The 59,434-nt window shown below is 43.9% G+C and overlaps 2 protein-coding genes across 3 annotated transcripts; both read right to left on the bottom strand.

The window, feature by feature from the left end:
• Nucleotides 1-1,669: 1,669 nt before the first annotated feature.
• DHX36 (DEAH-box helicase 36) lies at nt 1,670-19,540 on the bottom strand. The gene is made up of 25 exons (XM_088530487.1): nt 19,326-19,540; nt 19,127-19,248; nt 18,614-18,815; nt 18,080-18,118; nt 17,468-17,638; nt 16,355-16,434; nt 15,278-15,352; nt 14,994-15,160; nt 14,373-14,454; nt 13,787-13,927; nt 12,694-12,796; nt 12,073-12,160; nt 10,574-10,629; nt 10,387-10,451; nt 9,783-9,926; nt 8,964-9,081; nt 8,117-8,215; nt 6,988-7,161; nt 6,544-6,630; nt 5,740-5,823; nt 5,539-5,638; nt 5,364-5,454; nt 3,964-4,084; nt 3,320-3,472; nt 1,670-2,083 (listed from the first exon to the last, which is right to left on the bottom strand). Exons 1-25 carry the CDS (start codon nt 19,506-19,508, stop codon nt 1,898-1,900), a joined length of 2,931 nt encoding a protein of 976 aa, XP_088386613.1. The 5' UTR covers nt 19,509-19,540; the 3' UTR covers nt 1,670-1,897.
• A 5,072-nt stretch (nt 19,541-24,612) lies between these two features.
• GPR149 (G protein-coupled receptor 149) lies at nt 24,613-47,364 on the bottom strand. Of its 2 annotated transcripts, XM_088530491.1 has the most exons (5): nt 46,432-47,364; nt 45,241-45,433; nt 42,317-42,495; nt 42,128-42,238; nt 24,613-25,254 (listed from the first exon to the last, which is right to left on the bottom strand). In XM_088530491.1, the coding sequence occupies exons 1-5, from the start codon at nt 47,362-47,364 to the stop codon at nt 24,682-24,684; spliced, it is 1,989 nt and encodes a 662-aa protein (XP_088386617.1). In that variant the 3' UTR covers nt 24,613-24,681. The 2 variants fall into 2 exon arrangements, with proteins under 2 accessions (XP_088386617.1, XP_088386616.1); XM_088530490.1 differs by having other exon boundaries at nt 42,128-42,495.
• Between the last annotated feature and the right edge of the window lie 12,070 nt (nt 47,365-59,434).

The raw sequence follows: 59,434 nt of genomic DNA, 5'->3' as shown, positions 1-59,434 counted from the left end.
TCCCCGCACAGTTAAGCCTTGCGGCCCCTCAGGTTCGCTGCAGTTGGCTCTGCTCTTGCCCACATCTCAGACTCAGCTCTGAGTAGCAAATCAGCCTAGGGGTGACACTTGCACCAGTGGCCCCAGCCCCAATCCAGCTCTTCCACCCCCACACAACGGGGTTTGGTCCCCCCGTCACTCACACCTGTGCCAGCACCCAGCTGCATTTCCAGCACACGCCGTCACGTGCAGAAACGTGATCCACGGCACCATGGACGAGTGACCTTGGCCTGGCCTGCCCCAGTCACACACAGAGTCACTGCTGACCGCGGTCGCAGCCGGAGCCACGAGGCGCCCGTGGCCCTGCCACGCCGGATACCCGCAGGGCAGGGGAGCCTGCAGGGAGCCGGCCCTGCCATTTCACTGCAGGGAGAGCTGCTCTGTGCTGGGAAAGCGGCGCCAGGAGCCCATCCGCGTGCAGGACCCCAGGCGATGCCCTAGGAAAGCGGCGCCAGGAGCCCATCCGCGTGCCGGACCCCAGGCAATGCCAGCGCCGCGGTCCCGCTCCAGCCCGGTGCTCTGGCGGAGGCAGCCGCCCCGCAGGGTAACGGGCCCTGCCCAGCGCACGCAGGGCAGCGCCGCGGTGCAGCCCTGGGCCGGGGCCTCCCGCACGGCCGGAGCCGCCCGCGGCCTCGGCAGCGCCGCTCCCGGCCTCCCACGGCCTCTCCTGCCCGAGGCCCCGCGGGGCCCCTCGCGCACGGCCACCCCAACACACGAGCGCGGCCGCCCCGGGCACACGAGCGCGGCCGCGCCGGGCGCTCCTTACCGGGTCCCGACGAGGCCCTGGCGCCGTCTGCCGCGCGGGGAGCGGCGCGAGGCTCCGGAGGGGACTGCAACGTGGGAAGGCTCTGGAAGCGGCGGCGGCTCCGCAGCCTGCACTGAGGGGCAGCAGCTCTGCTCCTCACACAGGGCTGTGACCGGCTGCACCTGCAGCCACAGCTGCATTAACAAGGAGGCTCATTAGGCCACTAATTAAGCCCCTCTCTCGTTAAACACCTGCTCCACGAGGCCGGGCACAGCACGTCTCCTCCCTCTGTGGCACCCTCAATCTCAACACACACGTTCTGCACCCGGCCACGCACAGAGCAGGGGGACATTAGCAACTATGAACATGTAAAATACCACTTTAAAGAAAAGCCTTTAATGTCGTACTACATAACCCATATAGGTACTGCTTTAAAAAAGAAAAATCAGAATACTAAGAAACCTCCCAAGCTTGCTCCCCTCCGTGACGTCTATCTGAACATCCACTGTCTCAGTCAATGCCTGAGCCCCTTGGTCACGGAAGGCAAAGGAAGATGAACGGAACTAAAGAAAGGCAAGGATAGTTCTGAGGATTCCCTCCCCACCGTACAACACTTCTTTCCCCGTTTGACTACAGTTGTTTTCAAGTTTAGCTTATAATTAAATTATGATTACCTTCTGTGGAAATGTTGGTGAGGAAACTGCAGCACTGCTGGAATATATATATATATATATACATACACATTCATATACATACAGAGTAGGTATAACTACACTCCCTCCATCCCAATTAAAAAAAAAAAAAGCCTTTGGAGATGTTTCTACCAATAACAAGAACACTGCAGCCTATTTAAACAGTAGTTTAGCTTTGCAGGACAACAACATACACCAACTATCACTGCTAGCATTGGATTTTTCTCTTATTTAAAAGCTACAGTAAACACAGTATACCATGCATATACAGATATTACCAACTATTTTGAAATAACTGCTCTTCAGTATGCTTCCCTAAAGCTTTTCCTCTAGCTAAACAAATGCTATAAAACAAAACAAAACAGACAAAGAAAATAAAAAAGGTGAGTAACTTGGTTTTATGAGCACAAATGAAACTGCATCAACTGTAACGTTCATTCTGAAATCGAGGAGCATAGTTTTTGGCACTTTCATTTTCCTGTGTTGTGATCAAGTCTATAATAGCTGTCAGCACCGCTGTATCCCTGGATTTAACATCATTCCAGTCCACAGGGTGTGGGTTTTCTATCTTTTCTTGTAGAAGACCATCAAGCTCTTGCCTTAAATTCTGCAAACAATAATTTGGTGGGAAAGAAAAACACACATTTAGGAAACTAAATACAACAAGGTTATTTTAGTAAGTTAAATCCATTGCACACACCCTTTTCCAAATCTTTGTCCCCTACTTGCTATTCTAATGTCAGCTCATTTCACCAGTGTTCACTGCAAGATCACAAGCTGCTTCTCAAAACCCAGCAGTTGCACCTCGTGTTGCAGATGACCATCTCTGTGTGTTATGGGCTGTAATAGCATGCACATCCTCTAGCTGACTGCTCCAGGATTATAAGGTAAGATATATAAGGTAGAAATAGGAAGTGTGATATCTAACATTAAACAAGCTCTATTTAGGTCCTCTTTCCACTGGAACTTAATAAATCCAGACTGAAGATCCCTAACCTTCTGCTTCCACATGCATGTGGGTGCTAACAGACTGACCAAATAATCCTCTAGCTTTTATTATGGAAACCTACCCACGTCCAGCTTATCCAATCCCTCACAGCAAGACAGTTTTATAGTTCCTTCAGATCAACCCTATGACTCTTCTACAAAAGTTTCATATTTTGGCAGCCTCCTTTGGGAACCAGGGACTTCAGCACAGGTTGCATGGGCTAAACAAGAACTTCCCCTCCCTACGGTTCCCGGCGCCTTACGGAGGCGCACGGCTATGGCACTGGATGCTCTATGAAGACACAAGCACACAAGTACATTACTGTTCACTTCTGCCTAGTTCGTCAAGTCATAGACTGCTCAAAATACTATTTCTGTTACCACTCGTTAATTCGCATTCATCTACAAGCCTTCAGAAATTACCTTGTGTTCTGTAGCTTAAAAATAAATTGCCCATGACCAAAAATAGAACTCTATTGGACCCATATTTTGCCAGCAACTGAATTTGACTCTCCACATAACTGTGTCCAGTTACATACACTCTGCAGCTAACACAGTCTCCTTAATGGTGCTTAAATAGCAACATTTACTGAAATGGACAAATTCAGCCTTCCTTCCCAGAGCCATCTTGTGAGAAAGCCCTATACTGTTTAAATGGAAATATTCATATATGTTATATAAATGTAAACCCAACATGTGTTGGAACTATTTACTGGGAATACATTTAGAGTGACTGTTAACTTCCTACAGCAATGTATCAGTATGTACACAGTAATATCACATACAAAAATCCCCTAAGAAGCCCCGGTTTCACAGCAAGTCTTCCATATATGTTGTTCTTATTAAACATAGTCACCTTAACTAAGTTTGCTATTCTTGCAGGAGACTGGAAAACAATCCATTCATCCACAGCAATGGTATCCTGATCTTTATCCTTCTGAATGGATATATCTCCTCCAAAGAACAAGAGGCAGTATGGAGAAACCTCTGTACAGTCATATAAGTAAATCTGCAAAGACAAAATTGTCCCATGACCCTTAGTAAACACAGCACAAAATAAAGCTCCCGTAGATCATTTTTCAGAATCATTCATCATTTTACAGAACAGGCCTGAAATGATTCAGTTGAAAAAGTTAACATAAAAACAGTATTTGATTAAACAAGAAATCAACCCAATTATTCTGTTAGCAATAAGAAAAAGTCCCACTAACTTTTTCCATATATTCAGAAGTTTCAGACTGGATAAATGGAACCAAAAGCTTATATCCATCTTTGCCAGAAGCAGGTATTTCATCTTTGGTTTTACAAAGATGCCAACATCTAACACAGGTCAGCATATCAGTTGTTTGTGGAATAACAAGGCCACCATCAGAGAGTAGAATCTCATTTCATGCAAAAGGAGTGACCCCAAACCAGAAGGTTTCAGTGCCCGGCCCACAGTAAGAGGCACCTACATGCAGGCTTAGTAAAGAATAAACAGAAATATGAACATTCACATACACTGCTAGTCCTCATCTTCAAATGATACACGAGCCAGTTATAATGGAACTCCGTTTCTTCTACATTAACAGATTTCGGATGAATATTGACTGTTCCATCTGTCTTGGTGCAAACTTTCACCCTTAAAAGAAGAAAAATAGTTTTTGAGATTGAAATAAAATATTGTAAACTTATCCAATTATGTCCTAACTTAAAAAAAATCCCTATTACAACCACAATGTTCTAAATTCTCAAAATAAAAGGACAAAGATGTTTTCATCTCTTTCCCACAAAGGCAACATGAATTTAAGACTACCATCTCTCTCCATTTGAGAGGAGTGAATTCTTTGTTAAATACACCCCCTTCAAGCCCCTGTATTTACCAAGCACATTTGCTTCTCAATATAATAATGCTTACATCTCTTTATTCCTTGAGCTTGAGCACAATATGAAATAGCTTTTCTTCCTCCCTTCCCTATTTCAGGGCTGCAACTCTTCAAGCCGTGGGTTACAGAGCTCTGCCTTTTGCATGCAGGAGGATTTTGCAAATAGAAGAACAGTAGTCTCCAAAAGACTCAGTCTGTTCTGAACACTTACTCTAGCAAAGTGATTTGAATAGTAAATCTCTTGCTTAATGGAACATATAACTGAACCTTCCTGGGCAGCTTGTTTACACCGAGCTCCACCATGTGGCAAAGTCTGCAATAGAGCACTTAGCATCAGGCTTGCAAACAGAATGTTAGAGGAACTCAAGTGATTCAAGCTGAGAGGTCAATTTAAAATAAACCATCAGCTGGCTAGGAGCTGCCAGCTATAAATTACCTAGTTTAAACTGATCTAAATTTCACACAAAGTATGATTTTGACTAGCTGTTTTTACTCTTTTCATAGAAAAATTCACTTGAGTTTAATTACATGAACAGCAATTGCTCAGAGCAAGTTATTTCCACATGGCACACCCAGAAGGATGATCCAAACATTCAATCCCTCATTCCATCACACCTACATCAGGTCATGGATTAGGATAGCTATATTCTGGCGAGTAGGCTGATATTTTGTTCATAGATCTACATATGTTCTGTTGATGTTAACAAGTTATAATCAGCAACCAGAGATGCTGGGCTCTATCTTGTCAAACAATAAGAACAGAGAGCATTTCATGTGCTCCTGTAGCTCGAGGGTTATAGCAAGAACCCCTTACCAGTCATGCTGTTAATATTTGTAACACTGTGCTGCAGTTTCAGCAAGTGGAAGTCAACAATCCCATGTTCTGGTCTATCATTCACAAATGAAGTAACTTAATGCCACGACCCAGCTGCACAAAGAACTTCATTTGTTCATTCAAGCTGTTGCTTTGCCCTGCCAAACTACCTAATGTGGAAAACACCTCAAACACAAAACAAGAGTGTACCAATTGCTTACATTTTTCTCCTTTTGCTAAAGCTTGGCCGGATCTTTGCAACTTTTGGATATAAACCAGCACAGATGACTGCTTTAAGTAACTTCTCATTATCTGTAGAGGACAGCAAAGTAAATAATGCAGTTTTGTGAACAGATTTCAACTACAGGAAATTTTCCATCTCCTCCAACTCTTCACCTGAGTTGGTATTAGATTTGGGGTCCTTGGGGTCTCTGCTATTCACAAATCCAGCCGCAAGGAGATGCTCAGCAAACTGTCCTTTCATGTTGTGCAGCATCTATGAAAAAAATAATGTCCCAGAATTACAGAGTGCCTGCCCCGAGTGCCTTCCCTGTCCTGCCCCGAGACAACCCTTTTTCAAAGCCATTGAAGTGTTACCTGGAGTGTATTTGAAGACAGGAAATACTCCCAGCAATAGTCCTTCTCAGTTCTGAAACCACGACGTCGAGTCTCTTCCCAGCCCTAAAAATTAAAACAAAGAAAATTCAGTTCAAAAAGAGTTCAGGAGTGAACAAATACAAATCAATAACAAAAAGCAGTGCAAAAACTGGACATCCATTAGCAATATGGTTATACTCTTCTGTAGAAAAGAGAAAGTCTCTGATCTTTTTACATAGCTGACTTAGTAACAAATGAAGTTCTGGAAAACTTAGCTATAATTCATCCCTAAATATTAAAAAAAAATAAAAAATAAAAAAAAATCAAAAATGTACTATTAGTAGTCCTGGGTAGCAATGTTATTTCTTCCTCCTCTTAGCCCCACATACAGGTAAGTCCCCAAGACTTCTGTAGTAAGCTTTGGTCTCCTGTAGAGGCCAGGACAAAAGTTACTTAGTGATTTTTGAAGGGCAAATAAAAAATTGTCAGGAAGAAGCTTGATTACGTTCAGCTCATCAAGCATTCATTTTGAGAACATCCATCTTGAACTACTAAGCTACATTTTCCTGCTCTTCTGTATATCTGTCCAGAAGAAATTAAATTAGGCTACTGAGTCTGCAGATAAGATTCCTTAACAATAAAAGCATGAAAATTAATGTTCTTGTGTTTTAATGTGTTCTTGTAGAAGTCAAGGAGAAATAATTCTCAGCAAACATCAGACTTTTCCTTAAAATAAAGCACATTGCTTTACAAAACTTTACAAAGTTTTGTAGGAGAGAAAAATATAAAATAAAATAAACCTACCGTGAAAGCATTCACCACAGTTAGATGATCACTTTTAGTGTTCTTTGACAGTTCCTTTCTTCTTGCATCTGCTACTTTCTCTTTGCCCTAGAACAATTAGAACCTATAAAATACTTATGACTGACAAGCTTTTCCTTCTTCCAGTTCACTTTTGCTAAGTACATAAATACACACAAATATACATATATACACACGCACCATAACGGATATGTGATATATCTGTACTTCACATGTAACATACATGAAAAAGTCACTCTGTAGGCAAAGGCAATGCCTCACAGTACATCGAGACGATCTTTTACTCACAAATATAATTAATGTGAAAATAAGACTAGAGAGCTTTTAAAGCACAGTATTTTAATAAGCTCTAATATCCTTCGTAAGTCCTAATATCTACTTTTGAGATGCTTAAAATCCTATGTTTTATTCTCTTAGTAACTTTACCAGGGGAATGACAAAAGGGTCTTTGAAGCTGAGGCTAGCTGCAATTGTAAGTACTGGATCCAGGCAACAAAACAAAGCTCCAAACAGGATCATTTTGCCAATATGTGGTTCAACTGGTAATCGTGCTAGATGGACACCAAGTGGAGTCAGCTCTTCTTGTCTGTCCAAAGCATTCTGTCACAAACAAATAAACAAAATGAGGATTTCCCTGAAATAGCAGTTGATACATCTAGAGAAAAAACGTAATACTGCTGTTTTCAGGAATGCGAAAACATCAATAATTGTGTTTAAAGCAGCTTACTGGGATCAGAGTCTTTCTGGATGAAGGCTTTAAAACACACACACACACACACACCCCCACAACACACACACACTTTAGTGACCTGTTCTCCCCGTCAAGCTTATATTTAGACTCTTAGTTCCCCTCAATGTCACTTTTGTTCTTATTTACTCTGCTCTTTGCTACCATAGAGCCCTGTCACACACTAGCAGTGAATTAAAACAACTGATTTGTTCAGGTAATCTCCCCTCCCCGCCTACCACCCCAAGAGGAAAAGAATCAACAGCACAAATGTGTCCATAAACCCTCAGTCCTCGTCACACAAAAAACACGCAGCCTTCTGTGACCTGTGCTACAAAGGGGCTTTTCTAGCTTATTTCCTGAGCCTCACTCCTGCTCATCCCTGGCACTTCACATGGATACTGACACACAGGATCACCCTCCTAACCTGCCTCTGCATCTCACACAGGCATCTCAAGCTCTTACCTAACCCATCTGGGGCAGAAAGATAGTGACAGAACCACGAGCGAGATGCTACAGAAGCAAAGAGTTAAGTATATGGAATCTGAAGAGCAGGTATGTATTTTGTGCAACATAGAAATTTCCTCACGAACTACTTTATGCAACCCATAAAACTTCATTTATTATAAATGAAAATTATTTTCTCCATCCAAACAAGAGGACAGAACACTGCACAACCTTACTATGTAATGGGCCAGCAAGACAATAAGTAGATTCAAACATCTAGACCTGCACAGCCAGCATCGTCCCTGATAAGAAGTAATTTAGAAATATGGCTCTGAATCAAAAGTTTCCTTGCAAGAAACTGCACATTAAATAATACTTTACCAGCTCCATTAGATGGTTTATGGCCAACATTACAGCATCACGAGATGGCGGATCCATTAGTTTGCTCAGAAAATAAGCAATTCCACCAAGCTTTAGAATCTGGTTGGCAGGGCAGGAAAGGTGGGGGGAAGAAAAAAAACAAACCACTACAATTAGAGAAAGATGGGCATCAGTAATAATAATAATAATACAAAAGAAAAAAAAAGTGAATAATCCACCGCTTAAGTTAGAAATTCACTATTTAAGGAATAAGGGCAAAAATAAGAGTGTATTAATGGAGAAGTTTTACATATAAGGATCTATTCTTCACTCAACATTTATGCATATATGACATTAACAGTTAAGTCACGAACTCCATTGCTTTTAAGTGGTAGCTTTGACTTCATTTTGACAAGGAATTGAATACAGACTGTCAAAAAGAAAACTCATTTAAGTTTTAACATTACCCTTTTGTAAAATTTTTTGAAGATGTCGTGTCTCATGACACACTAGTATTCCCACTGAAACTCTTTTTTCAGAAAGAACAAGGTTTCTGGAGAAAATGAGCACATAAAAATTTGCATTCTTATAGCTCTTATAGTAAGTTCTTATAGCTTCTTAATAGCTCTTAATTATAGTTCCAGCTTTTGTATATATTGGACACAAACTTTTTTTGCCTTAGACTTAGTATCCACATGCACGTATGCATTTTGTAAATGTCAATACAATTATAAGACAAAGCTACAGAGCTGTGGGTATATCAGAAGTCTGACTTGAACACAACCCCAGCCTCAGAGTTTTATTAAGTTTCTCTCTTATTCCACTGTAAAAGTACATAGCACATATGTTTGAAGATTCACATATTTACCTTGATTTGCAAACATAGTTCTTCCAAAGGTGTCCTCAAGATCTCGGGTAACTGATAGTCATCCAGAAGGCTAGCACGCAGTCCATTATACAGATGGTAGCAATGACCTGGCTGAACCCTGCAATACAGACACATTTTAAAAACGTATTTTTACTACGAAATTGTGACATTATGACTGCTAAAAAAATAAACAGACTTCCAAAACATCTCACGGCATTAAACCTAAAATGCATTCAATTGTAAAACCATTTCAGTCTTTTGAAATACAGATCAGAATACCAAAAAAAAAAAAGACACTGAACAACAGAAACTCCCTTTTACCTGCTCAAGAGGAGCAATGAAAAGATTAGAGAACAACAGTAAAGTCTGTGAGGAACTTTCAAAAGAATATACCATGAAGTAGGTTGAGGAGAGACAAATCTCAACTAATTTGATACACAGCAATATAAATTCACAAGCAGTTTTTGCTTTAATATATTGTGTCCTCACAAAGTATGAAGGCAAAGACCATTAATACAAAGAAAAAAAAAAAAAGCAGAAAAACACCAAGACATGCACAACTGCTATTCTTCTGCAATGAGGAGGGAAACTTCCTAATTCACATGCAGAGCAAGGTCAGTCAGTCCTCTAGGAGAATGGTGAAACTGTTCTTTCAATAAAGGCAAGAGACGATCACGCCAGCCCCTGTTTCTTAGTAAGTGAAAATAAAGTAATATCTTTGCCATGCTCTAATGTGGTTACCAAAACAAAGTTCCCTGCTCCAAGGGTGACAGAAGCTTAGCAGAACAAAAGCTTTCTAACTCACTTTGTTACACTTACCTTCCTGCTCGACCTTTCCTCTGCTTGGCATTAGCTTTACTAACCCACTCTGCTGCCATTGTGCTAATGTTGTTCTGTGTATCAAAGTGAGTTTCCTTTATTTTTCCACCATCTATAACGAACACCACATCATCTATTGTAATGCTGTTTGAAAAGAGAGACAAAAAAGATGCAACTCCCATCTTTACAAGCTTAACTCAAGATTTTGAAGAGGTTCAACATCTCTTTACACCCTCTCAAATTGTAAACCAACAGTAACAATTCTTGGTTGAGAATTTCATTACAAATTATTTTACTAAACATTTCAAAAGAGAGCTTGATCTATTCTCCTAGATCTTGCAGAAGCCACAACACAGTGTTAAGAAATCTGCAAAGAGAATAGGTAGCTCAAATTAAGCAAATTCAAGTCATTTTAATGATTCATGCTTTAATTGTTATAAACAATTATTTAAGGAAAATTCCAGTTTAGTCCATAAATATCTATCAAGATAAACTGTTACAAAACAAATGGTACAAATATTTTAGAAACAAGTTTCTACTGTAATTACTGCTTCTGTTTATTTTGTTAAGAGTATAGCTTTTTTAAGGCTATATATCTACTTACCTAGTCTCTGCAATGTTGGTAGCAATCACAATTTTCCTTACTCCTGGTGGGGTCTTCTTAAAAACCTGTAATCATCAATCGTCCATTTACACATGTTTGCTAGAACCAAAACCATGCTCAGTATTTGTTTTTGGAGGGATTGTTGTGTAAAGTTGCTTTATTATGAAAGAATAAATAGAAAACATACCTGAGTCTGGTTAACAGTTGGCATCAATGAATGCAAAGGTATGATAATAAACCTATCTGAAAATGAAAACATATTAAAAGATATGATGTAAGTACCGAAACTTTTAACTATCCAGTAAAGCTAAGTATATAGGATAAAGTATGAAGTGTCCTGTTTTTTCAGTCCAAATTATTTTCGGTCAGATCTGTTTTTGTGTGCACGGTTGTGGGCTCCCCCAAGCACAAGAGGGTACAAGCCAGTACCAGAGGGATGTGGAGCTTCTAGAGAGGGTCTGGTGTAGAACCAGGATGATTAAGGGACTGGAGCATCTATTGTATCAGGAAAGACTAAGCCAGCTGGGCCTGGTTAGCCTGGAGAAGATTGAGGGATCTGATCAACATGTGCAAGCACCTGAGGAGAGAATGCAGGAAGGATGCGCCCAAACTCTTCTCCGTGATGGCCAGTGACAGGACAAGGGGTACTGGGTACAAGTTGAAACCCAAGCAATTCCATCTCCATGTGAGGAAGAATAACTTTACTATGAGGGTGTCAGAGCCCTGAACAGGCTGCCCAGAGAGGCTGTGGAGTCTCCTTCTTTGGAGAGCTCCAAACCCTCCCGGATGCCACCCTGTGTGTGCCCCATGCTCTGGGTGTCCCTGCTGGAGCAGGGGGTTGGACTACATGGTCTCTAGAGGTCCCTTGCAGCCTCAACCATTCTGGGATTCTGTGATATAGATATTTCTGGATTTTTGTCAGTAATGTTCAATATATCAATGTTAAATTTCCTGTGACAAGCATTCATCTTCTTCCAGGCAAAGTGCGCATGTTCCTTTCTGTACACTAATGGAGAGAGGCTGTGCTGGAAATTACAGGTGAGATATATATCTAAATAATCTATATAACCATATAACTCAACTATAACCTACCATCATCTCTACCTACACCTTGCAACACATGGACATTGGGGGTACATACCATGGGCCTCAAGACTGTATCTGAGCAACAGACAATGGCATAGTTAAGATAAACTAGCTGAACACATGAGCTATGCAAACAGGAGAAACTGAAAATGTATAGGATGTTTTAAGTATTCTATTAACAAAGTTTTAGAAATAAATGTGATTTGAAAGAACTATCAGCAAAGCAATAGGTAGAAGTGCTTGAGAAATGAAGAAAAGAGGAACGGAATACACAGTAAGATTTTCTATGTGGAATGAAGTCCATCCAGAAATAAGAAAGAACAAAAGGAACAGAATACAGGTTGAAATTAATTTCCAAGTTGTTGAATCCTACATTCAGGAAAACATTTTATCAGACCAAAAAAAATGCTGAACTTACAATAATTATCTTGAAATGGAAAAGAGGAAAGATAAGGGGCGAAACGGTGGGTGGGTGGGGGAAAAAAAAAAAAAAAAAAAAAAAAAAAAAAACCCACAGCGCAACACCAGCTAACATATGCAAAAATTAGAGTTTGCCATTAGTGCTACTGCTAAAGTTCCAATGTAAAGTTTTGTCTTTACCTGACTTAAACATGACTTGTGACATCAAGAGATCGTGCAAAGTGCTAATGTTGTCCCAGCCAGGGAGAAACACTAGAATTGCACCATCCTATATGAGGAAAAGAGAGGGGAAACAGAGGAAAAGCATGTTCAATAACTTATAAGGCTATGCAAAAAATAATTGGCTATAGTGTGATGTATGTGTCTAAGATGAAATGGTATTTGAGATATCATTTGACTCAAATCTCAAACACAGTTTGAAGGCCTTTTTTCCATAAAAGTTAGCAACATACAATGAAAGCTATCTGAACTTAATAAAAATTTCCTTTTAATTTTCTCCTAGTGTTTTAAACATTGCCACATTATCAAACAACTTGAGTTGTAGTTAAAAAGAGAACAAAACACACGATTTCTGAACAGGAAGTAAAAAAAGGGTATAACAGCAACACTCCTTTTATCCACTCCTGTTATGTATGTTTATCCACACACACACACACACACACACACACACATAGAAGCAATTCTTTTATATAACTCTATAAAATAAGACAAAAGAACTTTATCAGCTCTGACATTCCCAATAGCCACTGACCACAATTCAGTAGCATCACAGAAACATATTGATATTAGACAGAAACGTACCTCTTCTTCCAGAACAATATGCCTGATAAGTGCTGCTATAAGGTCAAGGTCAACTTTGTCATCATCCATCATTTCCAAGGCATCTATAGTACTTGCTGAATACCTACAGGCATCAGAAACATGCATACTGATCACTTATTAACCAAGTCACACATTCATGTCTGTATTCTAAGGCTAATGCGATTACAAACTAAGTGGCCCACTACTGTTGAATATCTTCAATACATTCAATATACTTTTTTTTTTTTTAAATACAGTTTATTGCAATTATGATCTGTTTAAATTAGCAGGTTTAAGAATTTTCATGTTCTGACTGAAATGCATTTGGAGCATCTATATGATGTCTCTCTTCCTCATGGACTACCTGTAACTATACAACTTGAGTTTACCCTTCTATTTACCTCCTGAGAACTCTCAGTGAGAGATCTCTCTTCTACTGAGTCTTCCACTTTCAAGAGACCTAATAATGTGGAAAGAATGGCCAACTGGTTTAAAATATCTGTCAGGAAAATAACTGAAGTACAAACAGAGGAATGAGGCACAGGATAGGACAGAGATACAGCAGAAAAGGTAAACCCAGCAATCAAATCTAATATCTCAAGTGGAAACATTCCTATTAGGTGCTCAAAACATGACTTGTCGTGATCTAAAGCAATAGTAAAATATATATTTTTTAAAGTCTTTTCTCAGAATACTAGTGCATTTTGTATTATGTTGATTGTAGACTAAAAAAAATACAGTGAGTTCTATTGCAACAGAGGAAAAGACTGAAAAAAAAGAGGAGAACCTGAAAATGGATTAAGGACCAAAGCTCAAGCAGCCCAACATTACATGAGATTGCAATGGGCAATACCAGCATCAATGGCAAACGACTGGAAGCTACAAGTTCCCTTCCAATTTCCACATATAAAAAGTTTTCTGAGATGACCATATAGCAACTTCAGTGCTTATTATCCAACCCCATTGGCAGTTACACTATTATCGTTTCCCATAATAGCCACTAATAAAAACACTGTTACAAATACAGTACTGACTTATGTTTTTCAGTTGTGTACTCCCACAAAAAATTATGAAACAGTAACTTAAGAACAACCTGCCCCGTAGCTGCCTTATATAGTCTGGCCATCGTTCTTTATAGACTTCCTCTTTTTCTTCTTTTTCTGGCCTGCTTACATGTCCTTGCATGAAGCCTTTCTTCCACCGTGGCCGACGGTCTGTGCTTTCTGGAGTATATCTTTAAAGTTAAATAACAAAAAATAACTGTAACAACAACAAAAAAAGCTATTTATAAAAACAGGTGTCATCTCTAATGAACACAAAAACAGGTTAAAAAAAAAAGAAAAAAAAAAGGAGAATCTTCATTTAGCAGCCTGAAAAAGTATAGATACTGAACATAAGAACTGTTTTTCTGTTTTTATGATTTTTTTTCTCCTCAAGCCAAGATTTCGAAGGTGATAAAAAGTAACATCTCATTTTTCTTTATTCCAGTAAAGCTCAGTCCATCTGCCCTGAAAGGTTTTCTGAAATGACTGCTATAAACTTTAGTTTTCTTCTGAAGAACAAAACTAACTTTCCTGGATAGTTATGCCAAGATGAGCTTTGATAACATATACTAAGCAAAACTGAACAAAACACTATCTACGCACTGGTGTTCACTCACAGGCCAACAACATACCTACCTCAACTTTTCAATTACATCTTCCAGAAGATACTCCACCACAGGGAACGTGAACCCAGGTATGTGAATCATTGGACAGTTATCTATTGAGAAAGTGTAACTCAGTTTTTAAACAAAAAATAAAACAATGTACTGAAATAATAGTATTTTCTGGAAGAGCAGTAGGAAAAAAAGAAAACAAACAAATAACAACAAAAAAAGCACTACACTTATACTCTCGTAAAGATGCCAAGTTAACATTCAAATAACATGACTAACCATAAAAACGTATAGGCATCTAGCAGTATGTTTTTCCACTGTGTTCATCTGGTTCCAGGTTCAAGATAAAACCAGTGGAACGAAGTTTTAAAAAGCTTCACTTATCCACTCATACAAAATACAGTAAATATGAGAAGACATTTAATATGAAACTATTTGGATGATAATGTTTCACAATACGTTTGATGGCAAACACAGAAACAACACGCATTCATGCTGAGATAAAATTAAGACAATAAAAACCTCCAAACAGCAACTACTTAAAAAAATGGAATCAATCTCAAAAGTCAAACCTAAAACTGCATAATACTGTACAATCCCAAAATAAGCAAGGGGGAACGACACCAGCATGTATTTCACCTACCAAAATACTCTGAAAACTTCTCAGCGTTTAGAGTAGCACTCATAAGTATTACTTTGAGGTCCATACGAATATTCAAGAGGTCTTTAATAATGCTCATTAAAACATCTGATTGAAGATTTCTTTCATGAATTTCATCAAGGACTACATGACTAACACTGGACAAGTGCCTAAAATAGAGGAGCAAAAAATTAAACAACTGTTTCCCTTAAAAAAAAAAAAAAAAAAAGTGGTAAACAGTAGAAACAGCTTATTAGCCAAATCATTTGATAAATAGGGAGACTTACTTATCTGATTGGAGCCACTGTAGGACAATTCCTGTGGTACAGTATAAAATGGAACCTTGTTTCCTTGGTAACCGACTGGAAAAGATACATTAAGAATTCTTGAATTTTCTCTTTACAAAGTACTTTAAAAGCTTAAAAATCAAAATGCAATAGTCATTATAAACATCATGCCTCACTCAGCTTTATTCTCTAACTTGCTCGCTTAGATTTCAGTTGGTGGAACAAGGAGTTACTGCTGATGGCAAATGACTGACTTGTAACCAACAGAACTGCCCAGACATTATTCCTCATCATCTGCACACTTTTCTGTTCACTTCAAATTGCTGCAGCTATTTAAGTTCCATAAACAGAGGACAGCTGTAGGTAAGCATACAAAAATTTAACGTTCTTGATTAAACAATCAAAAGAATATATGAGTTTCTGTAACTTAGTGCTTCAAATTAAAAGGCTGTTGAAAGAACTAAGCTGGGAGAAGTTGTTCTCAATAATAATTGAGATTTTTGTTGTTTATTGGTAACATTTCAGTTTTGTTTTTTAAATTGCAGGTGACTCCTGAAGTAACAGTTTTTGCTCTACAGCAGCACTGTGCCTATTACCTGACTTCAATGAAACCATTCAATAAGCAAGTTTAACTGTTCCCAGAGATGTAGCTTATAGCGTTTTCTCTTTCAGCGTTTTAATTTTTCTTTTAAAATAATGAAGACATCAGTTTTTTCTCTGCTGACAGCACAGCCTTTTAAAACAGCTAGATAAAGAACTTTAACAATATACAACTTGGTGTCAACCAAGGCTATAAGGTGCAGAGTTCAGAACTGGCTTGGGACTGGGGAACTTGCAACAGTTAATCAACATCAAATGAGCTACTGCATAAAATACAACCACCACAGAAACTTTTGCTGAGTTTTAAAGACTTTTTCCCTACCCCAGCTACTCCCACGAATGCCTTTTGGAAAAAAAAAAAACATCTGAAAGAAAGCACTTCTGTATGTTAGGAATTAATTTCAAATATTCACACTGATTAACAATAGCTACTAGTTTATATGCAGATACAAAAACTGCTACAAAAGCATTTCTCACCTCTGCAGACGGATTTGGTATCCTGTACTTTTGCCATTACCACATGCTTCTGCCCTTTCAGCAGCAACTCTCTCGGCCACCTTAAAATCAAACCAATGCATTGAAAATATACACATATATCTTTATATATACACACACATATATATGTGGACAGATGATCTATGACTTAGCTACTCACTAATAGGAAATACCCTGAACAAAGACTCTACATAATCAACAAGAGAACAAACAAACAAACCCAATCCATTAAAGACTAGTTTCTCTCTTCCATTTACAGTGGCATTGTCCAGCTGATCCCAAGAACGGGTTTGCAGTCTGCACTCTATTGCAGAATAACACAACCAATTAAAAACTAACAATAAATACTCCTAGAATGAACCTTTCATTAAGGCAAGCTTCTTCCCATGGGAAATAAATGAGTATGGTTAAGTATTAGAATTCCTTCAAAAGGAATAACTGCTGTGCACTTAACACCTGAATTCTTCCATGCTTGTTAACATACGTTTCTAAAGAGTCCGAAACATTTGTATTTGCCTTTATCTGCATCTGCACTGTCCAAATCCACTGAAATCACTGATGTGACAATTTCACAGAAAAGTCACTGTGCCAGTATTCTATCAAGCATCAAAACTTAATATAAAAAATGCTGGATTAGTGTTAACAAAACTATTCCTTGAAGAAATTATAATGACACTGAAAATTAACACACAAAAGGCCATCTTTGCTGTCCACTTCTGGCTGAGCATGGGTCTTAAGCATTTAGTACGAGTAGACTGAGTGCTCAGTCACTTGGAGATGTGCAGGTTCTACGTAATCATTTGAATTCTTTCAGCTCTTCTCAATTTAAGTAATCTAGCAGATTGTACGTAATCCAGCAGTCCAAAGAGTTTCCCAGGAAATTTAGGCCACATTAAGAATAATAATAATGTATTTTAATTCAATGATTTTAAGTTAGCATTTTTTTCAGTCTCCTCCCCCAAAAAGGATGAGCAACAAACAAATCAACCAAACAATCCACCAAAACAGCCTCCCCCGCCCCAAATAATAAATAAATAAACAAACACACAAACCCATAAGCAATGAAGTGGTTCAGTCTGTTAAAACAGCACTTACGGAGATGGCGCTGATCCTCCTGGGCTGAGTACACACGATCCTGCACGTAGACCCTACCCCTCGCTCAATGTAATCATCCAAGATGAACTGGGTAACTTGGGTGGTCTTTCCACAACCCGTCTCGCCACTAATCACAGTGACCCGATTATTGTTTATCAGGTTTACAAGTTCCTGTTTCCAAACAGAAAGAAAACACTTATAAATATTCTCTACAGCGATGAGAACTTAAAAGGAATTTTCATGGCATATAAAAGACAATTACTCAGTTTTCTCTCCTAAAACTTCAAAGAAATAATAGAAAAGTTATATTACAAATAACTTAAAATGCATCCAATGTTCAGAACTGTATCTATGAATATTGTCATCTCTATTGATAAAGATGTATGATCCCAGGTTACGTTTTTACATATCTTGAAACAGTGAATTTAGAGATACATTCTGGGAGATAGAAGACGGGGAGGAAAAAAAAAAAAAGGCAGCATAGTTGCATAGTTGCAGACCTCGTGAAACTTTCTTCTACACTTGCGTACTCTGTTTAGTCCAGTTACATATACAGAAATCTCTCATTTTACAGCAAAAGTACGTATTATTACAAAATAAAAATATATTTACCTTTCGCATTCCGTAAGAAGGAAGTTTCTCTCGGAATCTCTGGGATAAAAAGAAAAAAATGCATCTGTAAACGCCTTTCTAACACTAAATTAATACAACAGATTTTATCTAGACTAAGCTAAGAAAAAAAAAACATCATAAGTTGTTCTACTAATACCCATGTAAACACAGGCCCACTAGAAATAAAGTTAATTCCAAAAATGCTTTCAACTTCATTACATTTAGAAATGATAATAAAAAAACAAATCTACCAGAGAATGTTTATACTTAGGTTAAATATGCAATTTCTAATGCTCTTAACTAAATAAAATGATAACTAAAATTATCACTAAAAACCTGTTTTTTAATCACTGCCCTATAAATTGGTATGTGTAAGAAACTACAGAAATAATTATTTTAGCACAACTAACACCGTGACAACTTCACAGCAAATAAACTGGGATGCAATTTCATATTCCAGTCATACTAACTTAAAAAAAAAAAAAAAAAAAAAAAAAAAGCTAAAAGCTTTCTATTTTACACATTAGAAAGTACCTGCATTTCAATGTATCTTGGATCGGATTTCTTCTGTTTTAAGTCTTCTTTAAGCTGCTCATCTAAACCAGCATCTTGATCATTTTTCTCAAAGAGATACTCAGCATCTCGATCAAGATATGTTTTCTCCAACACTGGTCTCTGCTTTACAGGAGGTTTTTCCACAGCTGGCTTCACTTTTGCAGGCTCCTCTGGAGCGTTTCTGAGGCAAACAGGGTGGCACAAGCGGGTCAGAGAGCACCCAGAGGCGCTGGCGGCGGGGAAGGCGTGCAGGGCAAACCTCCCGCCTGCTTTTCAGACATTGCACCCGAAGGCTGCCTGGCGTTGGGCACAGGGAGCGCAGGGCTGCGAAGATACCTGTCACCACGCACTCCGCAACGCCAGGCCCCAGAGCATCTCTAGGGAGGCACTGCCCAACCCGCTGCCAGGCCCGGGCGCTCCCCACGGAGAGCCCAAGCAGGACGGCGCCCTGGCTCGGGCCGGGCTCCCCGCGGCGCCGCGCTGGCTGCTCACCCTTCCTCGTCCCCCGACCACCAGGACATGGCCTCCTGCTCCCGCTCGCCTTTGGCCTGGACGCTGCTCAGCAGCTGCACGATCTGCTCCTCCCTGCGCTCGTCCATGCGCACCACGGCTCTCTGCGGACACAAGGGGAAGCGGCGCGGTTACCGCCGCCCGCCCCGCGCGCCCGGCGCCCCGCGCGCGCGGCCCGCACCTGCTGCCGCTCGCTCTCCTTGCTCTTCTGGCCCTGCTTGCGCGCGTACCACAGCCCGATCTCGCGGCCCTTGAGGTGGCTGGGGTGGCGGCCGCGCCCGCCGCGGCCCCCGCCGCCGGACGGGGAGGGCCGGGCCCCGCCGTCGCCATCGCGGCCCCGCTCCCACCGCTGCTCGTAGCTCATGGCGCCGCCCGCACGGAGCCGCGACGCCGCGCCCGCCTCTTCCGCCGTCTCGCTTCCGCCTGCGGGGCCACGCCCCCTCCGTCATGGCCACGCCCCCACCGCTGAAGCCACACCCTCCGCCGCCGGGGTCACGCCCCCTGCCGCTGGGTCCGCGGGTTCGGGCCCCGCCGCGGGCGCCCCCGGCCGGGGACTCGCGAGCCGTTCCCGCGGCCCCCGGAACGCGCAGGGGCAACATCGGCCATCGCAGACGTTCCCTGCTGCCCGACACCTACTGTGAGAGAGCAGCAACAGTCGTGAAATACGATAAAATAAATAAATATGATAAAATATTCAGCGCTGCCCACGATGCAGCTTCAGCCTACAGGGGTATCTCTTACTACAGATCTGACCTTTCTTACACACTTGCTCTATGTGTGCCAGAGATGGCCAATTTATACCGTGTGCGAGAACAGGCAGGTCGGGAAGAGAGAACCAGGTCTGCGAGTCACCGGCACAGAGTGCCTGAACGTAGTGTTTTGGGGTGAATTGGAGGAGGAAATCTCTTCTTCCTCGCTTCCCCCTTGCATCCCGCTTCTGGGGTCGATGGGGACTGGGGGGCACACTCCACCACTTCTTACCATCCAACAGGAACTCACAGTAATTTCACAATATTCTGAAGCCCCACTGTGGTAACCAGACAAGGATCAGAGTCAAGGAAAATAATTCCTAGAAATGTAAGAACAAAGAAATGTCAAAAGAAAAGTTGTCCCTCTCAAATAAGTCACCAGAACATCTCTGTAAACCAGGGAAAATAACACAAATCCTTCCGAAAGGATAAAGCAGGACAGTGGAGATGGATAAACACATGCTGCTGCTCCAGTGTCAATGACATGACATTGCCCTCACACCTGTGAAGTCCTGAGCTCAGTTTTGCCTGTTGCTGAACATAACTTGGGGCAATTAGTATCTCTAATCCTTAGAGATAGACATATATCCTTTAGATATATAATGACAGGAGATGTGTGATGCTAGTCTGAAGCTAGAGAATAGCTACAATGAAATCCAGAAAGCAAATGAAATAAGCTCTTTAACAGGCAGCTACTTGCCCAGTTTACACAGACATTGTTAGACAAGTTGTTCTCAGAACTGGTAACCCCCACTCCTGCAATGAGAAACCTATAAAAGAGGCTGGAACAGATGGCAGGATTCACTTGTACCTTGCGGGCTCCTGACAACCCTTAAAAAATCTGGAAGAAGGAGTAATTGCTGCAGTCCTCTTACTGCTCATAACACAGGCAGCAGACTGCAGGCGCTATCAAAAAGAGCCACTGAACACCAACATCCCTAAGGAGCACGTAACCTTGGTGCAAGTGCAGCCACCGCACCAGGGCGCAGCTTCTCCTTCACTAAGGCCACCACGTGGTGACACCTCTCCCTGCGCAGCTCTGAACCCATTAGTGCGATGAGGGTGAGGTTACAGGATTCACTGGGTTTCAAAACGGTGCAGCGCTCACAGACTAGGACACCAAGTAATAGGATCCAGCTGCACTATAACCAAATCAGAACAGGCAGCTTCAGAGGCCATTACATAAAAGCAAACCGAGAACATCATATTTAAGAGCTTTCTTCATCACTGCAGGGAAACCAGTGAGGTTAACTTCAGCGGACTTGTTCTGTTTGCTCCAGTGTCTCAGCATGGTACCACATTTGGATGCTCAGGCAGCACATGTGCATGAAGTAAATGAGATTTAAGTGCATAAGGAAAAGTTCCATCTGCATGGAAAGAAAACTTTCAAAATGGAAGTATTTGCAGTAGATTCAGATGCTGGAAAGATAGCAAATGTGTATCTACTCATACAAAGATCTTTTTGTAATATACATGACATGAGGAATTTCTTGAAATAAACTCAGTGGTTTGAAAATTACTGGAGTTATCCAACTTTCAACCGCGGCTCGCATTCATTTTCGTTCATTTCAGTAGCCCATTTTCATGACATAAAGCAATGAATCTGTGCACAATGGTTTATTTTGGTAGCAGCATGTTCTCAAAAAGGACAAAAGATAGTGTCTGGCATCCCAAAGTGAGATTCCTAATGAAGTTGGATTCCTCAAGAAGAAATATGAAACTACCGACAGGTAAACAGCAAGAATGGGATGAACCAAGGGAAGAGGATCCAGCGTTAAAGGCTCTCAACCCCACGAGTGAATCAGGCTGCAGTCAGTGGGACTTGGTGTGTGAGTAAGGATCACTTGTATAAGGACTGAGTATCTCACATACATGGGAACTGAAATACACATAGAAGCTGTGGCTCAAGTTTAGAAAGGCAGAAGTTATTCTGCCCTGAGACAACTGTCTAAATCTGTAAAACACATTATGACAGAGAAACACAGTACTTAAATGCTAGTGTTTTTAATCATTATAGTGATACATACCAGGAAGTGAAATCATATTCCAGAATCTATGCATCAGCCTCAAATCTATAAAAGTGAAATAATATACAAGTAACAGTTACTATTTTGTATGAAATAGCTGTATTTTAAAATAATATGATGTTAAAAGATGTATTTTCAATCAGGTATATTACAGGGAAGATGACATTTCTGTACCTGGCTATATCTGTTATTTAAGGAAACATTGTTCTTTGAGGAATTTGTGGCTCTTGGGCCTGAGCCTGCTTATAAAAGGTTTATCTTTCTTGTAGCTTGTTATTCTCAGTATACGTGAGTGCCACTGAAAGCAAACTTTGAACCTCTGGGTATACTGTTTAACAAAGAATATCTACAAAAATACTTCCCAGTTTCTTACTTTGCATCCTTTGCATTATTCAGTAGTCCAAGCCCTAACAGCAGGGGAAGACCCAAAGCAGATTCAGGTCACATTTTTCCAGAGGATTGTGTTTTCATTCAGTCCCTGTGGTGCCTGCACAGAGGTGAGCTCTCTTTCAAGTTACCTTCAAATGATCACTGACAACCACTTTGCTCTCAAATGTCAAGCTGTCACTGAAACACATAAAAAGGTCAGACAGAAAAAAAAAACAGAAGAGGAAGAAAAATGTTTTTGTGACAAACTATTAGAAATGTTTTTTTAAGTCCAATTATACTTCCAAAATGATGAGTACACCTTGATACTGTACATGAACACATAAACCATGAGAGTATGCAGCTAGTTTGCTAGTGCTTTGTGCAAAAAACTGTTATCTACTCAACAATTACAACTTCTGTTTTCAGACATTTTAAAATGTTTAATCATGTGACTCATTTTAGAGCAAAACACAAAAAAAATGTTAGCAAATTAACTGATTAATTAAAGAAAATTTAATTTTTATTACAGCAGCAGAACAATATTCTATGATTAGGTCAAGTTCAGGTTTGCATCTCTGCAGAATTTTAGTAGCTCCAAATTTTAACCCTTTCTAAATACACCCACCTGAGATTAACACCCAGCACTTGATCTTCTTGTCAGCAGGGTCCACCCCACTCCTCAGGAAAGAAAAGAAACACCTGGCAAAACCTGAAAGCCCTGGTGATGAAGCTATGGCTCAACCTTTGTGTCCCATCTACAGAAGACAAAGAAAAGCAGCAGCTTCAGAGACAGCTCAAGGCCTCTTTGCTTAGTCCATATAAACAGCGACTTATTATAGGGCATGAGTAACTCAGTCCTGCTGTAGTCTCCTGTTAAATCTGAAATGTAACATCTTCATGGTACAAGAGCCTTGAGGGAATCTTGAAAGTACCCTGTTTTCAGCTTGGAATGGTAGTCTGTGGAAAGCAGAATTCGCAGAAGGATCCACCTTTACCACAACAACCTGCAGCCTTGGACACTGATTCTCTCCTCATGCACATGGTTGTCCTAGCATTAATTGCACATTAGCCTTAAGAATGTTTGCAACATATTTCATGTAGAACTTGAGGACTCTATCAACTGTTTGGCCACTTTTTATCAGAATCTGACATAAAATGGAGTATTCGGTAGCTTTAGGCTGGTTTTACACTTAGTTTTAGGTTTCCTGTAAGTCAGTAGAGGCCCAGACTCCTCCTGAGAGTGATTCAGAGCAGGAATCGCTCTGCCTCCCTCTCTGGAGGTCGATGTCTAAGTTAGATCTCCAAGACTGGCCACCATGAAGAGCTCCCTCGCCCCCTCTTACAAGTCATAAATCATTTGTAACTGCAGGCTCCTGACTATGTTGGCTCTAAAGCATGCGGGTCTGTCCCAAGCAGAGTGATGAGGGGTTTACTGACAAGGGCTACATGGCAGGAGTGATGCTGGTGTCCTTGCCGAGAGCCGCTGGGACTCCCGCAGCCACCGTCCCGCACGGAAGATCACACTGCAAATCACTGGTCCTTGCTTAGGGATGTCTCCTGTCTGAAAATCTTTAAACATGAAAAATTAATCAAATTAATTTTAATGGCTTAGCTCTTGAGACATTTCAAATGTTACCTTTATTTGAACCTAGTGCAAATATACTGTGAGGTTGTGAAACCTCTTAACTTGGCAAGACATCATGGAGGCAAGGAAAGTGTGCTCCTTAGAGTCACTGGCATAAAATTAACCAATATTATACACACTTCACCAAAGAAATGTCAAGCCATGAGAACATTGTTAAGTTCCACGACAATGTATTTACAGAATGTACATGCTTACATTTCAGCCATCCAGTACATAGTATTACATTTGCATCACACACAGAACAATATAAACCTAAATCACCTCATTGTCTTTTAACCCTTTACTTAGTCAAATAAAGGAGTTAGCCTTAAACTTTTGCTACATTTTTGCAGATGAATGTTTCAAGTCATGTAAGAGACGTAACAGAGCAGTAAGAGAAGAATTGCAACAGTCAGTAAAAACTGTTAAAACTTCACTTGGATGAAGTGTTTCCCCAGGTTCTCGTGGACAGGCCACCCAGCGCCAACAAGCAACCAACGCAGTTTTCTAAGACTTTGAGTTCTTCTTAGACATGAGAGTTCTTCAAATAAATAGATATATAAATAACTTGAAATTCACTAAGCAAGGCTGTAAAGCACTTAAGTATTTGTTTTCCCAACTATACGCGATTTAAAGTTCTGATCTATTTGATAGTAGACCCCCTCAAAATTTATCTATTAGGAAAAAACAGTCGTATTTTCTAGAACAACTTGAGTCAAGAGGAGCAGTGTCCGTTAAATCCGTTTAAATGTCTAGATTAAATGTCTTTTAATTGTTGTTGCCTTCTTCTTCATGTTTTCTGTATGCTTTATTCAACATTTGTATTTCTTCCTGATAACCATCTCTTTCCATATGTTGCTTTTTACTGTTCTGCCGATGAGCTTCAACGGTGTCTGGAATTGATATGTTAATATCGCTGTCAGGGTTGTTGGATGGTATGAAGAGTGAGTAGGAGGCAGTTTCCCCTAAATCACACGAAACAAACCTGTTCTCTTTCCGTGAATACCGTAAGGATGGAGACCTAACCTGTGTGGAGGACTGGCTGATATTACTGATGATGGACACGGTATCCAGGGCCTCTTCATTGTCACAAATCTCAAGAACCTCTAAATGAATTTTAACACTTGTGTCAGCAAACGTATTTGGCGACTTCTCCAGGTTTGGCTCATGACCAACACTCTTAGAGCGATATACTTCAATCTTCTTGGACGTGGGTGTTATTTTTTGCCCGTCAGTGCTTACCTCGTAGGTAGATAAAGAGAGGGTTTTTCCCGTGGGTGCCTGCAGAGACACAGTTCCTTGGAATGCACACAGAGGAATAGCTAAGGCACCGCCTGAGCGCTGGAAAGAAAAAGAATGACCATTATCCTGTGTTAATTTTTGAAGTCAGAGTTCATTGTAACACACCAAATATGCTTAGTTTTTTAGCTGATTTTACTGTTGTAGACTTTTCTTTGGAATATCTTAGAAAACTAGCATTTAAATGAGCATTATCATGTTCTAAATGATAACAAGAGGTGTTTTACGATGAAGACTGTACGATAAAAAGCGAAGTGCCAAGCAACTGTGACTCAGCTACAGCTTGTGGACACAGGCACTTCATTATAACATGTCTGCAGTCTTAAAATTTCATTGCAGCCAGTCTGCAATGAGGTAGCTGCTATGAGCTGGCCCCTCTGCAAGTGTTTTCACTCTGCTTAATTTAGATCAGGATACTGGTCTCCCAAGGCTTCTCATAGTCAGCAGAGGGGGAGAAATCACAGCAGAGCACAGCTGAAAACAGGACCTTAGTCTGACAACATCTGTTTCCCTTGGGCAGACTGTCTTAATTAGTCATAACTGAATTAGGTGGCTAAAGTTAGATGGCTTAGATACCCAGCTAAGCTTTCCAAAACAATTTGTCAGATATTATTTATGGAACTCCTTTGTATCTTTATTTTGCGGTGAAAATTCTGCTTGTTAAATTACACCAGTTGGATATCTATAACAAGGATTTACAATGTTGTTATGTGATGGCTACAGAAAGCATCTAGACTCCTGCTCCCTACTCTGCATTTCACAGTAGTTCTAGAAGCTCATAAGGGGCTTCTTCTAGAACAAAACTGAATTTACCAGTAGAGACGTCTCCGGCCCGCAGTGCTGCAGGACAGCTCCTGACTTCATCTCACGCTACAGGGACTCACATTTTTCCCTGACCGGGGTCATCAGTGCAGTGACTTGTGTTGGGCAAAACACAAGCGACCGCAGAGGGAGACGCAGAACAAAGCAGCACTCCAGTTCTAGAGACTTCCAGTGCAGGGCTTATCTACGGGTCCACCAGCTTCGCTGCAGCTGGGCTCCAGCTGCTCACACAGAAGGGCCAGGATCAGCCCCGAGAGCTGCTTCTGCTTCACTAAGACCAACGGCAGCTCTGCCCAGGTAACTCCTTGGCAGACAGTGGAAGTGCTGACTCTGGGACAGGCTATTTCACAAGAAGGGACTAGACTAATTCGGAGGTAAACATACATCAGAGAAGACTCCTGAAACCACGGAGAGCTGCGACTGCCTCTCTGCACCCGCACGGGCAGCAGAGAAGCGTGTGCTGAGGATAATGAAAAGTAGCCTCACAGCAAGGTTAATCACCCGCTACAGACCTCGGTGCTGCTGTTGCTATGCTGCTTTCTCAGGACCACTGAGGTCTTCCAGAGCTGCCTCCAACACCTCCAGACCACACTCCGACGCGATGTGCCGGCTTGTTCCTACCCATGTCCCAGCTTGTTCCTACCCATGTCCCAGCTTGCTCCTACCGCGCTGCAGGGCCCTGCCCAGCTCCGGCACCGCTGACTGCCCCGCTGGCTTCACCACCTCCTGCTGCTGCTGCCCAGGGCAACTCGCCAGAAGCACTCCTCCAGAAAAGGAGACCTGGGGAAGCTCCATTTTCTTCCCTTGAGGTAGCTCCTGCCCACCCTTCCCCATCCCAGGTGTTTCCTACAGCTGTTAGGCCGCCCTGGGAAAAGCTCTGCTTCCCGCTCTGAAGCCCTGCGGTTCTCACATCCAAAGGAAGTCTGAGCAAAACTCCCTGTTTCAAAATGCTGCACTCCACACCAAATGTTGGCTAAATGTGGCTCCAGTACTGGAGCAAGCCCGACACCCAGGCTCCTGCCCTGCCACATGACTGTCCCGTTGGGCTGCAACATCCATGTCCCCTCTACACCACTGGACTTACGTTCGGGAGCAGCACCACTTTTCTTAGCAGAGCAGCTCTGCCCTCCACACCTCCAAAATACAACAGCTTGCAGCCACATAGCCGGGGCACAGCGCTGGGAAGGGAGAGCTGCAGATTTAAAAGCCTGTTTCTCACTTCCCACACACCACCTGACCCACGCAGCTACTGAACAGCAAGCGGCTCCAAGCTCTCCCATTCCAGGTGCACATCCAAGGAAATGCCCCCACGGGCATTTTGTAGGTAATCCCGCGCCTGGGCATTACACCCAGCATGGACATTTCCACCAGCTGCACCCTGCCCTCAGCTGGGTGTAGCTGTGGAGGGCTCACCCGGAGCAGGGAATTCTTGCAGAGACTCTGCTTTGTTTTGCAGGGAACCCATTGGAATATGGAAACCTGAATTCAGCCTAAGTCTTGCTTGAAGGGAGTAGCTTCTTCACTGGCCAACTGTCCTAAAAATGCACTAATGAGTAGGTCATACTAATATTTAATGCAACTCCTACAAAAGGCAGAGCAGTTATTCCAACCACAGTCCCTTTCAGTCCGATGCTCAGACCTCATGGGTGGCGAGCAAGGAGAGGGACCTACGCAGAAGCAGCCCCTTGCTCTGAGCAGCCCAGCCAAGCCCGCCGCACCGCAAAGACCCAGCAGCACAGACCATACTGGCACTCGCTGGGGAGGAGGGTTCTATCTTCTGCTCCCATTGCTACTTAGAGGCTTGTAATGTAATTTCACTCTAAAACAGGGACAGGGAGCAATCTGAGTAATGCTAAGCAGTGGCCTTCAATTTACCCATTCAGACTCCAGCATCTCACCCCCACATTGCTTTAGCACCCACAACTATAGCAGGGTTGTGATTCATTTTTCTTAGCTTCAGCCCAGAATGTTTTGTGAAAGGGCACTGCTGCACTGGCCTCTCCACATGCTTTCCCCCCTACTCTTTGTATTCTTGTATTTAAAAGAAAAAATTGTAGTTGCAGAAAGAAATAGACATTAACTCCTCTCACAGTACCTGCACTAGGTGTTCTCTTTCAAAATCATTGTAACAAACATGTTGGTAAGAAGGCACAGAGAGCTCTCCGCTAACCATTCCTGGAATTGTCTGCAGAAGGACAATGTTTTGATGCTGTCTTATCATCTGAATGCATGTGGAGATTATGCATGAGCAGAGGTCAAGAGCTCTATGAAACAAACAAAACTCATCTTTTAAATCAAAGTGCCGTTTTGCAGCTTTTGTGTCTCAGCAGCTTAGCAGCATATCAGATACAGACACATAGTTATCATTATTTCTGAAATAAAACTTTGAAAGCTTTCTACAACCTTCGTTTTGTGTTTACCGGGATTTGTTACATGGTGATTTGTTGTATTGCCACAAAGATATGTCACACGTTAAGTACACACTTCCTAGCTCTGATGTCTCCCATACCCGTTTGAGGTTCTCAGTAACTACTCAGGGCAAGGAAGTCTTGCTGTGAGTGATTCTGATCCTAGGAAGTAAACACTTGTCTTTCTGAGACTCCAATCATGCTCAACACCTACGAGAGGTGAAGGAAGGAACAGGCACGCATCTGTTCAAATGCAGGAAATTTAAAATCAAGCCTGTTCTTTTTATTTGAGTGCATGCATTAATATATTATGTAAAATTATTTCTGATGTTTCATTGTACACACTCATACACATATATAAAAATACACATATTACAATTCATTGTTAAAATGCTGGTAGGACTGACTAGAAGGTGAAGGATTGGGACAGACTTATTTCTGTCCCAATATTTTGATAGCTGGGAAATAAATAAGAAATGCTCAAATGTTCTGATTTAAAAAAAAAGATATGGCAAATATTTTGTAAGCCAAAAAAAAGAGAAACAGCAAGTTGACAATTTGCAAGTTGCTTAATATCCACCATGTGCCTTTCAGCAACACGGGAGTGTTGCAGGATCTCCAGCGCGGGGATGCCAGCCATGAGCTCCCTGCCAGGAGGAGCTGCTCCTTCCCTTGCCTGGTTTTCCTCTTTGTAGGACTGCTCATTCATCTCCATCGTGTCCTATCACTGGGCATTTCCCCTGCACAGCTCCTGTCTCACAGAGCTGCCGGCTGTTCGCTCTGTTAAATCTAGGGCACGGTTTCACCGGAGAACGACATGTACCAGAACATTAATTTTTTAACAAGCAAAGAAAAAAGTTCCAATGAAGTAAATCACAGATGCACTCATTTCTTTAAGAGCGCTGCTGCATTTTGAATGGAGAAATCTTTGCATAATTGATACTGCAAATCCTTTCATTATTCATTCATCTCCCAGATTACACGGAAAACAGAAAACAGTTGTTATTGCTATAAGGCAAATCTTCATCATAATCTTTGCAGTTTAAGACCGGCCTCTTTAATCCAATTTTGGCTGTCCGAGCAGGCCTTGAGCCTGATTGAGCAGCTGAGGACAGGAGCATGCAGGGAGCCTGCGTGGAGAACACGGGCCCTTGTCCAGGGGGCCGTGGCAAAGCAGTGGCAGAGGGTCCTCCAAGAGACCTATCTTCTGCTTTCCCCTTCCTCAAAAAAAGACATGGGAGTAAAGGTTTGTTGCTTTTGGGCAGGACTGCAGAGTTTCTTAGTTATAAAAAGACTTCACTAGGATTACTTGAAGACCATGTGTCAGATCCTTTATAGGATCTATTACTGTATTTCTCATTGCCAATAGGTAGAAACCAAAACAAAACATCCTTTTCTATCTTGTTTGCCAAGGAATGGTTATCTTGTGTCAAAGATTAATAAAGGGGTTTTACATAGCTAGTACACTTGAAGGAAATTGTAATTTTATCACTTGTCAAAACAGGGCCTTATTCTGCGTGCTGCTAAGTGCCTCCCCAGGACGTATGGCATTCTCTCTGCTTCCCCTGCCTGGCTGGAGCTGATTAGGCAATTTCCAGTGTTGGGCACTTATGGAGAAATGAGGAATGTAAGACTGTAATCAACTTTGAGTACCATTTTTTATATTTACATTTGATTACACAGGAGGGAAAGGAATGCACAAACAGCTCCATCCTCCAAACAGAGTTATCAATGAACACTTTACCTCTTCAGAACAAAACTGACTCTGCTCCAAAAGCAGATCCTTAGCTAGATAATACTGGTCAGCACTTGAAATCCAAAGAAAAAAGATGCTTGTAAAACAAGTCGCACGACCTGAGTGGGGACTCAAGCAGCTCACAGCTCAAGTTTGATTGTAAAGACAATAAATTGCTGCTGTAATACTGTGAGTACTGTGTTCCAATTGAGAAAGAAAGGGAATGCTAAGGCAACTGGGAGGAGAAAGGGAGAGCCTAAGAGCCTGGACTTCCTATGCCATCAAGGGAGAGAAGTAGATGTGTTTGGAGGACACTCCAGTGCACTCACATTAGAAGCTTCCTTCTAGTGGCTCTGCAAGAAGGCAAAAAAAATCAAAGACATCTAAAAGTTAGATTTAGTTATGCAGACCTAATGGGCTAGCGACATCTGAGATGCCACCGAGGGTCTGAGACATCCTCAAAACACTTTCAGATACAGACCAGGACTAATGGGAGACCTGCCCACGGCGCAGCTGAAGCAGCAGCTGAAGGCCTCATGGGACAACCTGAGAGACATCTCAAACGGTCCCACAGATCTGTGTCTCGGCATGGCCTGAAGCCTAAGTTAGTCTGTAGACCCTCCTTCATGATTCCTACTTCCAAGATGTCATGAATTACAGACCCTAAAAAGACAAGATAGGAATTAAAATCTGGAAGCTCGTGTAAGTGTTAGAGACACCGGAGCCCGTGCCTGGTCTCTGGAGGGGCGGGAGAGCGTTGCCGCGAGCCCCGGCGCGGACGGGGACTCTCCTGACGCTGCCAGTGGCAGAGCCAACGGCACAAAGGCAAGTTTTGCTGTGTCCCAGTTCAATGCCACGTCCACTGGGCAATGCTGCCTTCCTAAACAGAAACATCATTAATCTCAATAAAGATCTAATGAATTTCCTTTCCTGATTACTCTGGTAGAAACCAGGCTCTGGCTCAAAAATGTTATTTTTAGAATGTCTCCAGTGAGGATCCCGTCGTTTCTTTTTGCAGACAATGTGTTTTCTGTTTATTTTAAAATAGAAGCTTAGTCTTCCACTCCCTAAAAATAAAAATTAGCTGAAGTAAAATTAATTGCCTTTGCAAGATTTGCCTTTTGAGAGGCTGACTGCATATAGAGTAGGATACAACGGGAATAGACAAGTTCACCTCAAATGACTTGTAAACCAGTACTAGTCATCAGCCTGCTCATATCTTTGTTTGGAGCAAATTAATAACAGAAAGAGCAACAGAGGCATCCAAGATAAAAATATTAGCATCTGCATACCAGAACTTTTGCACTCAGTTGACTGTGGCCAAAGTAAATGAATTCAATAAAAAGGTCTTTTAATATTATGCATATAATGCACACAGTGGCTTCAGTGATCCCTTGCACGGGGACAGCAGGGACAGAAGCCAACAAGGTGCTTTGCTTTAAGATGTGATGGAGCCTGTTTTGCACCTGTTAAAGCTTTAGCTTCTGCAGTGTGCACCCGCTGCCAAGAGGTTTAAGGGGACTTCTGCCACATGCCCATAGCCATGAGCATATTTAAACTCATTCTTCTTACCCATTCACCCCCACATCTTATTCTCATATCTATGCTTTGATGACAACAAAGGACTGTGTTCATCCAGCTTTACATTTAGACCTATTTGTGTACATGAAGATTTAAATGAAAATAAGGCTTAGTAAAAGAATAAACATTTTCTTTACTTCACTTCAAACAAAGTAGATAAAAAGCCCTGACGATTCAGGTGGGTGCATGGCCTTCCTCATTACTGGACTTCTGAACAGTCATTTGCCATGAGCTCCAGTTTCTCTGTCCTACAGAACTCAAGATGCTTTAGCACTACTTATTCTAAAATTATTATAAATGAGCTACATTTCTATGCAAATATCTGTGTTTCAAATCTGTTCTACTTGGTCTTCTCCACAGATAGAACAGCTCATTTTACAATAAATATTTCCCTTTAATAAGGAAACAGCCTTACCTAACAGGTTTTACTGATACATCTGGCCTTCGCAGATCTTTTTCTTTATTTCTAGACACTTGTCTCATATCCTACAAAGATCTTTGAAAAATAACTGGGAAACAGGGAAGTCTGTTACAGTTTGTATGTCTCTTATTTTTAGACAGATTTATAGAATACTGACTTAATGATCCTTTTGTACTTCCTTGTATTTGATTGCACAACACAGTGTGAGGGGTGATATTGTGTATCATAATACACAATAAATTATTTACACTTTCAGGTAAAAATGTGTGTGCAGAATGAAAATTTGCATGTTAGTTTTAACCACTTGCATGAAGGAACAGTGGGGATGCGTGCAAAATCCACACTGCAGCACTGCTGAAGCTGGGCAGCCCTGCCCCTTGCTCCTAGCGTTACGGACAGCCCCGTGCCCACGTCCTCACTCCACGGGGGTGGCCAGTCCCCAGGGACGCGGGTTTGTCACGGGAGCACAGGGAAAGCAGCAGCAGGGCCCGAAGAACAGGCGTTCCCGCTGCACAGGGGTTACGCTGCAACCTAGAACCACTCTCCAAAGCACACAGCTTCTGCAGGCAGCAGCCTGGCTTTCGCACAGTTACATGCACGGGCCAACACTTTCCAGTCGTGAACCTTCGAAAATGCCTTTTTTTGATTCTGACTGAAGGGTTAATTACGATGGTAACTGGTGGCAGAACCTGGTCCTGCGGAGCAGAGCAGGGGTCTGTGGGGCAACCTGTGGTGGCTACAGAGAGCCGGGTCTGGCCAGCCTGGCCCAGCTCTCTCCATCACCTTGCTGGTGGCCAGTGGTCACCCTTTGGATGGGACCTGACCCACTGACAGTCATCTCCATTTTTGTACCTGCTGCAAAATTAGGTCTTGTTTAAAGGTCTTGGCCTTTATTTTATGCGTGTACTGCCATCAGATGAACCACTCTTCATTTGCAAACCTAATACTAGCAAGTAGGTTTACAGCTGAGCAGAAGATAAACTAAAACACTGCTTTTGTTTATGAGGAAAATAGAAATACAACGACTGACGAATTTGTCTGAAAAACAGCACAGGCCTGTAAAAACTGTTCTCCATTTCAGCATCGCATATAATGGCTTTATTGGAAGGTCCTGACATTGCACTTCTTCTGCAAGCTCTGTTCCGCTCCTGTCCTCAGCGCTCCTGCTCCGCTGCAATGGCACAGGGCCGACCACGGCTCCAGCGCGAGCCCCAGCAGGTCTCCCCAGGCTGGCCTCGCTCCGTCCCACCCCGAGCAGGGCCAGGAGGAGCTGCTTAATGCTACACGGATTGCCGACCAGCAGAACGGCACCTGCAAGAGGAACTGTCCTAACCCACCCCAGCAAAGGCTAGACACACAGACACAGCAGCAAAGCAGGCAATGCTGCTGGCCTCCGCACTGCCTCTGGCATTTACTCAAATGTCTACAACTAACCTGGGGTGAGAAAGATCCTGTATCACCGCTAGAAACCCTTCAAAGCGCCAACATCCCGAGCCGCACTGCTGCTCCTCCTATGTGAAAGCATTCCAGCAGCCTCCCCCTCTTTGCAAGGCACGGCAGTAGCTTCTGTTCAGAGAGTCCTTGAACAGGTTTGCTCGAGACAGACAGGAGATGATGTAGCAAGTCAAAGAAAGAAAGCAGTAAGTAATGCAATGCCTTGCAAGCCTGGCAGATTTCTTTTGCCTGAAGGCACCTACTAAAGGCAAAAAAAAACCAACATGATATATTTACACTCAGTCTTTCTAGAAAATGAAAGAACACCTGTATTGTGCTAGCTGTTAAAGATACCTTTCATCAATGCCACTGAGAAAGAGTTAGCAAATGACAAGTACATTTTTTCTTTCCCTCTCAATTATAGCTAGCTTATATAGTACTAAATAAAAAAGGCTGCTTCATTCTCCCTTCATGCCACTCATTGCAGAAAAATCAATTTGATGGAATTACTCTTTACTCACAGAACTGACAATGAGACATTCAGCAATGGTATTTTCCAAGGCCGGACCTTCTTCCAAGCAGTACACAGTTTCAGCAGAAGGTTAACAGCCTCATATATGTATTCTGGCACTCTATTCTCCAAAAAGCTAAATCAGAGTGATTAGTGATTTTCTTACTACTTTGTTAAGGTCTGAAAATAACAGGAAAAACAATACTGCTGTCAAAATACAAATTAAAACGGGCATCCTCTGCAAGTATCACATGTTTCTGAAAGAGGGAAACCAGTCAAGACCCTATGGGCAGGCGCTGGCCCTGTTCTCAGCCTGCTTGGTCCTGCTGTATGTTGTTTTCCTCCAGAAGTACTGCAGGGGCTGTTGGCATCGAACATATGAGATACCAGCTGTTCTTTTAAAGAAAGTGTTGGGCAGACTGTGAAAAAGCCCTAAGTATAACAGGGTGCATTGCAGGTGCTTGGAATCACTGTTTAATAACCTGGCTATCTCCAAAATTCTGTAAAATAGGCTTTGTTTTTTTACCATTTTCGTAACTACGTTTTTTTCTCTTGCCTTCAAAATTCCAAACGCTAACCTATATTTCTGACCTGAGGTAATGGCTTAGCTTACTGAGGAGCACTGTTTTATTGAGAACAATTTCAGCTGCACCTCTACCCGCCGAGGTGCACTCAGACACAACACGGAGGACACCAACAGTTCTAGCTCCCTGTCAGTTCATTTCCGCTGCAGACAGGACATCTTTCACTGCATCTTACCCAGCACAACTGCCTTCCAACTAGATGGAGCCCATGCCACAAGATTCACAAATTTCAGTGAGTATTTCATCCCGTAAGTATCACGGAAGTATGGAGACAGAGAAAAGCATGAAATGTAAGGAGTGATACCCCTCTGTAACAGAGAGAACACCACACATAACCCTTATCTCTAAGCACCTCCTGCTACAGAAGCAGAGCAGGGAGGAAAAGCACAAGATGGCTTTGCAGGACACAAACGGAAAGGGGAACATTTTTGTGCACAGTGTGTGGTTCAGCCTCTTGACTTCCATTAGTGTTAATGGGAAAAACACAGCCATGTCCCTAGTCTGAGGATGCAGCCCAGGGGGATATTCCTGCCTTGTAAACACTGTGACTCAGGACACGACGCCGCACCTGGTATTCCCACCTCAGCCCCCATTTTAGCAGCACAGCCGGGGCCATGCGTTAGCTTGGCAGCACAGCAATCTCTGTGAAAGCTTTCTTTTTGTGCTCATTCTTCCAAAGTTGAAACAGCAGCAAAAGTGTAACTCGTAGGTCAAAGGGCTCAGTAAATCTACTGGAAACTGTGAAAGAAAGATCAGGGAAAAAATGGACATGGCAATGTAGGAAGGAGCTTGAGAAGAAGGGCAGGAATAGGAAAGAGGTGACATTGTCCACCTATTCACATAGGAACAAGCAGAGAAGCATGTCAATTTGAATAGAAGGTAAGCGAGTATTCCAGAAATGTATGTCCTCTTCGATGTGTGTCATGTCTCACTTCTGAGCTGCTTCCCTGTCACACAGAGCCCCATTCCCATGTCCCCTGCCGCCGGGTTTTGCTCTGCTAAAGTGAATGGAGCTGCCATTTACACAGAGGGCAGTGCTTTCACAACGGAGCAACGGGTCACACTCTGCCTATGGAAACCAAAGAAACTAGAAGAGAAGACAAACACAAGTCAAGGAAATTGCTCTCTTTAGGATTGTGATCGTGCAGTGAAAAAGCATTTACTCGAGGAGCTCAGCGGTGTGTTTACTGTGACGGGCTCAGAGCGCGGTGCGTGCTCCCCGGCCTGCTCCGTGCAGGGGCCCTGCCCGGCCCAGCTCTCGTCCTCCCCACGCACCACGGCGCCAGCGCGTCCCCAGAGCGGGCACCGAGCAGACACCGGCCTGCAGGCGCCGGCTCCAGTACCCCTCAGCACACATCCTCCTCCTCCTGCTCCACGAAAGCACTGCCAGCCAACAGGACAACGAAAGGGACAGGCCCAAACTGCGTTACTGCTAGTGAGTGTGTCCGGGCGGGAAGCAGAGCGAGGCCCTGACCGGGCAGGCGGCAGCAGAGAAGCCAGGGCCCTCCAGCTGCTCCGCCGCAGGGCACCCAGGCACTGCTCCTCGCACAGCCTTGCCCCAAACTTGGTGTCGACAAACTTGGACAGAAAAAATTAAAAAAAAAAACGGATGACTGCTCGCAACTATGACTGGGAAAGATTCAGCAGAGGTATCCTCTTGAGACTTCCAAACCTGCGCACGGATTCGGACGCAAAGCTCTATCTAGTGGCACCAGTGCATGCCGGGCACCTCTAGCCTACTAACAGCTGTGAAAACTTTCAGTGTTTCTGATTAGATGTGAAGTGAGCAAAACTCCATTAAGCCAGGCAAACCACAAAGTTCATCCAGCTGCTTCCTCCCAAAACCCAGCAACGGCCTTGAAAAATGGGAACATATTGTCTTTTTATAAAAGCAAGGATGAATTTACAAAATTGCTTTCTAGAACTAAGAAAAAGCTAAGTGAGCTTTTTTGCTCACTTTTCTACCAGATGCCTTCATTTCTTGCTCTTTTTTTCTTTCCACACAGAAAATGGTGTAGTTATGGTATCTAAGTAGTAGATAAAGAACTTAACTTTGAAAAACCTGTTAGAAAAGATCTAACACTAATCACCTGTTTTCACTGGGCCTGTTGCAGAGGAACATCCCCTCATATTGCCAAAAGGCTAATGTTTTGCCCTTGCAAGATGAGGCTCTAGAATGCAGCTCAGACACAGTAGTGTTTTCTAGGTCGCATATTTCTTTACAGCTTTTTCAAAGAAAATGCGACTGAAGTGAATTGTAAAAATCTTGCTGTTATGAACTGTGGAATTTGAGATGACATTAAAATAATCTGTGGCAGGAAGTCTACATCTAGCTGCATGTCCTAGCTAGCAGTGCTAGCTACCAGGGGCTACTCAGATTGCAGACTTTGAATGACCCCACCGTTTTTTCAAACAAAGGAACATCTGGCTACCGGGCCGTGTATTTCAGCTGGATTTTTCAAGCCAAAGCTGAGCACGCCCGCTCTCTTCTCTGGCAGAAATCCTCCCTGCCTCTGCCTGGGCTGGCGCGGTGTCCGCGCGCTGGGCAGCCCGGCTCTGGGGTGCGTTCTGCCCAGGGAACCCGGGACCTGGAAGTGCTGAAGGTAACGGTGACCTTGAACTGGATGAAACGTGTCACTGAGGTCCCTGCTGGGATGTGCTCCGGGCTGAACACAGCGTGTTCAGAGTGCACTGCTCTCCCCCATGTTGCCGCTTCTCCTCAGGATTTTTCTCAGAAAAACTCAGGGCAATTATTCTTTCACTATGCTCCTTGGAGACTGCTTTTATTTGGACACTACAACTCCCTTTTCATCCTGAAAACTGTCAGCGAGGAGGATTAACAGAAAGGCTGAACAGGCTTTTAGAAAGTTGATGATGCCGACGACTCTTTTGCTGATCTGGACAATGCAGTCAGATGCGACAGCCAGCACTGGCAAGGAGTGATGTAGCTGCTTGGTGCTTCATCTGTCAATAAAATAAATGATCATGTGCTGACGGAAGCAACAACCTAACACCGTAAATATTTCATCTGTCCTGCTGATAAGAAATATTTGTCACCAGTTAAAAATCTGGGTGCCTGGCTAGCTGTTCTTCAGAGATGAGGATCAGATTATTTCATTTTTTTGGCCCTGACCAAAATGTTCTGTCTTTTCCTATGCTTGACCAAGCAGTTTTGGTTCCAAATGGGACAGCTGCCTGCTAGAGCAACACACATTATATTAGTCACTCGGTGGCAGCCACTCGCGCATTGATTTCTTGTACTACTGTAACTGGCCCGAGGTTGCTGCTGTTCTGCAGGTGTGACCTGAGTCACCACGCGGTTCTCCAGCTGCCCTACGGCTCGGCTCTCCGCGGCTGTGCAGACAGGTAGGTTGTGTGAGGAAGGGCCCGTCTCGCCGCGCACTGAGCAGCAGAGCCCCACGGGGGAGCCGGGACCGCGGGGCTGCGCCCGGCGGGGGTGGCCGGCCCGTTCCCGCTCACCCTGCGTGCGGGCTGGCGCAGGGACTCGCGCTCCACGCGGCCCTGCAGGCCGAGGGCTCCGGCCTGGAGGGACGGCAGGCGCTGGGGATGCAGGGGAAGCGCGTGTGGGGACTGCACTAGGCTTCTGCTGGCACGTCTGGAGGAAGGACCAGGTGTGGAGAAGGGAGGGACCAAGGTAGTGTGGGGAGGACAAGCACGCGGAAATACCCCCTGTAGGGTCTATCTTCTCCTCTGCTACCACAGTTCCTTCTTTTCTATTTCCTGGGTCTTACCGTGCTCTAACTCTAAAGAGCTTTCAAATCTGGTAGTCACCCACAACTGACAAAGAATTTCAATGTAAGTAAAAAAGCATTCTAAGTTTTTATAAGGTAACTCCCATTTTGAACACCTTGCACAAAGGAATGGAGAGGTTGTTTCTCTTAGCAGGTTGTCACACCAAGCTGCCCTGCCCTCTGCTCTGCGGGATCCAGAGGACCCTGCCACCCCGCGCAGCGAGCGGCTCCCGAAGCACCTGGGTTCGTCCCTGTCACCAAGCACTCACGGTCCAGCTGGAAGTGAGGAACGTGCCTCCCCCTCGGATAATCACCCATTTCTTGGCAAGATTCGTCATCTTTTCTAAACTAATCAGCATTATTGGCAAAGTATGCAAAGGTACATAGAAAGACTTTTTTTCAACAAAGGTGACTAGTGGGGAGAGATGAGGACAAAGTGACATTTCTTATATACCTAGGGATCTCCAGACAGGCTAAATGAAAGGATGGCTTTAACTCATTTAATGTTTGGCCCAAACTGATCTTTCATCCTACATACATCCAAGAAATGCTTTTTTTTTTTTTCTCTCCAACACTTATGGGAGTTTCAGACTCTGCCCTTTTCCCCCAGCAAAGCAAATGTCAGCACTGTGAAGCTCCACAAGCTCATTCTGAATGTCAGAAACATTGAGATCTGTAGCTTAGAAGCCTTGAACTTTTAGACCATAAAAGCCTTAACACCTGGCAAATGCACAGTGTGTTATAACTTGGAAAATGTCAGAAAAGGACAGATTAGGATTCCTTGTAAAGGGAGTAGTGAAAAAGTCTGTCCAAAAGCGACACGTAAAACCCCTAGGCACAGAAAGGCAGCCCCAGGGCAGTGCCAACTGCCTCACTGCGAGACGCTGCTGTCTGCGTAGCAGAAACCAAGGGTCCAGCAACCCCAAACTGCAGCTGCCGGAGACGGGAGAAGGGCATCTTGTGTAAAACCAAAGAGCGCCAGACACCACTGCAAGGAGAGCCACAGTTAATGATGAACCTTGGGACATACTGACCCTTTTAACTAAACTACATACGACCCTCAAGAAAATCATAACAGTTGGTAAACTGCTGTGTCTGTAACTAGTAGATTAAAAACAGGTTCAGTCACCATCTACTTTTGCCCACGGACACAGCAGTTTACCAATCCATACAATAAGTGAATAAACATTTGCTTTTCAATGAAAGGAATGATCAAGACAATATGAAATATCAAACTGAAATTCCTATTTTGACTAATTTTATAAACTAGTGGATATCACTTAGTCATTTTACCCATGAATGTGCTGAAGATTCGTAACAAATTGATTTAACTTCTAAGTTAGCACTGCCTGGAGCAGGAGACTGAGCTGGGGGACCTCCAGAAGACCCTGTCAAATCCTCCTAAATCCTCCTGTCCTATGGGCTTCACACAGGCTCCAGCCCCACTCCCACTGAACACGATGCTAAATTCCCACTGAATCCCACAGTACCCACCTAGGTAATACTCAGCCAGGCAGATTGGCTTTGGCTTCTGGCTTTATCATGCCCCAGATTCCTGCACCTGGCATTGCAGTGGGTAGGAAGGGCTGATATTCTAGATAGCAACATATATCCAAATTCAAATAAAGGGGTTAACAACCTGCAATAAGTTCACCTGGAAGCGTTTCTCAGGTTTATAGAGCCTGCTGCTTATTTCAATGGAGATATTTTAACTCCGTTGACAGGCACCAGGTATTTTTGTTTGCAAGACCACAGGAGGACAGTGGAAGAAAACCTGCTTCCGCGGCAGAACCACTGCTGCAGGAAACACGGCATTCCCCAAACGTTAACCACCTTCCTGACCATGTGAGTGCTCCATTTTGGGGGGTGCTTTGTTCACACCCCTCAAAAGAAACAGACACTCTTCTCTCAGTCTCAGGATCCTAGAGAAAGCCTGAAGAGATGGTTTTCCCATGGCCACCGATGAGCTCTTCAAATATAGCAGAAGAAAAGTAATTTTGCTACTTACCACACAAGCTTCTGAAATTTAATCAAATAAAATGAAGGTTCAAAGTGAACAGTAATACAATAATAACAAAACTATAGTCATGTCTTCTGTTTACATCCTCTTGCATATGTTTTGCAATTGCTCATGCATAATAAACTGAAAGCCAATACTGTCTCCTTTTGGATTCTACCAAGGGAAACCTTCGAGGGTGAGTGGGCAGAGCTGACATTTAAGTTGTCTCAGAGTCAATTTACAGCAAGAATACAAAACTGTGACTGTGTCACATATAAAATATGAAAACTATGTATTTATATGCACATAGAGTTGCCCTGATTTATCTTAAAAATGGGTACATAGCTATGCTGCTATAAGATCCTTTTATACACTATTGATGTTGACAAATTGTATGGTGGGGCATAAACAATGTAGCACATGAAATATGCATACAGAGCAGGAGCAGCCAACGGCACAAAGTACTTCTACCCATTTTTGCTCCTTAAACCATCCTGAGATGCCTTCTTAGAGGCCAGGATGTGAAGAGACCAGCGTGTAACTGGAGAAAGAGGCGCTCGTTCTGGTTCCACTAGAGTGTCCCATTACAGGCTTGCCTGGCACCTCGCGCCCTCCCGTTCAGAACCGGGCGTTTTTAGGAGGTGGGAAACCTTCACACTCATTGTCTGTCCAACTGACAGTCCCTGTGTTCCATTCATAAGGGAACAATTAACAGTATTCTTCCTTCCTTCCTTCCTTTCCTTCCCTTCCAACCTGAAAACTGCAAACAAACCCCAATTTTTGTGGAGATGTACCTAAGCCCAACGGGACATGCCTATAGGTGAAAGGATCACACTGTAAAATCAGAGTTCTAGGTGTTAGTTTTTGATAATATGCCCTTAAGGTCTAAGGTCTGTTGAATTTCCTGTTCTCGATAAAGTTGAGAACCTTTATTGGATTCTATACAGTGCCCAGAAAATACCACAGAGTAGAACCAGAAGCTCTATGCCAAGAGCTACACAAGCTAAGTTTAAGGACATCCCTAGTAAATCCTTAGGTTGAAGTGCTCTATCTAAGGAAGCCACCTTTAATCACTTCTCTCTTGCAGCTCCAGAATGCTAACCAGTTCCTGACTGTTTCTTTTCCTTGATGACTTTCCACTTCCTAAAGCAAAGGGTTTTGATCATTTTAATACTTGGAACATTTCCCTATGAATCTAACAGGAACCTTCAAACCCAGACCAAAATCTATCCTTAGCATGTGGTGCTCACCCTTAGTACCTTCTTATGCTTTTTCATCCTCTTCCAGTTCTCCTTTTTTTCCCCACCCAAAATGTAAGCATGGCCAAAAAAAAAAAAGTCACTAGATCTTTCGCAGTTTTGCAGTCTTCTGGAGAGAAAATCCCTATCCCCTGAGATGAATTAATACAGTTTGTTGTGAATTCTAACCATACACAGATCATGCAGGTGTATGCAAAATAGTAACAATAACAGACATCCACAATTAAGGAGACAAATGAGAAATTACTGCCAGATCAAAATTTGCAAGTAGATGTGAGATTACTAAAATATAGTGTTAAATATGATTTTTACTAAAAATAATTACACTGTTAACTAACTGGAATTTCAAAACAAGCAAAAACTTTTTTTTTAATCCTTCTTATTATCAGAAAAGCAGGAATGATTTTACCTGCCGAGGGGTCCTCTCCGACTTGCTCCGGCACCATTCCCAGTCCGTGAGTTCAGGTTTATGGCTTTCCTCGTGCGACAGGCGTCGTTCGGGTCCTTCGAGAAGCGCGGCCTTGCCCAAGCCGCCGGGCTGCTCTCTGCCCAGGGCTGCCCCGGCGTCAGGGAGCAGCCGCTCGCGGTGCTGCTCCGCGCCGGGGCCCGCCGCGGCCGGGGCCCGGGGCTCCCCGCAGGCGCCGCAGTCGGCGCTCACCAGGTTGTGACGCGACAGCGATTTGGCGCCGGCTGCCTGGGGGCGGCTTTCATGGGATATCCTGTAGATTCCGTAACCTTGCTGGAAAGACAGGCTGAACTCAAAGCCTCGCCGTTTGGCTAGACAGAAAGGAGACAAAAGAGACAAAAACAAGCAGAAAAATTAGATTACACATAAAATGGAAATTACATTCTAAGGTACAAAGTAATTTATTTTGTTACTGTTACCAGAGGGTAATTTTCTATCCATAAAAGTATAAATTGTTGAGAAGAAAGATTTCTTAATTAGTAAGTTATGGTGTTGCTTTCCTAATGAATTCAGAAATGATACATTCCAAAGTTCACGGGTTCCCAGAAACTGGTAGATTCATCTGCCATTTTCAAAAACACATTGGTTATGATGCTAATCAGGTTCACACAAGAAGAAAATAGTTAAATTATGGCTCATTTTGTGATATCATTTTTTTCAATTCTATTTCAACTATATACCTAAAGTAGAAAAATTGTACAAAGTGATAAAATGTATTTCTGAGAATCGATAACTATCCTTCAATGTGAACAGTCAGGTAAGAACAAAGTTCTACAACAAAAGATAAACAATAGCTGAAACTTCTGTGTGTTCTTCATTCTAAATTCAGCTTCAGCTAATTAGTCTTACACAGTAACTGAACAATTAAATTTCTCAAATACCATTTAAATGCCTTCATATTTCCTTGTTTCTAATACAAATCACCTTAGATTCTTCACATTCATGTCAACTTTACATCCTGCTTTATGTAGTAACCAAAGGAGTGTCTTACTCAACTCATGAAATCATCTTCCTCCTAAATCTATCATGCTACATTATAAGAAAAACTTGTATAAATACATTTATAGGACATGTAACCCTGTTAAGCAGTAGACAATGTGTTGACAAGATCGTACTTAATTATGAGAGATCTTCTGCCTTTAATAGTCTTTGTGTTAAAACTTGAGAATGTTAAAGCCTGAGAAAACTTGAGACCTTTAGAATAAAATACTGAAAAACAGATTTATTTTAAATTATGTTATAATTGTTGCTTTTCCATCTGTTTTACGTTCTGTCTCTAAATATTGTACTAGATGCATCAGGAACAGGCTATCTCCCTGATGAACTTCAGCCAGGCTCGCCAGCAAAGTGGTGAGAGGGTCATGAGCAGAAGTCATTCCGCGTTCGGAGACGCACCCAAAGGCAGTGCCAGCCACGCATGCGAATGGCTTTTCCTGAAGATCTGGGCACTTGCTTTCTCCTTAATACACTGCAGTGGATGTCAGGCATTTAGCCACATAAGTCAGTGGACATCCACTGCAGAAAAAAGGGACCAACGGTCAGATCCTCAGGAGCATTTATGTCTCATTTCCCTAAATATAACTTGCCCACACATTCAGTTCAACTTGGATCAGGCCTGAAGGGAGAGTTTTATCAAACCCTACAACAGCAGCTCACACTGCCTCAAGTCTAATGCAGTAATTTATCATCGCTATGCATGAAAACATTATAAATATTAAATAATAGAAAATGTTTTCTGTAATGTATTTTTGACAGTAATTATGCAAGGAATTCTTCTGTTGCTTTTGATTTCTTAGTGATCTTTTCACTAGAACATATTTATTACATGTTAACAGACATCTAGCAAGTGTAGATGTGTTTAATAACCTCTTGCAGATTTTTATTCTTTAAACTTTTCATAATTACCTGTTGAGCAGCTTTTTTTTAAAGTTTATAAATCTTGTGGTTGTCCCAGAAAACCAATGCATACATACATATACGCTTGTATGCCATTAATGTAAGTGAATTATTAACAAAGAGCCTGAATTTATATTAGTATGTACATTAAGCTTTCTTAAAATATTTTAATAACTGCTTCACAAAGGAAAAAACACTGTGTAAGTCTTGTTTTCATTGTTAACTCAAAATGTGTAATAGGACTATGCAAATTATGAGAACATTTCAGCTCAAGATATTTCATAAGTAACTGACCAAGAACTTTAAGGAAAGCATTATGCAGTATTTTAGCCACAAATCTGATGCTATTATTAATGTTTTCAGAAACTTACATGTGTGTTTCTTCTGTAGAGGTAAGTTTACAGAGTGACAGCTGTATTTCTTTGCCTTCTCTTTCTCTGATTGAACATTACCACATGATCCAGAAGTTTTTAATAAAACAACAAAGGTGATATATCTGCAGCCAACATGCTGGGGTGCAGAGGGCATATGCAGCAAGTCCTTTGGCTGGTTTTACATGGGTTTTTCTGGGCCATAAAAGCTAGTTTCAGAGCTTTAAAATATTTCCAAAGGGCTATTAATAAAAGCCTGGCATCCTCTATTTTACACATATACCAGGTAAATGTTATACACATGCAGGAAAATCTTTTTAGGATAAGTGTGTAGCAGGTCCTCAGCTTTCAACAGGTTACATGAATGCACTGAGTCATATGCACCCGCTCCCCGCCTAATCACGACCTTTGGTGTTTGCCTATTGGTATCACTGTAACTTCTGTCCTGCATCTATAGGGCAGGAGTACAAACAATAGATCCTCTCCTCCTTTTAATTCAGGAGCACAAAGTTGCTCACAATTAACTTTTTCTTGTTTTCCTCACCAGCATTGAGTGTATTTAGTATGGTCTGTGTATCTGCTTAGCACTTTCTGTCAGACTTTGGTGGATATCTCTTTCCTGGGGTAGGACAGGAGAGAGAAAGTAGGATTCAGAGTTCATTTGTTCTGCTAGAAGATCTGCCAGTGAGTCGGGAAAACCAGGCAAGCAAAGCAGTGTTAATGACGCCGAGTTCCCATCCTCTTTGCTCCCAGCCGCAGCCCAGCCGTGGGCTCGCCTCCCGCACTCACTCTTGAGCTCCTCCGAAGACACAGTGTACACGTTCCTCCTGCAGTTGATGATGCAGCCGCAGGGCAGGTGGATCCAGTGCTCCGACAGGACAAACACCGGCGTCACCGTGGCAGCCAGCAGAGTCAGCAGAAAGCTAAGGGTCTCGAACGAGAGGTTTCGAAAACCGACGATGTGCTGGACAACCATCTGTATCTGAAAGGCAGAACATTCAGAAATATAAATTGCTTCAAGCGTCTGATATATCGCCAGCGAGAGGCAAAATATCTCACCTGAATGATCTGACACAAGTAAAAGCCACAGGTTGTCACCCATGATCATATGTTGAGCCAAATAATTGCGTGTCTAAAACAGACACACAAACCGAAAGACCCTGGCAAACTCTCTCCAGCTCATTCTGCATTTCTTAGAAGACCCCTTGCTTCAAGTTAAATGGTAAATACAGATGCCTGGAAACTACTGAAGAAGCAACTCAGAATGCAAGGCACTTAAAAGGGACTGCCAAATTGCTGGAGAACCCCCAGCTCCTCATGGGGAGCAGGGACCGCAGGACCGCGCAGAACGGTGCGCCCGCTGCTCCGTAAGGGTCTCGTCCAGCCGAGAGGGGCCGAGACGCTGCGCCTGCAGCATCCAGGGGACAACCCTGAGCAAGAGCCATGCTCATAGTGTGAACAGACTCGTTCCTAATGACATGAGGATGTATCTGTTCACAAGGCTCCTAGTTCATGCACATGGCCAACTCCTCAAAACACTATGGAGATTTTACAAAAGATACAAAAAAACCTTATTTTTCAAACAACTCCTATTCCTTAAGCAGTCAGTGAGTCAGCGCTGCGAGGCGGGGCAGGACAGCTTGCTCAGTAGGACTCACAGCGCTCACAGCGCCGCTCAGACGCTTCTCAGAGAGCTGCAAACACAAAGGATGGACCCCAGGCACCCTTGTATTCAGGTGATACAAACGGGGGGAAGGCAGAGCAGCACACTGATGAATCAGGCTCTGGCAAACCTGCTGAAAGCCAGTTAAATTCATGTAGTGTGACACAGATCTGCTCAGAAGGACTTCTGCTGGCACAGGCTATTCTATAAGGAATAACCGGTCTGCCTACTGTTCACCCGTTTCAATTCACATCACATGAACTCATGCCCCACTTAACCCCATGTAACCTACGGAGGAAAGCACTGTGACAAGTTACCATCATGGGAAGCCAGAGAACGGCCTTTGTCAAGGCGAGGATGAGCGAGAAGCGCTTCTGGGCGAAGGCCACGGCGCCGCTCCTGCTCAGCGCGCTGCCCCCGCAGCGCCCCGCCACGCCTGGCCGCCCGGGCGCCTCCGCCTGCTCCAAGTGCTTCAGGGTTTTATCCACAGGGTCCTCCGGCGACAGCGACGGGGTAGCGGCACTGCAGCCTGTCGCGGGGCTGACGTAGCCTCCGGAGATTTCCTGGTAATCAATGTACAATTGCTGCTGCTCGTCTGAGCACAACAGCTGGTAAGTTAGAGGGACCGAAAGCACCGTGAGGAGGCAAAAGCACAGCGAGTAGACAGCAAATAAAAACAGGACGTAGGAGCTGGCACAGTCAAGGAAGCAGCCCCAGGAGGTGGGGAGGTAGCTGCCCCAGCCACAGAGAGGCAGGATGCAGATGAGCAGGCTGACGAGCCAGGCGGTGAGAATAGCCCATGTCATGCTCACTGGCCGCCTGGAAGTGCTGCGGCTCATCGTCACACTTCTGTTGACGGCGTAGAAGTTGTAAGAAACTATAAGAGACACCTTCAGATTGCTAGAAATACCCTGGAATAAATAGATAAGCGCTGAGGCAGTGCACAGAGGCTGGGGGAGCACATCATTTGACCACTGGGCGAGCATGAAGATAATCACTGGCACGATGCTGATCAAATCATCTATTGACAGCGAGGCCACGATCATTGCCACCGTGCTTTTGTTCTGCATTTTCAGCAGGAAAACCAGGGAGTAAATGCTGCCCAGCAGCGCTGCGAACGTGATGATGAAAGTCAAGCAGAACAGAAGGACATTCAAAGTTCTCTGCTCACTAGGCTTATCCATAATGCTGTGATTTTCAGTGAAGAAGCCTGTCCCATTGAGAGATAAATTACCAGGCACTACCGACATCGTCCTTGCCTGGATTTCTGCTTGCTGCCTCACTGACTCTGCAAGTTTTCACTAGCAGAAATTTTAACAGCTAGCTCCACATCACAAGTTTCTTTGTTTTCCTAAACTCTCTTTTGTGGCACTTGATGAGGAAACATTCAATATAAGCATCCTTGATAACCACAATAACTCATGCTCTCCAAAGATCAGGCAAGAATGAAATGCTGAAAAAAATGCAGTTCTTCATTTAAAAGACACCCAGGTTTGACGTAGTCCTTTGTAATCCTTTCAGCACCAGAAGATGGTTAATTTAGGCTCCTCAGGTAATAACATGCCATTCACTTTGAACGGAGAGCAGGCAGCGCGCTGTACTCACGAGTTCAGCTGAACTGAAGGTAGAATTTCAGGTGTGTCCAGGCTCAGGAGCAGGAGAGGCTGCTGGACTCCCCCCGCGCCGCGCCGAGCTGCAGGAGGGAGGAGTCCGGCGCGGGCAGGATAGCGGAGACCAGGGCAGTGAGGATCTTCTCGGAGGGAGCTGGCTCTGAAGGCTGAAACCGTGTCCCTGCTAAGCCACACCTCCGATGCTGACACTGAAATCCAATGCAAATACTCAGATCTGATGTCAGCCGTAAGTGTCGTTCCCGTAAAGCCCACGGCTGCTCCGGGCTGTGCATAACAAGCGGGAGCTGCTTTTGTTCCCTGCATTTCTGCGCTCCGCGCTTGGCAAGGGCAGGAGCCGCAGGGTGCCCACGGAGCCGGCGCAGGGCGCGTCGGCGCGGCCCTCCTGTATCCCGACCCCTGCCGCGAGCGAGCGCAGGACACGGCCTGCAGGCTGCTGAATGACCGCGTCTCTGCGACCACGCTTACAGCCATGCACATTAACAAGGTTCACAGCTCAGCTCAGCTCGGGGCTCACACAACTTCCACTCCCCACCATTCAAACCCAAGCAGCACCGAGTGCTTGCTGCCTGCTCTAACCAAACGCACTGAAATCAGCCTGGCCAAGTACATTTTGGTACGTAACAATGTTTTCTCTTCGCATAAGACAATGCTAATCAAACTGCTGAACACACAAAATGGGCAACGTGGGCAGGTCAGGTCAATGCTGTCTTCTTGGAGAGCTCTGCATCTCCGTCCTGCTCAGCACTGGTATTCACCTACGTTACACTAACATCCTCCAACCAACAGCTGCACAGCTGTGATGTCTTCCCATTTTCAGGCCAGGGTTTGGTTAGAGGCAGATTCTCTGAGGTGATTCTCAGCTCCAAACAGAGCAAGAGCAGGAGGGAAGGCACAGCTGCAGCTGCATCCTGTGGCAAGAGCCCTCAATACAAAGATCTGAGCCAAGGAGGGGAGAAATCACTTTACAGCAATGCTCATGCACCCAAAGAAGCTCTCCTCCATTCCCCGTCCTCAAGCTGCTCTGCCATGGCAGAAGGCCTATGTCCCAAAGCAGGCCAGGCCGTGTACCAACCGCATGTGCCACATAACAGCCACACGAGCAGAGATGAGGATGCTGTCCCTGCTTCTCCCGTTCACCCTGCAGCTGCCTTCGTTCTGACGCCTCCACGCTATTCACCACAAGACCATCAAGCTGAGTGTCAGAGAGGAGAGCAGCATCCACCCTGTTCTGCACCGCAAGCACGGCCTGGACCATCTATCTGGCCTTCCACTGTACAGGATTTCACTTGGCTTTTGTGATATATCTGTCCTACTCAAGTATTGATTGTTAATCTGTGCTGTGCCAGCTAAAGGCCGGGGCTCATTTCCTTCTGTTCACAAACCACAGTAACCTCTGCCCCTGTAAGGCAACCTGAAATAACTGACGGTTCTGCATCTGCAGACGAACCTGGAGCCTGGTCCGAGGCACGGCCAGGGGACAGGAAGGGAAAGCAGCCCCGCGCACCCTTGTGCGCCCCCTTGGGCTGGTTTCCTCAGGAGATGTGTGCCCGTGACGTCCCATGATAGCGTGAACACGCGTGAAACTCCCCACTTCTCTCTCCCACTCCCAGTCCTTCAAGGCCCCTGACGAAACAACCATTTTCAGCTAAATCTGACACTGCCAAAGCTATTAAGTTCCCGCAAGTTTTTTTTGAAGATAAGCAGCTGATCAGAGGAGACAGTCGCAACAGGCTCCCCAACCAGGAGGATGGCTGCAGCCCGAGCGACACACAGCCAAGGGACACGCTAAAGGTCTTAGCGGTGATGGCTTCCTCCCCTATTTATCTTTTTTTTTTATAATGTTTGATAAATTCTGATAAAATAAAACAAGTACAAGGGATCCTGTGACAGAAAGCTGGTTTCCAGCAGAGCGGTGCCCCCGAGCCACTGGCTTGCACGTCCACCAAGGGCTGCGCTCTGAAACTTTCCTTGTGGCTGGGGCAAATAAATCGTGACGAGATTTTCTGCTCTCCTTCCAAGGATGAACTTAAAGCAGAGTCTTTCAAAATTTACAAAACATTGTCTTTGCACCCATGATTCCTCCCTCAAACCTCACTGAAATTTTCAGTCTGCTGTGAGGGCACAGACTCACCTAGGGCTGGGCATGAGGGCGGGAAGGCAAGCAGGGATGTAGACAGAGGCATCACAAGATGAAGTTTCTCAAGAAACAGGGATAAAGTGGACTAATACAGCACTGAGAAAAAAGCCACAGTTAATGATCTTGCAGAAACCAAGTGAAAGAACAAGACACCTTTCCCTGGCGCTATGTCCTTGGTTTGGATCATGTCCGGGAAGGCTGGAGATGTAGGCCAGGGTCCTTACTGCTTATTTCCTTTTTTCTTTGCATTTAACTTCCCACATTATTGGAGTTGCTAATACAAGTGCTGTCCTCTTCAATACAGAAATATATTCCTTTTCATGGTGTGAATTCATTGTGCTAAAGAATGATCACAGAGAGAACTCTCCTCCCTGGCCTCATTTCAAACAGCACTGCACAACACCATCTCCTCAAACCAGGAGCCAGCAGCACTCAACACCCTCTGAGCAGATTTGCAAGAGACACCCTGCATGGAGTGATGCTTGTGAAGGGAATCAAATATTAATCGTTCATAAAATACAATCAACAAATAGGTTATTAAAAATTTATCCTGTTTAGTGTGAGTCACATTTTATTTTCCTGCCTTGCAACAAGCTAAGCTTTGACTTACGATTTTTCTTCATTTTGTCACTCAGGATTGACAAGGTTATTACAGCAGCTGTTATGACTCGTTCATTTCAGAAGGTGTCTGTGTTGGGTACAAAGGTATACGTAAAAAGTTCACAAATGTTTGTGTACACGCTTGTTTTCCAATAGCATGCAAAAGAAAATGTTTTGTTTCTTCTAGATTTTAACACACTTTAAAAAATATGTCCAACTAACTGACCATTTTGGGTCTACTGGATTGAGCTACACAATGATAGAACTGCAGTTAATTATTCCATCTAACTATTTGTCCCAGAAGAATTAAATCAAGGATGGCTTCTAGTAAGAGACAGATACTATTATATTTACTCTATTTCCGCTACACTTGTATTGCTGTGCTGTAGAAAAATGGTGCTTACCGATTTGGAGCAATTAGAGCAGCGTCAATCAGGAGTAATTCTACTAAACCTAAAAACATGATTCTAACTTATATGTTCATTATTGGCTAAACCGAAACAGCTTTAACTTGAGCGAAGCAGAAACTTGCTCGGCAGATGCCCCTTTTGGAGCCAATGGATTATGGCTATTCTCAGTTTTCTGTCCCAATCTGGCCTTCAGGGAGCCACATTCCATAAGGAGATGTGTTACCATTTAATAACACCCATTTTAAGATCTCAGTAACTTTTTTTACTTCTGTACTGTAAACAGTAGATGGAGACTCCAATGAATTCTCCCTTCTGGAGAGAATGACAGAAGGGCTAAGAGCTGCCCGGAGCCGTGCGGGATCCCCAGCTGCCCCAGGCAGGCCATGGCTACGACGCACCCGTCTACCCCGCACTTCCCAGCTCCAGAAACATGTGAGTGCAGGACGAGCATTCGGCGAGGCTGGGGCTGAAGAAGGTGGCTGAGCCACGAGAACGGGTGCACGCAGGTTCCGCTGCCTGCAACGGCCTGCGAGCATACGGGCCGTTCCTTGGGAAACGCTTCGTTCTGCTGCACAGCTCTCCAGGCAATGCAGCACTCCTAATCCGCCTCTATTTGTCTGACTGTACCACACCGGAGCACAAATCCATCCACTGTAATACTGTGGTCTATAATCACCCCTAATTTAGACACTGTGGAAGGCATTTACTGGGGAAAATGCACCCGAGGTGCCCTGTGGCAGGGGCTGGGCAGCAGCCAGAGCCGCTGCTGGGGAGAGCAGGACCAACAGAGTCCAGCAGGAAGGCAAAGAGCTGAAGAAACCCCCATCTCTTACGAGGGGGAGGAAGAGAGGGAGGAAGGCACCTGCCCGGGAGCGACCTCGCTGTGACCCTGTCCGGAGCAGCAGGAACATCAGCTCTCTGTGTACACCTTTCTCCCAACTGTAATAAAATTAATGACCACGAGAGCCATTTGTAGCACGATTTGCACATTTCCCTGCCCCCTGAGTGGTCTGGGCTGCCTTAGCTCCTCATTTCTGTCCCTTCGTTCGTTCCTCATCGCTCCCGTTAACTTTCAGGGCAGGCTGAATCTGGAGACCAGGAGCTGCAGTCACCGCAGGGAAGTCGCAGTAAAGACCCCCTGCAAAGACAGGAGCTTTGGAACCTAATTCTGCCCACAGAGGGCTAAGAGGTTCTATTTGCTGTAACAGCTGCTTTTTCCTACCCTCACAAAACCACCCTCTTTCTAGCCAGGACCTGTACTTGAAGAGGCACTAGTATTGACAAATATTTTACAGGGAAGCCATTTTTTTTTTCTTCCTGCAACTTCATCCTCAAATCACAGATATACAGTCTATCATAAATGATTCCCCAAAGAACAGGGGAGCAGCACAGGGCAAAGCTGACCGCCTGGGACCTCAGAGCAAGATCTTCAAGAGCCAGGGAACCCTGTGTGTTCTGGAGAGCCCCGGAGCGGCCCCGGGGGCTGTGCTCCGCAGAGCTCCCCGGCTGCGCAGCCGAGCGCACAAAGCCCAGGCTGCTCCCGAGCTCCGCACACCTCCCACTCTGAGAATTATTTGGAAACAGTAATAATGGAATCACCATGCATTACTTCAAAACCTAAATTCATACTTTAAAAAATCCTGTGTATGACTTGGCGTACTAAATATTTTTCCTTTCAGAAGTTCTGCCTGAATATTGTCTTCCCTGCCCTAATGATTAGGTTAGAAAGGTCTAGAAAAAGTTTTGGGGAAAATAAGAGAGTCAAGGGTAAAACTAAAAAAAAAAACAAAAAACAGATGAATTGGAAAAGAAATACAGGACATAAGGATATTGGTGGATTTCAGGTATTCCATAGAACCCAGAAATGCTTCTTTTCCGTACCGGTCTGCAGGTGTGGCGGGAGCTGGGCTGCCCGCGGCAGTTGTGCTGCAGTCCCTGAGCCCCTTCCCAACAGCTCCGCAGCCTCCAACGGCCTCCTCAAAGGGCAACCCGTGTGCATGCATTTTGGCAGTGTTTTTCAGAGCACTGAATAAAGAACGGGCTGCTAATTAATTTTGAGTGACAGTAAAAAGGTCTATTAACTTTGCTGATGTAAAGGATGACCGAGTTTGTATTGGAAAGGGTAAAAAGGCAGTAAAAGAGAATGTGAAAAAAAATGTAGTTCCTCCTCTTATGGAAGAATTTGCCTTAATGGAAAGTTTTAATTAAAGTATGAGCTCGTCAATAGGAGTGTGTTTTCATGAAATATGAGCAGCTGCATGGAAGGAACAAACACGACTAAGAAAGAAGCCAGTTGCACTTTCCAACTCTCTCTCACTAGGTGATATATACACGACAAAGAAAACGTTGATACTTTTGAGGCTGGCATTTTCCTAAGCTGATTTCACTCTTGTCTGCTTGGTACCTGCGGAAGCCCCTGTCGAGGGCTCAGACCCCAGCGCGGCGGCAGGGCCGGCGCTCGCTCGCGCGCAGGCAGCCCCATTTGCTGCTCCCCACCGAGCTCCATCCTGCTCTGCTGCCCACAGCGCCTGGCTCTGGGGCTGAAACATTAGCAGTTAAACCCCAAACCCTTCTTGTCCTGTCTCCATTCTTCAGGAATATTCCTCCAAACCTTTCAAATTACCATCCAGTTTAATATTCCAGTGTTGGGCTAATGCTACCCCCAGAGCAAAACCTTGGTTTAGAGATGCTGGGAATTGCCTGAGTGTCCATAACAACCAGCTCAAAATTCAGTACACATACAGAAAAGAGAATACCTTCCCTTCCAAAACCTACTGGTGTTTGGCACCAAATTATGTATTTGCGCAACTTAAACTAAGATGGGCACCAACAACAGAATTTCACTGGTTGAGCCTGCAGAAAATGCATTAAAACAAGCAAACAGAAATCCACATTTTATCCCAGATCCATCTCTATTTCCAGTCAGTTCAGCACTATTTGTAAGTGTAAAAGGGGATCTAGTGGTTCTCAGTAAGCTATTTATCACTCAAATTTAAGTGTTGCATTAATAGCAAACACGATGAATCATAGATTTTAATATCAGATGAGAAACCTTCCACAAATCTGAGAGAGCAATCCAGAAGAACGGGCACTGTACAAGCCGGTATCATAATCTGCTCAGATATGGTTACTTGAAGCAACTAAAAACTACCTTTAAATATGGCAGGCATTTTTCACAATCAACACTTACTTGTGCAAAGACTTTGCAGATTCTGAGGACACTTGTAAATTAGGACAGGTTTCTAATGCAGGTGCAAAAAGATGCCGTGTTCTGACCCAAAAGCCCTCACAGTGGCTGCTTTGTAAAGTCAATGTATGATGCTCTTCTGGTGGTGAAGAACAATCAGAGAAAGAAGTGCATGGACTGATCAGACGCTCCATCTCCAGGAAAGGCTGTACGTTTCTGGGTGAAATGCTCCGGTATGTTAACACGAGACTCAGACCTCCTATCATTGCCACCACTCTCTACAAAGTCTAATCCAAAGTATTGCTAAGTATTGCTAGAAAAAAGGATGCATGATGGCCTAAGACACAGTACCAGACTGTCTGCTTGCTCCCTGATCTGCAAGCACGTATGAGAGTAAGGCAAAGCTACCTGTCCTGGTGTGCTCTGCTCCACGGAGATCATCTGATGTGGCATAAGTTACATGCTCAACCTTTTGAAATATTAATTTTGCTGACGTAGTGGTTTCAGTAGGAGCAGTCATGCAGTACTAAACTCCTTGTGTTTTTGACAGAGAAACTCATCTTTAAATTTTAAAAGCAGCAATTCTGAATAATTTAAACATAGCAATCACCAATGAAGAAACTAAAAATATTAGGCAACCCATGCACGGTTTTTAAAACAAGGAACTTTCCGTGCAGCCCATTGCTGTGATCCTCCTGCAGGCAGCACCATGTCCACACTCGCACTATTTTCACAGTGAAACTGCAGGGTGGAGTTGAGGCAGATGTTGAACCTTTGGTCGCAGCTAAAATGACTGCAGCGGCTTTGCTACTAGGAGGCCCCTTCTGCTCTAGGTATAGGGCTTGCAGGTCTACCTGGTAACTCCTGTGGCATGGCAGGATATGTAACACGGAGGATGCGGCATCTGCCGCATTTCAATAAACGGAGAAACTTGAGATTTTCTGACATATATTCAAAAATGTGTTTCTCCAGTAACAAAGATTAATCTTATTTATATGTGTATCATTACAAGAGCTTTCACATCACAACCTTATCATGTACACTGTTAATTCCTTTATGCAGTATTTTACTACTTAATAAAGCAGCAAATTTCAGGTTTGCTACCTTAAAAAAGCAGAGCAAGGACCTGAACTTGGATTATCCACATCTCAGAAAAGTGCTCTACCAATGACTCTTTACATTAGCTGGGATTAGTTTTACCTTTTTCATTGTTTCCTATCTTTTTTCCCTACTCTTCTCAACTCTTTCCTTCTTTCTCATAATTATTTTAAGACAAAGTTTTAAATCACAGCAGCATCTTAGCAGCTTAGACACAGCATCTAGAATGCGAAGTGAAATATTTCTATTGCTTTCTCCAGAAGATGGCAATGGTGAGGGGTTACTTTTATGTCTTGCTCATACCAAAATATTCTTATTTAGATGTATCAGAAATCTAATAAATGAAAAGAAATTAAATCTTTCATTTGGAAATTCCATCATCTTTGTCATTACTCCTCTCTTGGCCCAATCCTGCATTTGCTGAATCTGGAATATTTTAAATTCAAGGGTAAGTTCTCATCACATGCTCAATGCTGCTATTCACAGAATACCAGCAGTGTTATGCTGGAACTGGGCACACAACATACCTAACTATACTGGTCTGAGGCCAGTATATTTTATTTCAGTCCAGCTGACCTGGCAAAGCAGGGGAAAACATAGTGATGGGCTGAGCCCACGTGGGTTTGATTCCCTTGAACTGTGCATAGAGGAGCTGAAGAGAACAGACACAAGACGAGGAGTCCCAACAGAGCTATTTTCAACTCTGCTACATAATGCGGAATTATTCCCCATTATATTAATAAAACATCTAGCATTGGGTTCTGTTACCTTGAATCATTTGGAAAATATTAAGAAAGGTGAAGACAGGTCCAACACTGCTGAACCTGCTGCTCAGCGCTCAGCACGTTTGCTGCTGAACCCGAGGCAGGAGGAGGATCCCGAGGAGGCTGCGCTGCCACCGTGGGGCACCTGGACGGGCTGCAGGGATGGGCAGCGGAGCCTCACGGATGTCACCAAAGACAAGGGCAGGGTCCAGGCACCAGGACGGGCTGGAGGTGACCTGCTGGAGGGCAGCTCTGTGGAGAAGGCCCTGAGGTCCTGGTGGACAGCAAGGTGCCCATGAGCCAGCAATGTGCCCTTACAGCAAAGAAGGCCACTGGTCTCCTGGGCTGCACCAGGCTGTGCGTTGCCAGCAGCTCGAGGGATATGACCTGTCCCCTCTGCTCAGCCCGCCTGGGAGGGAGGCCACATCTGGAGCCCTGTGCCCAGCTCTGGCTTCCCCTACAAGAAAGACATGCAGCTACTTGCAGTGAAGGGACTAAGATGGGGAAGGGACTGGAGCATCTCGTGGGAGGAAAGGCCGCAGGAGCTGGGCCTGTTCAGCCTGGAGAGGAGAAGGCGCCAGCGGGATCTGATCCATGGGTATAAGTGCACCTGAGGGGAGGCTGCCAGACTCTGCTCTGCGGTGCTCAGCGACGGGACGAGAGGTCGTGGGCACAACGTGGAACACGGCCAGGCCCAGCCCAACACGAGGAAAAGCCCCTTCCCTGCGCGGTGCCGGCGCTGGCCCGGGCTGCGCAGAGAGGCCGGGCAGGCTCCATCCTTGGGGACACTCACAGGCCGCGTGGGCAGGGACCTGAGCACCCTGCTCTGGGTGCCCTGCTGGAGCAGGGGGCTGGAATAGATGGTCTCCAGAGGTGCGTCCCAACCTCATCCACTTGTGATTCTGTCATTAAGTGGAAAGTCTAAAAATTCAGCTATCTAGTAGGTCCTGAAGTTTGCATTTATACCCAACTCTCAAAATGGCTTTGCACCTTTCCAAGCAATTCCCTCCAGGAATTTTAAAGAGAGGCCACTCATTTAGATGCTCAAAATCCTGATAAACCTTTGCCATGGTGTCTGGGCACAGAAGGCACCTTGCAAGCTGTCAGTGGCAAAAGAAAGGTAATTTGTATTTGGAGCTCGATAGGACTCTCAAAAGAGCCAAGAAACACATACTAGGTACTTTTCCAGCGACAGTCATTTGTGATCAGCTTGGAAAAGTCAAATCTCAATATAATGAGTCATCCTTTCCCAGTGCAAACAGATCTGGTTAAATAAGCACAGTTAGACCCAGTGCACGGCGTAGCAGGTGCCACGTGAGCACATCTCCGGCTGAACTCCTCAATAACAACATCTGAACACACTGCTCTCCATGTACTCCACACAGCAGTTTGCATTCCAAGCCGTTCTTCAAAGTAGCATGCATAATTACAGTGGGACCATTACACACATTACGCTGTGATTGCATTCACAAGGTCAGGGTAGGTCTCTCTGCTATGTTCTACATTCTCGTATATGTTTCAGGTTAAGATGTAAATAACTCTCATTGAAGCAGGGCATTTGCTTAGCAAACTATAAACCAGCTGCTTTTATTTATCATTGTCTGGTAAAAACCACAGAAAGCAGGGGGGAACTCTTAGGTTCAGGTAACTCCACCAATCTCGGTTTCTGTGAGAAGATGTGGCTTCGCTGGGGACAACAATACTGCAACCTGTGTATTAACAGAAAAAGGTATTTGTAGACTGTGCCTGCAAAGAGCAGCTAAAGAGTCTCACAATTTGTCATTACTATATAATGCTACTCTTCATGTTATTAGAGCTAGAGTGTGCATTTTTTTTTCTATTAGAATTATGTAAAGATTTATTATTTTTTCCTGATCAGTTCTCCTAATTTCCTGCTCCTGACCTTTCATTGCAAGTCTTTAAGTTTTATTAGGAAAGGCAAGCCTCAGCTTGTGTATAAGAGCTCTCAAAGGAGACCTCCCCAGGGGGTACGACAGACTTTTTCCAGTGAATTTTGGTTTTCATCTTGGAAGCTTTGATGATTTGGGTGCATTCCCTGACATCTTATGGTGCCTATTTCCTCCTTCTAAGGCTTCAGGGCAGCTGACATTTTGTCACATAAGCAGCCATCCACTACCGGGGTATTTGATCACTGCAAATGAGGACAAATTAACACAGACAGAGACCCCAAGCAAGGCTTCAGGGAAGCAGCAGGCACTTCAGCCTGGCTGCTGCTAAGCTCCAGCTGTCCCCAAGTACTTGAATCCAAGGTTCATTTCCCGTTAAATGGCACTGAGACCCTACAGACACAAGATTAGTTGTTCACACAGACTGTTCCAGCATTCAGAGATGCAGCCGAGGGTGGTAAATGCCTGCAGGAGCTGTAAACAACCTTCACGGGCTCACAACAGAGGAAGCCGGTGGGCTACAGAAAGAGTCGGAGTCTGCAGCTCAGCCTGCAGCAGAAGGCACCTTGACCTTGCTTTCCTGCGACCCTGTGCCGTGCAGGAAGAGCTCGTGCCAGGGAGATACGGGATGGGGCTGCTGAAGGCAGCAGCATCTAAAGATTTAGAGATAGTTATCATCAGCATCTAAATCTCTGCCTTTTCTCCTGGGGCTACCATCAATTCCGACTACTGTTTCCATATTAGGGGTATCAGCTGTCTGCCAGGTGTTAAACTGGGTCTTCCATTTCATAATTAATTTTATACATGTAATAAATGATTATAAATAAATTCACTGAACCATAGCAGCGTGATCATGAGACAGCAACAATCTGTATCACTTTTGACCCATAAAAAAGATCCTTAGACTGTCTGGATTCCCGAAAACTGATCTTCACTTAATCAGGCCATAAACTCTTAGGTTAAATGGCACTATAGAAAGAGATTTCTTTATACATTCAGTGGTCTAGGCTGTTACATTAACTGTTTTTTTTTTCCTTTGTGTTAACTGATCAAGAATTTTCATCTGCCAAATTCCTGGAGATTTCTCCAGTTTTGTTTGAAAGTCTTTTTCATATCCTGTTGTTCATTCATGGCCTCATTCATGGTTCACGTCAGGCATTCTCAAATTAGCATCCCAATTTATGGCAGATGTCTGGAGTTCACTACATTTATGTTCTATGTCTGTATTTTCACATTATCTTAAAATTCTGGTCTTGCTTCCTTTCACACCTGAAGTAAAAGGCAGTGTCCTGGGCAACCCGGGAGGGAAGAGGCAGCGCGCAGGGCGAGCGGAGCCCCGCGCACTCCCGGCGAGGTGCCTCTGGCTCGCGCGGACGGGCCACCTGCCCATTGCTCCGCGTGCAGGGACGAGGACAGTGCCACACGTCTGCCTGCATCGGGCCAGGCGGCTGGCGAGAAGCTGCAGGCAGTGCAAACCCCAGGAAGGTGCCAGCATTTCCCTGGAAGTCGTGATGTCCATCCGGGCTGGGGCTGCTCCTCACCTCTCACCACTGGATGGTGGGTAGCTTTTTCCCTCAAGACACTAA

The sequence above is a fragment of the Tinamus guttatus genome, unplaced genomic scaffold (assembly GCF_059628265.1).
Source record: "Tinamus guttatus ecotype Peru unplaced genomic scaffold, ASM5962826v1 Tinamus_guttatus_pri_ptg000376l, whole genome shotgun sequence".
NCBI lineage: Eukaryota > Metazoa > Chordata > Aves > Tinamiformes > Tinamidae > Tinamus > Tinamus guttatus.
Note: the sequence above shows the minus strand (reverse complement) of the source record. Positions and strands in the feature narration are given on the sequence as shown.

Bases quoted from the DNA above. Each gene is read 5' to 3' on its own strand.
- DHX36 (XM_088530487.1), bottom strand. From the start codon at position 19,508: ATGAGCTACGAGCAGCGGTGGGAGCGGGGCCGCGATGGCGACGGCGGG. The intron at 10,630-12,072 runs GTAAAGACAAAA...TTTCATTTTCAG, and splicing joins ACAAGTCATGTTTAAGTCAG to ATAGGTTTATTATCATACCT. The intron at 7,162-8,116 runs GTAAAGTATTAT...TGTTTGTGACAG, and splicing joins TAAACCATCTAATGGAGCTG to AATGCTTTGGACAGACAAGA.
- GPR149 (XM_088530490.1), bottom strand. From the start codon at position 47,364: ATGTCGGTAGTGCCTGGTAATTTATCTCTCAATGGGACAGGCTTCTTC. The intron at 45,434-46,431 runs GTAACTTGTCAC...TCTGCCTTTCAG, and splicing joins TTCTCTGGCTTCCCATGATG to ATACAGATGGTTGTCCAGCA. The intron at 25,255-42,127 runs GTAAAATCATTC...TTTTCTTTCCAG, and splicing joins CGGAGAGGACCCCTCGGCAG to CGCTCAGGCGGTGCCTTAGC.